At 35.7% G+C, this 72,089-nt stretch overlaps 5 protein-coding genes across 10 annotated transcripts in view; 3 read left to right on the forward strand and 2 right to left on the reverse strand.

Moving 5' to 3' along the window:
* Positions 1-9,078, forward strand: part of POK1 (phragmoplast orienting kinesin 1) — a 9,775-nt gene extending 697 nt beyond the window's left edge. Inside the window, exons 2-29 of one of the 3 annotated variants that reach the window (XM_079005674.1) lie at positions 31-186; positions 270-353; positions 452-571; positions 673-786; positions 866-958; positions 1,045-1,205; positions 1,341-1,412; positions 1,704-1,791; positions 1,889-1,947; positions 2,038-2,101; positions 2,185-2,250; positions 2,318-2,518; positions 2,670-2,860; positions 2,930-2,999; positions 3,088-3,156; positions 3,229-3,296; positions 3,730-3,796; positions 3,994-6,534; positions 6,595-6,702; positions 6,783-6,946; positions 7,036-7,093; positions 7,177-7,251; positions 7,362-7,592; positions 7,674-7,772; positions 7,850-7,924; positions 8,000-8,058; positions 8,412-8,523; positions 8,643-9,078. In XM_079005674.1, coding sequence (XP_078861800.1) covers positions 31-186; positions 270-353; positions 452-571; positions 673-786; positions 866-958; positions 1,045-1,205; positions 1,341-1,412; positions 1,704-1,791; positions 1,889-1,947; positions 2,038-2,101; positions 2,185-2,250; positions 2,318-2,518; positions 2,670-2,860; positions 2,930-2,999; positions 3,088-3,156; positions 3,229-3,296; positions 3,730-3,796; positions 3,994-6,534; positions 6,595-6,702; positions 6,783-6,946; positions 7,036-7,093; positions 7,177-7,251; positions 7,362-7,592; positions 7,674-7,772; positions 7,850-7,924; positions 8,000-8,058; positions 8,412-8,523; positions 8,643-8,873 — 5,496 coding nt within the window. In that variant the 3' untranslated portion in view covers positions 8,874-9,078. Of the gene's footprint in view, positions 1-30; positions 187-269; positions 354-451; positions 572-672; positions 787-865; positions 959-1,044; positions 1,206-1,340; positions 1,413-1,703; positions 1,792-1,888; positions 1,948-2,037; positions 2,102-2,184; positions 2,251-2,317; positions 2,519-2,669; positions 2,861-2,929; positions 3,000-3,087; positions 3,157-3,228; positions 3,297-3,729; positions 3,797-3,993; positions 6,535-6,594; positions 6,703-6,782; positions 6,947-7,035; positions 7,094-7,176; positions 7,252-7,361; positions 7,593-7,673; positions 7,773-7,849; positions 7,925-7,999; positions 8,059-8,411; positions 8,524-8,621 lie in introns of all 3 variants that reach the window. The other 2 variants (XM_079005672.1, XM_079005673.1) reach the window with 2 other exon arrangements.
* A 3,519-nt stretch (positions 9,079-12,597) lies between these two features.
* LOC145057778 (protein serine/threonine kinase) lies at positions 12,598-19,800 on the forward strand. The gene is made up of 16 exons (XM_079005675.1): positions 12,598-12,791; positions 12,901-12,986; positions 13,439-15,469; positions 15,584-15,911; positions 15,994-16,209; positions 16,301-16,373; positions 16,465-16,670; positions 16,751-16,813; positions 16,885-17,072; positions 17,139-17,250; positions 17,325-17,807; positions 18,025-18,311; positions 18,386-18,617; positions 18,955-19,028; positions 19,164-19,290; positions 19,525-19,800. Exons 1-16 carry the CDS (start codon positions 12,666-12,668, stop codon positions 19,672-19,674), a joined length of 4,782 nt encoding a protein of 1,593 aa, XP_078861801.1. The 5' UTR covers positions 12,598-12,665; the 3' UTR covers positions 19,675-19,800.
* Positions 19,801-27,885: 8,085 nt separating this feature from the next.
* LOC145057779 (S-adenosylmethionine synthase 5) lies at positions 27,886-30,031 on the forward strand. Its single transcript, XM_079005676.1, has 2 exons — positions 27,886-28,023; positions 28,615-30,031. Exon 2 carries the CDS (start codon positions 28,625-28,627, stop codon positions 29,798-29,800), a length of 1,176 nt encoding a protein of 391 aa, XP_078861802.1. The 5' UTR covers positions 27,886-28,023; positions 28,615-28,624; the 3' UTR covers positions 29,801-30,031.
* A 3,757-nt stretch (positions 30,032-33,788) lies between these two features.
* LOC145060540 (uncharacterized) lies at positions 33,789-35,090 on the reverse strand. Its single transcript, XM_079008187.1, has 3 exons — positions 34,506-35,090; positions 34,349-34,457; positions 33,789-34,252 (listed from the first exon to the last, which is right to left on the reverse strand). The coding sequence occupies exons 1-3, from the start codon at positions 35,088-35,090 to the stop codon at positions 33,789-33,791; spliced, it is 1,158 nt and encodes a 385-aa protein (XP_078864313.1).
* Positions 35,091-41,795: 6,705 nt separating this feature from the next.
* Positions 41,796-46,730, reverse strand: LOC145057780 (squamosa promoter-binding-like protein 1). 4 transcript variants are annotated; one of them, XM_079005679.1, is made up of 11 exons: positions 46,362-46,730; positions 45,409-46,176; positions 45,144-45,325; positions 44,898-45,037; positions 44,480-44,821; positions 44,144-44,404; positions 43,916-44,033; positions 43,691-43,832; positions 43,444-43,594; positions 42,830-43,360; positions 41,796-42,562 (listed from the first exon to the last, which is right to left on the reverse strand). In XM_079005679.1, the coding sequence occupies exons 2-11, from the start codon at positions 45,948-45,950 to the stop codon at positions 42,113-42,115; spliced, it is 2,859 nt and encodes a 952-aa protein (XP_078861805.1). In that variant the 5' UTR covers positions 45,951-46,176; positions 46,362-46,730; the 3' UTR covers positions 41,796-42,112. The 4 variants fall into 4 exon arrangements, with proteins under 4 accessions (XP_078861805.1, XP_078861804.1, XP_078861806.1 ...); XM_079005678.1 differs by having other exon boundaries at positions 45,409-46,248; XM_079005680.1 differs by having other exon boundaries at positions 44,144-44,251; positions 44,330-44,404; positions 45,409-46,728.
* Between the last annotated feature and the right edge of the window lie 25,359 nt (positions 46,731-72,089).

A 72,089-nucleotide genomic window follows, 5' to 3' on the forward strand; every position in this document is an offset into this window, starting at 1 on the left:
TGATGGGGTGAGATTTTTTTTAATGTGCAGGTATTAATCAGGATGAGACCATTGAGCAATATGGAGAAGATGGGACAAGGGTATGTTCGGTGCTTGAAGCAAGAGAGTTTGCAGACCTTAGCGTGGCTTGGCCAACCTGAAGTCAGATTCACATTCGATCACATAGTGAGTGAGACGATATCACAGGTACTATAATCTCATAATCTGCTTCCACTTTTGGCTTATTACATTAGTAACGAAAACTAACCGCATGTTTGAGTTATTTTCAGGAAAAGCTTTTCAGGGTTGCTGGATTGCCCATGGTTGATAATTGCATGTCTGGTTATAATAGTTGTATGTTTGCTTATGGTCAGGTATGGCTTGGAAAAACTTATGCTGTTATATTGTTTTGATGTATTATGTGGTTGGTTTTGATTTCTGAATCTCCCATTTTCATAAATCATGAACTCAGACTGGTAGTGGCAAAACATATACAATGATGGGTGAGATAAGTCAAGAGGATGGCAAGCTTGTTGACGACTGTGGGATAACTCCACGTCTTTTTGAATATTTATTCACAAGGATTAAGCTGGTAAGAAATGTATTATAAAACATTGTACCATGTATGACTAGATTCTATAACACACCCTCATTCCCTTTGATGCCTAAACTGTATCGGGCAATTATTTGTAGGAGGAGGAGAACCGGAGGGATGAAAGACTAAAATATAGCTGCAAATGTTCCTTTTTGGAGATATACAACGAGCAAATCACTGATCTCCTGGAGCCTTCATCCACTAATCTCCAAGTGAGTATCATTCATTTCTTCATTCCGTGCATAAATGTCAGTTTTTCTTGCCCAACATGATGATCTCTTTATTTTATAGGTGAGAGAGGATTTAAAGGAAGGAGTATATGTTGAGAATCTTACAGAATATAATGTCAAAAACGTTGATGAAGTCCTCAAGCTTTTACTGCAGGTGTGTCAATATAGTGAAACTTTAGACTTTGTTACTGCTTATTTATGATTATATCGGATTTAAAATTAGTTTGCATGGTGTATCAGGGTGCTGCAAACAGGAAAGTGGCAGGAACAGATATGAACAGCGAGAGCAGCCGGTCACATAGTGTTTTCACCTGCATTGTGGAAAGTCGTTGGGAAAAGGATTCCGTGACTCACCTTCGGTTTGGAAGGTTAAATTTGGTAGACCTGGCTGGTTCTGAAAGGTAATTTCGTAGCTTAAACCATCTTCTATGTATATATATATATATATATATATATATATATATATATATATATATATATATATATATATATTTCATAACTATGACATTCCTTAACTGAAACTAACTGTCATTTAGGCAGAGAAGTTCTGCAGCAGGAGAACGTGTGAAGGAGGCATCTTATATAAACAAATCACTATCAACTCTCGGGTACGTGGTCAACACTTTAATTGTATGTATATATTAATTAATTATGAAAAACACTACTGAACTATGAGCTACTGACAGTTAGATAAAGTTTATGTATCTTCTTACATAATTATCGGCTGTTGGTTTTGGTAATATAGGTTGTAAATAGGTTGCCATTCAGAGGGATAATGATTGATTTACTTTCTTTGTTTAGAACTAATATTGTATATATGTATATATGGAGGCATACAATTACAATGCATGCTCTTGAGTTTGGGACAAGATTTTAAACACAGGTTTTTGTGATTGTAGTCTGGTAATAATGTCCCTGGTTGATGTTGCACATGGGAAACATAGACATGTACCTTACAGGGATTCAAGACTTACATTCCTCCTCCAGGTCAGCAGCTTAAAGCATGAATACACATTGTCTTTCCATAATATGGTTTCCTCACATGCTCATTTACACCACCACTTTTTTTTCTATCTAAATGCAGGATTCTCTTGGTGGGAACTCAAAAACGACAATCATAGCAAATGTCAGCCCCTCAATGTGGTCAGTATTTTGTTTCCTATAAATATGGCTATATCTATGTGAATGTTTTGGCATTATTTGTATGTGTGATTATAACATATTTGTATGCAGTGCTGCGAATGAGACATTAAGCACTCTAAAATTTGCTCAGCGTGCCAAGCTTATTCAGAACAATGTACGAACATTCAAGTCTTATTTCTCTTCCAATACAAATCTGAAAGAAATCCCAAATGCATGAACTTGTTGTATTTTGTTTAGGCAAAAGTAAATGAAGATGCATCAGGCGATGTCACAGCACTGCAACGACAAATTCAAATGTTAAAGGTATGCTGAAAAGCTGAGCCAAATGTGTTGGGATTTTTTGAGTCAAGTTATATTGGTGAAATTGCAGGAGCAGATGTCCTTATTAGTGAAACATCAAAAAATCTCAAAACCTGTATTTCATGTTGGAGTTGGACCGACTTTCCAGCCTAGCTTAGGTGATGAGTCTTTTGAAAGACAAGAAGAGGCTTGTGGTTGTGGCGAAGATGTCTGTGACAACTTTCCAGCTTTTAGGACCTTACACTCTCAAACCAAACCCATAAACGGACTTGTACGTGTTATTATTCTTTCATTCTAGTTTACCATCTAATTCTATCTATTGTAATTGATATTTGTGTCATTATTTTGCTTGATGTCATGTTATTATTGATGCCAACACAGGAGATATATTTATTTATGGTCTCATCATATTCATACTGCAGGCTCTTCCAAAAGCAGATGTTCAGTCTACCAAAATGTTGCTAAGATTTCGGGAGGAAAAAATTAAACGCTTGGAATTGCTTGCAAATGGCATCATTTCTACTGACCATTATCTCATGGATGAAAATATGGCTTTAATGGAAGAAATTCATCAGCTACAAGCTAGGATTGATAAAAATTCTCAAGTAACAAGGTTTGCATCACTTCTAATGCCTCCATTTTTTTTAATTACATTCTCAACATCTTTTCCTATTGTCACCAGGTTCCAGGATTGCTATGAGCACGGTGAGCGTGGAGCTTTGTTAGCTGAAGTTTTAGCATTGCATGATCAGGTACACTGATTTTTTAAAAAATAAAAATACAAAATCATATACAGTTGAGAAAGAACCCTGAAACATTTTTTTTTCTTGTTATGCAAAGCTACTGAAAACACTGGAGGTTGAAGAAAGTTATGTAGAGCAAAATTTTCCAACTGAAAGAGAAAACGAGGTTTGTGGTGCATCCTCTCATGGTTAACTTTAGTTTTGGGATATTCACTGAAAACTAAATGCTAAGGTTCAGTTAATGCAGGATGACAAATCATCAATGGGGTTAGAGGAGTACAAGTGTGCCAATTCCAAATTGATTAGGTGCGTTTCAACTTATAGTCTTCTTTAGCATCTCTGCTATGTAGTTTATGTTGCTTACCTTATACATTTCTTGAGTTGCCAATCAATGAACACACCTGAATAGTTTTCACTTGCTTTGCTTCTTATCTATTGAACTTTTTAATAAAGTTGTGCATCTTACTTTGTCTTTTGCTCGGTGCATTAAGTTATTGACTAAACTCACTGAAGCATATATAATAAATATATGGACCTTGGTCTTTGTTAGATATAGTGTATGTACTTGGTTACATAATTTTAGGCTGTTAATTATGGTAATATAGCTTGAAATTCAGGGTGATACTGATTGATATAGTTTCCTAGTTTATGTTGATTATCTTTCTTTTTTCTGGGCCTAAGATTGCATATGATCTTGAGGCTTGTGGCTAATCTTCAGATTTAATTCCCTAATTTGCAGGAAGGTTGATGAACTGAAAACAGAACTGAGCAAATACATAAGCTATAACCAAACCGCAGCATATCCTGTAAGCATGATATATTCATCTTTAATTTAAAGTGGGGTTTTTTTTGATGAATATTGTGGATTTTATTAAGAAGCTAACAGATCTAAACTCCAAAGAATTCTTGATATGCCAAATTTAGCTCAAAATCCTTGTTATATCAATTCAAAGCATCTATAGCTTCAATAATTCGAGTCTTACATAATTTATTGATTTTGCAGGTTGGAAGCTTGTTGAGTAGCATTGGTTTAGGAGATGAGATGGAAGCTTGTGATGAGTTTGTGAAAGGAGTAGTACCTGGTAGTAATTGTCTCAAAAGGGACAACATGTTGCAATCGACTGACAATATACAAGAGCTAATGGAAGCAAAAGCCTTGTTGGGTGCCATGAAATCTGAGCAGGCCACATTGGTTGCAGAGCTACAATATATTCGCCAAGAGAATGATAGGCTTGTAGAAACCTTAAACAACACCAACAATGCACAAACACATGAGTGCCATACTTCAGAAAACCAAAACCTGCCACCTGTCACTAACAACAGCATGATGGATTTACAAGCCAGATTGGACAAGATGGCTAAAGACCTTGATGATGTAGACTTACCTGATGATCTTGAGGATCGATTGTCACATTCATCTCTCAAGAACGAAGTTTGTTTGGTTGATGAGGAAGTTGAGAACGAAGCAACTAACGCGATTCTTAATCTACAAGAAGAATTAGCATCTCTTCAGGTGAAATATCATGGAAGATTGTGTAGCATGTCTGAAGAAAACAAGAAGCTAAGAAGAATTATAGAAGCAAAAGAGGATGAGGTGTATACGTTGCATACTGAGTGGGAGAGGGCAAGTTTAGAGCTCACAAGCTTTCTGTTAGATGGTTCTAAATCTCTCAAAGATGCATCTGGTCAAATAGAAGCTATTGCTTGTTCATTTCCACACTATAATGTTTCGGTTACTGAACATGTTAAGAAGGCTGCAATTGTTTGTATTGAGAAACAAGAAACAATTCTAAGACTGGAAAAGAACCTGGTGGATGCTCAAACTACAATACTGGAAATGCAGGAGAAACTGAATTCGTTAAGGACTGCAACAATTGCTTTGACCGAAATTCAGTCAACACAACATGACGAAAGGACCAAAATTGAAAATCAGGTTGAAGACTTCATGGAAGGGATTTGTGAGATGAGGAAAAACTTATTAGAGCTCAAAGAAACTAATAAAATGGTGGAGGGAATGGGATGTACGCATCAAATGCAAGAAAACCAGTTGTTAATGGTGCAGCGTATAATAACTGAACTTGTTTCAATAAATAACAAACTTGATAACATGAAGGCTTATTTTGAAGACTTGGATGATTTTTCGACTGATATTTCTACTTCTAGCTCTAATCTTTCTGATGATGAAGATCTGCAAGAGAACATAGAACATTCAAGTAATCAAGAATCAGAGAAGCAAGATAGAAAGACACATTTGTTTTTGAAGAAGCAATTCATGATGGCTTATGAAGCGTTCATCAAATTAGATGTTCAATTGGCTTCAGTCTTCAAGGACAAAGAATATGTACACAACTCTATGAAGATTGATGAGAAAAAGACTTCTAAAGCGGATTGCTTTTTCAGCAAGTTTGAGGAGGCGCGTGCAACCATGACTGAAGCTGATAATATGTTGAATGTGTTGATGAAAGCAAATGAAGAAGCAAAAGTGTTAGCTGGTAGATGGAAACAAGCTGCAGAAGATGTAATGGTGGATAAGGCAAGCTTAGTTGAAGAACTTGCAAATTCGGTGTCTGTTCTAGAAGGTTCTTTCCATCACCTGAAAAAGGAGGCTGAGAATTCATGCCACTTAATGTATTCAGATGCATTGGCAATGTTCCATGGTGTCCACCATGACATCAATGAATCAAGATCATCATTGCAAGATATCTATGCCGAAAGAATGGAAAATTCTTTTGCCTCTTTTGTGGTACAACAATGCCAGATTGGAGAATATAACAAGAAATTCAAACTGGGATCCAGACTTCATGAAGAACTTATAAAACATGTTGAAACCCTTCGATTCAGACAAAACCCTTCAATGATTAATGATAGTGAAGAAGAGGTTATTTATAGTGCACTGGCTGCTAGCAAGGAATCAGAAGATGTGGGTGAACGTGATCTTATTGGTGAAAACTTAAAGCTAAATAAAGAATTGGAACGGAAAAACACTTTGTTAAATGGTTTACTTTTCGATTTTAGCTTATTACAAGAATCAGCTTCTACAAGAAAAGACATAAAAGATGAAGCTGAAAAGTTATTCACGGATTTAAGACAAGTACAACATGAGCTAAAGATGAAAACGACCCAGCTTGATGATATGCTGATTCGATATGAAAAACTCGAATCTTGTTTATCTGATACTGAATCTGCTCTTTCGGCCTCAAAATCTTGTCTGCAACATGCTGAAGAAACTGTAAATGCACTGTCATACCAAAATGGTGAGTTGAGAAGTCTTTTAGAGGATTTATATCATAAAAAGTCAGAAACCGAAGAGAAACTCGAAGAACAAAAGGAGATTGTTAAATCTTTAGAAAAGGAAATTGATTGTGGAGCTTCTTCGGTACAAGAACACTTCTTATTTTCTTTAGAAGGGATTACAGATGATTTGAAGAGGGTCTCCAATGAGAGAGACCAGCTATGTGAACAAGTTAATTCTTTACAAGAAAAGCTTGAAATGGCGTACACCATAGCTGATGAAAACGAAGCTATTGCTGTAGAAGCACGCCAGGTAACCAATTTTTGTGACACATATTATATTAGTGTTTGTTTATAATTTACCATTTTCCAGGTGTCAGAGGCAAACAAAATATATGCTGAACAAAAGGACGAGGAGATTAAGATTCTAGAAAATTCTGTTGAAGAACTTGACAGTACCATAAATGTATTGGAGAAACGGGTTAGTTTCTGTGATTTTGACATGAAGAAAATTCAAGAAGCTGTTGGGTTTTCTTTCTTATACTTTTAACATTCCTTTAGGTGAATGACATGGAAGAGGAGCTACAAAGACAACACAAGATAAGAGATTCACTGGAAGTGGAACTCCAATCATTAAGTCAAAGACTGTTAACTGTTGAAAGCTTTAAAGACTGCATGGATTCTGATAACAGTAACCTTGACCAATATGAGTATCAAATTTCAAGGTCTGGATTTGTAGCCTCTTGTAAAATCTCAAGGATCCTTTTCTTTTTCTGTTGGATTTAATTGTATATTTGATGGCATGGCATCTCAGGAAACTTCAAGCACGGATAAAAGATCTTGAAGATGAAAGAACAGAACAAGCTAATGAGGTGGAACATTTGGACCCTAAAAAATGGAAAACCATCACTTATATGATTCATTTCTTATGACATTTTTGGGAATTGTTTTGCAGATTAAGCAATGTAAAGAGTATATATCTGAACTTGTAATCCATGCAGAAGCTCAAGCTTTACAGTATCAGCAGAAGGTAGAAAAGCATCTGACTTTCTTATGTTGTTCCTGAATGTTATGCATTAATACCAAGCATAACAATACGATACAAAGTAAATGTTTTCATTATGCAATTTGTTTGAACAGTACAAGTCGTTGGAAGCAATGGTTAGTTTAATGAAGACAGGTCCATCAAAGTCTAGCTTAGAAGCACAGTTATTGGAAAAAAGCATGGTGAGAGGAGGAAGGGGTAGTTCACCATTCAGATGCATTGGGAATTTAGTCCAACAGATGAACACAGAGAAGGATCAGGAGTTGTCATTGGCCAAGGCTCGTCTACATGAGCTAGAATCAGTAGCATCAAGTCGACAAAAAGAGGTCATCATTTTAATAATTCATATAAATTCTCTTACACTGTTGCATCTATGAATGATGATGTAAGGTATGTTATGTTAACAGATATGTATGCTAAACACTAAATTGGCGACAGCAGAGAGTATGACACATGATGTGATCAGGGATCTGCTTGGTGTGAAATTAGACATGACTAAATATGCAGTAAGTTTTGAGTTTTGAGTAGTATTGAGTAATTTTGAGTTTTGAGTTTTAAGTAATGTGTGTGTGTGTTGGTGTAGAACTTGATAAACCAAAAGCAGCTTCAAAAACTGATTGAGGATGCTGCTCAGCAAACACAGGAGTTCATAGCCATGGTGAGTGTCAATTAGTTTGTGAGTGTGAGTGATGGAAATTGAATTTAATAATATAATGTTTAATAATTGAATCAGGAGCAAGAGATTCGGAAACTGAAGCGACAAATCAATGAGTTGCTTGAAGAAAGAGACAGGTGCGTGTTTTTGTTATTCATTAGGCAGGGCAGGGTTAAATAAATGCAAGAAATGACAACATGCTTTCATTTATTTGTGTATCCTAGTTTGATTTGATTTTATAACTTCAAACTTTTTTGGTATCAAGGAATTCTACTCTGAAAAGTTTATCCAATGATAGTAGAAATAAAAAGTTGGTTTACAATTACATTATAGCTGGATAGATTTTTTAAAAATACAAATACAATGTTGTAACAAGAAGTAGGATGGTGCAATGTAAATTGTAATAAAGAAATGAAGGAAAGTTTGTTCCATTTTTTTCATTCTATAAAAGCAAAAAGAAAAAAAAGGATAAAGTTATTTATTTTTACAGATGCATTTCGGAGATAGATAGGAAAGAAGCAGAGATACTTGCTGGTAAGATGAGTGTGGTACAGTTGCAAGGACGGGACCAGTTGCTGACAGCACAAAATGAAATGCTCAAGGTACATTCTTTCTTTCTCTTTTTCTCTTTTTCTCTAAGCAGAAGCATTTAAATTTTTGATGATGCATATGCATAAGCATAATTCATAATGCATTGCAGGCTGATAAAACCAACTTACAGAAACGGGCTGCAGAGTTAGATGACATGATCAAGAAGCTTTTAGGAGGAGGGCAGCATCAGAAATCCATTCCCATGCCAAAACCAAAAGCAAGCAGCAGTGAGTTTGGTTTTGGTAAGAGGGTGGCTGACTCAGAGAGGTTGCTTCTACATGTCAACAATGAGCTTGCTCAATATCAATATCAATATCGTAACCCGGATCGAAATGGCACTGAAAAAAAGCACGGGTTGTGACCTGTGACTGAGGTTGTTGTTAAGATTGGTTTTTATTATTGGTTATCAGAGGGAGGCTGTGTCAATATCTATTTATGTAGTAACTGAGCTCCAAATTCTGGGTTACAGACTTTATTCTTGCTACACTTAACAAGGATTAATGAATCAATGTATATGATTGGTATGTAATTGTATAGTGGTTTCGAATCAATGTTTGTTTTATCAAGCAGCATGTACATGTATGTAACAAGGTTTGCGCGCTCGTTTCAATCAATGTATTTTACCAAATCACTCATGAAACACCATGAGATATGGTCATTTTCTTTTGGTCTTTCAAAAGTCATAAATCATGATTTGTCATGACCGGATCTTCTCTCATTTTAATTTAAGCTGTTTGGGTAGAGATGGAGAAAACAGTTCAAAACTGAAACTTGTGCTCAACTACCCCAAAGACGGTCCTAAAAAGGACAAGCTTCAGTCCTAGACCGCTACTCTAGTCCAGGATAGAAGTGTGAGAATGGCTTAAATGAGCCAAGCCGAGCCTCAACATACACAAGCTCAACTCCAACTCATTTGAATTCATCTAGGCTCGAGCTCGGCTCGTTTTGAGCCTAGTTTCAAAGTTCGAACTCGGCTCGTTTAATCCTTTATCACACATTTTAGTGAATACTACGTATTTAGAAGTTAACACGATAGATTCCATTGACTTAATGTCTACAAAATTTAATGTCGAAGAAGTAATGAAATCAATCATTGAATACTCAAAGCCCTAGATGCTAGATGGTGTGCATGTGAAGTATGCGGAAAGTCGGAAACTGAAATGGAAACAAGAGAATGATAATGAAGGCACGTTGCTTTGATTTCAAATAAATTAATAAAACTAATTATTAATAATATAATATATAAAGTGAAAAATATATGTATATTATAATATATATAGACTCATTTAAGCTCGCGAACCTAGTCAAGCTCGGTAATAAAAACTCGGGCTTGAGCTCGTTTAATAAATGAGTCCAAATAAAGCTCAAGCTCGGTTCGGGATCGTTTAACTCGAGCTTGAGTCGAGTTTTTAACAAGTTGATTCCGAATAGCTCACGAGTAGCTCGGTTCATTCACACCTTATGTGAGATCAAACGATGAGAACGACATAAAAAAAATTACATGGTCTAATCATATCTAGTTTCACAACTAACCTAATCTATAAAATATTAAAAATAATTATATAACAAAATTCTAATCATAACTTTTCAAACGGTACTTTAATATATATATATATAAGTAGACCTTTCAAGTTTTATAAGTAAAATATATACCAATTTTGGAAGTGATTCGTACACAACAGTTTTTATCCGTACACAACATTTTATGTTTAATAGAGTTGTACAATACAACATTTTAAAACACAAATTGTTGTGTATGAAGAATTTTTGTTATGTACAACTCAGCTCACTTTTATAATATAGACAAAAAAGCAACAAACTATATCTAACAATGAATATTGATTTTGAATATTCAAGTTATTCTAAGAAAACATTTAAGTTACTTGTTTTATGAGAAACAAATTAAATGATTTGAATTTTAGACTCCTATCAATGAATTATATATATATATATATATATATATATATATATATATATATATATATATATATATATATATATATATATTCAAGACAAATAATAATTTACATATTTTTAAGATTGGAGAGTTGAATATGAAAAATATATGATCACATTTTTATTTTTTGTTTGTAGCTAGTAATTGTTAATTATATAAAAAGTTACTTTTCAGTGGATTCTTTTTTAAATCTATTATATTACAAACTATTAAGTATATTATATTTTATACAATTTATTAAAACTTAGCGGTTATAATCTTTTTGCATAAAAATTTGTTACAATAAAAAATATTGAACTAAAACTAGTCAACTGGTCCAAAAAGCCTATAAAAATTGAAAAACATCGGACATAAACTATTGTCTGCTCTTAAAAAGATTTGTTTTGTTTTTGTCCAAAAAACCGAACAGTTTATGATAAGACTAACACTAGTTTTTTTTGCATATTTACTTTTTGGTATATGATTGTTTGTTTGATGGTGTTAATTCAACTAAATTATTAGGATGTTTGTATACCATTTTAAATAAAACATCGAGGAACTTTGTATTTGTAATTACAACTCATTTTTTTCTGTTTTCTTTTATGTAATTTTTGTTGAAAAATAACTATGATTTTAATAACTAACAGTTTTATTTTCTAATATAAAATCAAAGAAATTATATATTAAAAAAGTTTAATTAAAATGTTTCAGAATGACGACCCATAAACACAAAGAATATTAAATAAATTATATTTTAATTATTTTCTAGAACGATAATCCACACACATTCTAATATACTTATAAATTACTTATATAGACATGATTTGAAACTTTAACCTAATAGAATGGAGAATCTAACAATATCATTAGAACAAAGACCAACCGATAAATTTTAATTAAATATTTGATGTAAACATAAGACACTCATATCATATTATAAATACTAACAAAAAATCAAAGTAACAATTTATTATTATTATTTTAATATAAACTACTTATATATCTAAAAATGACATCCTCCACTAATTTTTTCATTCTGTAAGTTTATTTTATCTTGCTTTACCTTATGTTCTAAATATCTTAAGTTTCAATTTCTTAATTTAATCTATAATGTTTTTTTTTTCTTCGAAAGAATAGTCTATAATGTTTCACCATATAAAATTTTAACTATTTCAAAATTTTAGTTTAATTTAGACATTTCTACCCCATGCTCTAAATATTTTCAAACATGTGATATTTATTTTAATTTATTCTGTTTTATTCAAATATATGTTCCAGTTTAATTAACCCCTATAAGATTATAAAAGCTTCAAAAATCCATTTTTTGTTTAATTCATTCTATTTTACCCCTAGAGTTAAATATTCTTAGTTTTGTTTTTTTAGTTTTATTTATCTTATGTTACCCGTTCCATATATGTCAAATTTAACAACCATATTTTCTTTATTAGTTGTTTTTTAGTTTTGTTTATCCGGTTTTTACCTCTAACGTTATGCCTATTTCAGGTTTTACCCTGACCCATAATTGTATTTAGTCCATTTCAGATTAGTCACAAAATTTGCTCACGGATGCATCTAGTATTTACCATCTATATGAAGATGCTAAAAAGAGGTTCAATATATTTATTTTTTTTAATATCTTGTTATTATTATTTTTGTCAATATATTGTTACTGTATAAGGGAAAAGAAAAAGTAATCGGTAATTGTGTGTACTTTTGGTTGTACAAGTTTCCCGATTTCTGAAGTCGCAAAATCGATTAATTTGGTGTTACAGCCAAAGAGGATGTTTGGATAGGGAAAAAAATGACAGCTTATTGCTTATTGCTTATTTTCACCACAATAAGCTAATTTAAGTGTTTGGATAAAATGCTTAAAAGATTAGCTTATTGCGGTGGGAATAAGCTAAATAAGCTGATTTTAATAAGCAAGGGGGGTAATGCTTATTGCTTATTGCTTACTGCTTATTAGTCATTTTACTCATATAAGCTGTCTTGTTTGCCAAACACTTCAAATGCTTATTGCTTATTGTTTATTCCCACCGCAATAAACTAATCCAAACACATTTTTAAAAAATGCTTATTCCCACCACAATAATCAATAAGCAATAAGCTAATTAAGCTAAAAATGCATTTATCCAAACACCCTCAAAATGAAGTAAACAAACGATCCATTGAAATCAGCAGTGTTAACATGCCCCTCCCATGAAATTAATCGAGTAAATGGAACTTCAAATGTGCTTCGACTGTCTTCAACGTCAACTTCGAACCGATTTCTCTGAAAAACTCCTTCTCAATTATGCCATTGCCGCTTCCGCCCTTCCATTCGGCTCCGACGCCGTTGTGCAGGTGATAGTATTTCCTTCGCTGTGTCTGTCTATATTAATATATATTATACAGTCAGCCAACTATGTTATGTGTCATGTATGATTGCTAAAATTTGAGGGTCTTGATGCAGGTTCTAAATTCTGATGGGGAGGTTTCACCTCACTTCATATTGATGTATTTGCCGATTAATCAAGATGATTGCTTCACCAATTACATGTATGATCATCTGCGCCATTTCTATAATTTGGGGATTTTAATAATAGGAATTACCTTTTTTTTTTTTTTTTTTTTTTTGTTTCTTTTACTAGAATTGACCTGTTCATTTTGCTATTACATGATCCATTTTTGTGGCGAATTCTCCCACTAAGTTAAACTGTTGATTTGTACATTGCATGATCCAGTTGTACATTACATTTTACTAATTCGATCTCCCAAATGAAAGGAAACTTCCTAAATCTCTACCAATAGATCACAATAACACATCATATAAAGTTGCCCTATTGATTTGCATCTAGTTTTTATTGTTACATGAGTGAGTATTCATCTTTGGAAGTTTCAAATTTCTATAGCTCTCAAGAATATTGTACCACTAGATAACTAATAACTAATTTCCATCTTATAGAGTTTATTTAATTATAATACACCTGGATCTCCATTTGTTTCTCCAGTAACGAGCATTGTCCAGAAAAGCCAACTGGAAATGACTATAAAGCAAAGGATAACACGCCTTTATCAATTCTACCTCAAGATCAAAACGAGGTTACCACTGGGAATCTTCATGATAAACCAAATGAAGCTCTGTTTTTGGCAGACAGTGGGGGAAAAACATCCTTACCTGGATTAGAATGCAACAGTTCAACCTGCTACTTCTCAACAAGGTTTTCTTGCTTGAGGACACTTACAGCCTTGGTTCCAGTCTCTCAAATTGGGCCTATATCATTTCCTTCTTTAGAGAATCTAGCTTCAAATTTCTCATCTGGGATTACAGAAGATCATTTACTTCACTCACTTACTCTTCTGATACAAGGAAAACCAACAGGAAGAGATAGCATTAACTTTCTTGATTTAATCGGGATACCCTCATTTACAGAAACCACCTTTCCTGGATGCATAAGACACCCAAACATAGTACCAATATTGAGCATAATGAAATCATCCACCCATATCAGCTTAATACTACCAAAAACTCCTTACACCTTGGAAAACATTCTTCACTACAGCCCTGATGCCTTAAAGTCAAACTGGCATATCAAGTTCTTGATGTATCAACTACTCTCTCCCTTGAGATACATGCACGGATTAGGGATTGCCCATGGTAGCATATCTCCATCAAACGTATTGCTAACCGATTCGTTATGGTGTTGGCTTCATATTGGTGATACCCTACAATCAAACTCCAACTTATCCAGAAGTAAGATTGGTTGTTGCACTGACACCTGTCAGTCAAGTAAAGTCTATGCTGATTTGAAGCTAACAGATTGGCATACTGGTTTTATTCGTTGGTGGAGTGGAGAAATGAGTAACTTTGACTATCTCCTGTTGTTAAACAGAATAGCTGGTAGGAGATGGGGTGATCATACTTTCCATACTGTTATGCCATGGGTTATTGACTTTAGTGTAAAACCTGATGAAAATAACGACATGGGTTGGCGAAATTTAAGTAAAAGTAAATGGCGTTTGGCAAAAGGTGATGAACAGTTGGACTTTACATACTTAACGTCAGAAATCCCACATCATGTTTCAGATGAATGCCTCTCAGAACTTGCTGTTTGTAGTTACAAAGCAAGAAGGTTGCCTTTAAGTGTTTTGCGTACAGCTGTCCGTTCAGTCTATGAACCAAATGAATACCCCTCTACAATGCACAGGCTTTATCAATGGACCCCAGATGAATGCATTCCTGAATTTTATCAAGATCCACAGATTTTCCGTTCTATACATTCTGGAATGTCTGATCTGGCAGTACCTTCATGGGCTGGTGGGCCCGAGGAGTTTATTAAATTGCATCGAGAGGCTTTGGAAAGTGATCGTGTATCAACTCAGATTCATCATTGGATAGATATTATCTTTGGCCACAAAATGTCAGGGGAAGCAGCCATTTCTGCAAAAAATGTCATGTTGCCCCCTTCAGAACCTACAAATGCCAGGTCAGCAGGGCGGCGCCAGCTCTTCAGTATACCCCATCCACCTCGTTGGTGTGTTATAAAGAAGACTAGTCAACATAACAGTGAGAAGAATCTGCTTCTTGATACATTTAACTTGCAAGCATTAGAGGAAGCAGCTACATTCATTGAACATGCTTCCCATTTAAGTCCTATCTACAGAAATGATCTTGTAAAGGACAATTTAGAAGAAGTTGGATCTGACACATTTATAAATGGGAGAGACTCGAAATTGGCATCAGTTATTGATATAAATTTCCTTCTTCAGACGATTGAGACAGATGATAGTACTTCAGGGTACCAAGATTTCCTTCTGTGGAGACAAAAACTATCTTCTTCAACAAATCTTTCTGTAGATATTGCAAATGATGTATTCTCAACTGGTTGTATTTTAGCAGAACTACATTTGAAAAAGCCACTTTTTAATCCAACTTCATTAGCACAGTACTTACTTAGTGGTGTTCTGCCTAAATTGATGCAAGAACTGCCCCCTCAAGTGAACATTATTGTTGAAGCATGCATTCAGAAGGACTGGAAGAGGTACGCTTTTTGAATTACTATCCTTTTTTCTATAACTTTTTCAGGTAATTGGGAACATGACTTTCTTTTTATAATAATAATAATAATAATAATAATAATAATAATAATAATCAGGAGACCTTCTATCAAGTCTCTTCTGGAATCTCCCTATTTCCCATCAACAGTGAGGTCATCATACCTGTTTCTAGCCCCACTTCAACTTTTAGCAAAAGCTGGATCACGACTCCATTATCTTGCAAGTTATGCAAAATCTGGAGCTTTGAAATCAATGGGAAGTTTTGCAGCTGAAATGTGTGCGCCCCACTGCCTACCTCTTTTACTCACACCTTTAACTGACACAGAAGCAGAATGCGCGCATATAATGCTGAAAGAATTCTTGAGGTGTCTGAATTTGGTATCCGTGAAGACACTTATCTTGCCTGTGATCCAGAAAATTCTGCAGGCTGGTTTCAAATCTTATTCTTTGATTCTTGATTTGGAGAAATTTAAGTTTTTGTTGACATAAAGATTCTTGTGTAGTGTAGATGACAGGCTATTCACATATGAAGGTCTCTCTTCTTCAAGACTCATTTGTACGTGAGTTATGGAGCAAGATTGGTAAACAGATGTATTTAGAGTTTATACATTCTGTGGTTTTATCAAATTTATATGTTTCTCCTCATAAGAGTTCATCTGGGGCTGCCTCTGTGCTTTTGATTGGCTCGAGTGAAGAGCTTGGTGTTCCAGTTACTGTTCATCAGGTTTAATAACCACTAAACTTGTCAAATTTTCTTGATTACAACTTATACAATCTGTCTATATCAATTGACTAACTCATCACTCCTTATCCAGACAATATTGCCCCTGATTCACTGCTTCGGAAAGGGTCTTTGCAGTGATGGAATTGATGTCATTGTTAGAATTGGTAAGTGTTAACCATGCTTCTTTTTTGTAAACAAATGATTGTGTGTTTTTTTGTTTTAAATGTTATAAGCTAACTGTTTTTTAACATTCAGGTGGTCTTTTTGGGGAGACTTTCATTGTTAAACAGATTCTTCCATTATTGAAAAACGTTATACGCTCATGTATGGATGTCTGTAATGTGAGTAGGCCTGAACCTATGCAAAGTTGGAGTGCATTGGCCCTTATGGATTGTCTGATGACATTAGATGGAATAATGGAATTATTGCCAAATGAGGTGGTTGTCAAAGAGCTAATCGAGGTGTGTAAACACCATTAAATTGTATATATTCCTGATTGAAGAAGTGATATGAATTGATGGCTGCATTTATGACTTACCAGGATGGAGGTTGCCTCTATATTCAGCTTCTCATGATACCCAATTTGGGAATCCCTGCACTTCAGGTGTTGTAGTCTCTCTTACTTTTATTTATTATTTAATTAGAAGTATAAAAATAAGGTTTTGTTTTTGGCAGGTGGCTGCTACAAGTCTTGTTACAGTTTCCCAACAGATTGGACCAGAATTAACAGCAACGTATGTGATGCCAAAACTTAAAGAACTCTTCGAAAGACTCGCCTTCTCCGAGGAAACTCGCAGTGGAAGCCAGAAAGTTTGTAAAATTAGAATCGAGGAAGAGCAGACACAAAACAGAATGGATCTTGTGTAGGTTTTCCATTTTTGCCCTCTTTAACTTATAAATATGAATATCTTGCATTTTCATGTTGACAGGTTGCTTCTGTATCCACCTTTTGCTTCACTTCTTGGGATAGAGACACTTCGTAAGTGTTGTACGACATGGTTGATTCTTGAACAGTTTCTTCTGTGGAATCATAATTGGAAGGTGGGTTGTATTTAAAAAAAAAAAAAAAAAAAAAACAGTATGTTGCTTGCTTACACATTAGTTTCATGCCTTAGTGGGAAAACACAGAGGAAAGTTGTCGAGGTGGGAGAAGGGGGAATCACAAGAAGAATCCAATGTCTGAATACAATCCTGCTAAAATGTTGCTTCATGGATTCGGATGGTCAGTCCCCCAGTCACAAGGAGAAAAAGGTCCGAAAAACTCATCGCCACATCATCATAAGCGGCAGGTGACATCAGCATCAGCATCGGCAATGTCTAGAGAGCAGGAAGCGTGGGTTTGGTTCCCTAGTCCTGCACCTAGTTGGGATGGACCTGATTTTGTGGGTCGAATTGGGGCTTCCGAAGGTCCATGGAAAATCAGTGCGTCTGTGATACACTCGATCCGTGCCCACCATGGGGCACTTCGTTCATTTGCTGTTTGCCAAGACGAGTCTACTTTTTTTACGGCTGGAGTTGGTCCGGGGTTCAAGGGATCTGTCCTCAAGTGGGATCTATCGAGAACTGCCTCTTCATCTGGGTATCATGCCCATGAAGAGGTTTCTTACTACTTAATACTTAATTCTTATCTTATTTATTAAATTTGTCATAAATCTTTTCATTCTTATTAGAGTAATTTACATTTCTGTCCCTGTGCTATAAATATAATGATTTCTTTTGTCAACCCTTTTTTGGTCACTATGGTAATCTACCCTTGTTTTATTATATTGGGTTTGGGTAAAGGTTAATATTAGTGTATATGTTGATATCGGTCAGGTTGTGAATGACATTTGTGCCCTGGCTTCCTCAGAAAGAATGGCTTCTTGTGATGGCACAATTCACATTTGGAATAGCCAATCAGGAAAGGTTATATCCGTCATTGGTGAAACCTCCTCCCTGACATCTACATCGAAGATACATTCTGAGCAAGCTAATATGCTTGATTTCAGCTCCCTTAGTAATGGGATTCTAAGCACTAGTTATGATGGGAGTTTATATACTTGTATGCATCACCTACAAACTCTAAATAGGCTTGTGGTAGGCACTGGAAATGCTTCTCTCAGGTAAATAATTAAATCACTTTCTGACAACATTTCATTTCAAGCAAATTAAACATTTTTTTTATTGTGGTATTCAGATTCATTGATGTTGAACAAGCTCAAAAGCTTCATTTATGGAGGAGCGATTCCGTTGAATCAAGTTTTCCTTCTTTAATCTCTTCAGTATGCTGTTGTGGTTCTTCAAAGATGCAATCTAATGGAGCATCTTGGATTGCAGCTGGATTAAGTTCTGGTCACTGCAGGTTGCTTGATATTAGGAGTGGAAATCTGATCAACTCATGGCAAGCTCATGATGGATATGTCACAAAGGTATGGTATTGGTTGCTTAGGTTATCTACTTTCATTTATTTGTTTATCATAGCATTCTACTTTAAATTCTTTTTTTTTTTTTTTAATTACGGTATTGTACTTTCCAATCTTTTTTTCTCATTAAGGTATTGTATCTTGAAAACTCTACGTAATTGTTTATAGCATTTTATTTTTCTTATTAGGACATCATACTTTGAAAGTTTATTCAAATTATAGCAGCTCTGAATATGGATAACTTGGTAGATTTCTCAAAGTACAACGCTGTAATAGGAAAAATGAAAGTAGGATGCTATAGTAAACAAATGCTTATTTTCCCTTCCATATCCAATTCATGCAGATAGCTTCTCCGGAGGACCACTTGCTTGTTTCTAGCTCACTTGACAAGACTTTGCGAGTTTGGGACCTCAGAAAGTAATCTAATCTTCACAATTCTCTTAAGTCTTAACCATACCATACATATATAATAATAACAATAATTTTAATATGCAAATTATCATTTTACCTTAAAAAAAGAAAGCAAACCAACATTTCGCATTTTTTTTTCAGGAATTTGGCATCACCTCTGATTCTATTCCGAGGCCACAGTGATGGTGTATCTGGTTTTTCTGTCTGGGGACAAGATGTTATTTCAATATCCAGAACTAAGATCGGACTTTCTTCCTTATCTCAACAGGTAAACTCACTCATGCATCATGCATCATGCATGTGCTCTTAATTTACAGTTTTCGTCCCTGTACTTTGTAGAATTGTATGAATATGGTATGGTCCTTGCAAAAAGAAAATTTTAACCTTTTCGTCCTTCAATACTATATTTGTCACGCTTAGCTTAGCTTAGCTTAACTACTATGGTGCTAAGTCCATGTAAAATGACTAATATGCCCTCAAATATACATGACACGTGGCACAGGACGGGCAACATCGGATTACGCCACAATACCTGTATATGGCGGACCGTGAATCGAGGAACATGTCAGTGCTGTCCAATATAACCATTTTTCCGTTTTCACGCCTTTTCTTAGTGGGGACTGAAGATGGTTATTTAAAAGTTTGTTGTTAAATACTTACATTTTTTTTTGTTTCTTTATTTTTGTATATCCTGTGTTTCACCTTCGTTTAAATTACTTTACTCATTAGAATTGCATTTAAAGACGCATTTTTTTACTAGCAAAATGTTTGTTGATTAGATTTTGCTGTATATAATACTTGTGGATATGGGTATTGTGAGTAAAGCATCTTGGATGGTCAAAGTCAAAGGCTTAACGGGCATGTAATTTTGGTCAAACTTGGTAAGCAGTGAAAAAGTCAAAATGGTTAATCTTATTACCTTCTACGCCTGAATGGCTAAGTGAAAAGGACAGAAAACAAATGGTCTAACCAAACAAGAAGATTAGTTTAGGTCCTCTTATTTGACTAATTCACCAACCAAAAGATTATATCAGTAATCATTACAGCATATTTTAAACAGCTTATTTGGTTGATAATTGCATATTCCCTATAATTAAAGGCACCCACGGAGGATATTTGTTGCATTAATAGTATTATATTCTCGACGTCGTGCTGCATGCGAAATCTGTAAGCATTAAATATGCATATCATACCGAGTGGTTTAAGTAATTGACTCATGTTGCACTTGCAAGGAATACAATATTTATCAAAGTTTAACTTTATTTAGAAACGTCGAAAAAAGTAGTTATATTATAAACTAAAATATAAAATCGATTTCCTCTTTGTTTTATTATTGATAATATTAAATGTGCGTGTCGGATGTAATATTACCTCATCATCAAATAAAATAATTACAATTTGCGGTTTATCATATTATTTTGACAATAAAAATATAATTCTTAAAATGGGACAGTTTATTAGGATAAAATTTCATATCAATCACCAACATCTTTCCCTTTTCAAAACAAAACTTTGAAACAATCTTCATTTTTTTATAAAAAAATGATAAACAACACAATATATATATATATATATATATATATATATATATATATATATATATATATATATATATATATATATATATATATATATATATATATATAGGGGAGAGTTCAATTGAGAAAAAAAAAAGGTTGAGAATGGGGGAATCATTCTCAGTCACTCATTTATTTTTGCCGCAAAAGCCTTCGTCGTACCACCGGAAATGAGAAAAGAATAGACATGTGTTTTCCAACAAAACATATTTCCTTAAACTATGCTAATCGTTACCTTAATATATACAAAAACATAGTCTTTTTCGTTTTTTTTTAATATTTAAGAAATTATTTTTATCGAAAAATTATTTTAAATATACCAAAATTCATGATTTTTTATTCTCTACAAATAGACATCCATATTGATATAGTTTTAAAATAAAATAATAAATTTATTTTTTTTATATTTTCAGCTATCGTTATTCATAAGTGAATAAAAATGAATCAAGTTTTTTCTACAGTACATTCGTTATTCACTTATGAATAAAAACTATGATTAATTTTTTTCACATTTTAAGTATCATTCATATATGAATATAGCATATACTAAACATAGTATATTCATATTTAAATATTAGACGATTCATTCACTTGTGAATATTACATAGTATATTCACTTGTGAATATTAGATGGTATATTCACTTATGAATATTAGATAATATTTTCATATTTGAATATTACATAGTATTAAATGGTATATCACATGTGAATAATACATATTATATTCACTTGTGAATATTAGATGATATATTCACCTATGAATATTACACAGTATATTCACATATGAATATTACAATGTGTTTTCACAAATATATATAATTTTTAAATGTTATTTACATATGAATAACATACAGACTTGCATATTCGTTTTTTTGTTTTAATAATCATATACTGATTCATGTGAGAAAACATATTCATATATGAATATAATGTGGTAATTTAGTTTGTGCATTTCATCAAACAATTGGAGTGCATACAAGTTAACTATTTTTAAAATGTTAAAAACATCAAGTTATTAATTCCAAATCATCATATACTTCCGTTTCGACATTAGATGCGACACCTATGTCTGATCGATTTCTCATTTTGGATTTGATTTCCGAAAATCCGATTGGGAACCTGTGAGTACCGATTCTGAGTCCTTCAATGTCGACCGTGACTGCGAGTCAAGAACTCCGATTCCAATTTCATGAACAGCGAAGAAATTCCGATTCCAACTGATTTTGTTTGCGAATCTGAGAAATTCCAGTTCCAAACTTTATCAAATCGATGAAATTGATGAATTTGGGTTGCGAATTTGTCTTGAACGACGAACCTCCCATCTACGAATATTGATGATTGATTAACACTGGATGACAATGGTGATAGTTTAGTTGAAGAAATTTGGATGATTGTTGAAGATTAGAGGAGAAATTTTGAGGATGAACGAACTGTTATCGAATTCTCTATAGTTACGTATTTGACATTGAAGGTTATTAACATATTTACAAGTTTGCCACCGCGTCTTTTTATGCTTAGATAAATGAGTGGCTGAGAATGATTCCCCCATTCTCAACATTTTTTATTTTCTCAATTGAACCCACCTCTCTCTCTCTCTCTCTCTCTATATATATATATATATATATATATATACTTATAAAGCTAACATTTTTTCTTGAATCTCATGCATTTGAAACCCCCATTCTTTTTTTTTTCTTTCACCACATTCATTTGAAACTCCCATGACTTTTCAATTTCTTTATAATAATAATAATAATTATAATTTGGTAATTAGGTTAAATAAATATCAAATCTAAAGTGTATTCATATATAAACTAAATTTCAATATTAAAATAATATCTTTAATTCTACTTATAAAATTATGTTTTTTAACTTTTAACATCTTATACGTAATTTATTAGTTTTAATATATCAAATCTAATAATGATTGTAAGTTGGTTAATAAGGTTAGTTTTAACATATTATACGTAATTTATTAGTTTTAAAATTAAAATAATATCTTTAATTCTACTTATAAAATGTTGTTGCATGTAAACCATTATCAGTTTAAAGCTACAATTTTTGAACAGTTTGGACAAAATACTTAAATTGTTAATTTAAATATAACATTACAGTGTCAACTTAAATATAAAGTTCAATTCCACTAAAAAACCAAATAATATTTTGTAAATAGTTAAAAGTGATAAATTATAGTAATAAATGCAAAAACTAAATTGTAATATCAGTTTAACTAAAATATTTCCTAAATATATTTATATAATCGTTAAAAAATTTCAAATAAGTAGCTTAAAATAACTTATAATAACAATAGTTAAAAATAACTCTATATAAATGATTATATTGTTACCTTTAAAATCAAAAAATAATGTTTGATGTTTTAAATAATTATAATGATAGAAATTAAAACATTAAGCAAATAAATTTTAAAAAATTAGTTAAAAACAACAACTATAAATAGTATTAAACCATATATAATATTTAATTTTATTGATGTGTAACTCGCGAGTAGAAGTCATTCAAACGATTGAGATTATGACGTTATAATAGATTTATATATTATCATATAATTCAAAATAATCAATATATTATATCAAACTAATATACAAATTATTATATCAAATTTAACAACAACGTTAGTGTTATATTTTAAAAAATATATGTTTGTAAAGACTTCAACTATATAGGTGTTTCTGCGCATTACAATGTCAACTCAAATATAAATTTCAGTTCCATTTAAAAAAAAACTAAAGAATATTTTGTAAATAGTTAAAATTGATAAATTGTAGTGATAAAAACAAAAACTAAATAGTAATCTCAATTTAACTAAAATATTTCTAAAATATATTTTTATAATCGTTAAAAGTTTCCAAATAAGTAGCTTAAAATAACTTATAATAACAATAGTTAAAAACAACTTTATATAAATGATTATATTGTTAGCTTTAAAATAAAAAACAATGTTTGATGTTTTAAATAATTATAATGATAGAAATTAAAACATTAAGCAAATAAATTAAAAAAAATTAATTAACAATAAAAACAACTATAAATAACATCAAATCATATATTATATTTAATTTTATTCATGTGTAACTCGTGGGAAGAAGTCATTCAAATGATTGAAATTATGAAGTTATAATAAATATATATATAATCATATACTTCAAAATAATCAATATATTATATCAATTTAGTATATACAAATTATTATATCAAATTTAACAACAACGTTATTGTTATATTTAAAAAATCATATATTTGTAAAGACTTCAACTATATAGGTGTTTCTGCGCAACGCGCGGGCATTCGCCTAGTATATATATATATATATATATATAAAGAGAGAGAGAGAGAGAGAGAGAGAGAATGTTTAAAATGGGAACAAATACTTCTACTTTTTGATCAATAATAAAAAAAATTGGTGACACGATGGTAAAATAGTAAATAATGAGAATCACATGTCATTTCGATGATCCTAACATGATATCTAAAAATCAAATTTGATGCTTCATACACTATCACCTAGCTCCATGAGTTCAAACTCAAACTCTAGCACTACTATTGCATCTACCACAATCACTACATCCATATGACCACCCTCCCAGCCATGAGCCATCCAGTGGCGGAGCTAGGATCAAAGTAAAGGGATATCCCAATTTTTTTTAGGGTAACCTAATTTTTTTCCGGGGGTACTTGGGTTTCCTCGGTTCGGTTTCGGTTTTAAACCCAAATCTTAATCGAATTCTTCGCTAACCTCAAGTCTTGTTATATAAACATGAAGTTGAAGTATATTTTGATACTTGAATCGATGTGGGACTCAAAGTAGATATCAAATAAAGCATGAACATAACATGTTTATATAATAGAAAAAAATGGTTGAGTTTACATGTGTTTAGCGAATAAAACAAAAGTAAACAAAGAATATGTAAGAAGCGAGAATTGATCTCGAGACCTTTGCTTGAATAAGCCAACGCCTTAACCAATAGACCAACTGTTTGTTTGTGTTTATAAGTGGAGGGATACGTATATATACACTATACCGATTTTTTTTTGAGGGATACATAAACAAAAATTACACTACCGAAAAAAATTTGAGGGGTATCCCAGGCTACCCCGGGATCCCCTTGGATCCGCCCCTGGAGCCATCGCCATTAATGAAAGAAACCATTGCTTTCCTTCCATCTCCTTTGCTTCCCCTTACTGTTGACGCCACACCACACCGTCGCTTCCCTACCACCAACGAAAACCACCGGTGCTCGTGGATCTAGAGCTAAGGAAAATGACACTCTCAAATTTGATTAGATCTGTTGTGTTTGGTGCATTTCAAATTTGATCAGATCTGTTGTGTTTAGCAGCGACAGCGGTGCCGGTAGCCACTGGTGGTTCTAGGGATGAGCATTTGGACCAGGAAACCGGCCGGAACCGATACTGAATAGAACCAATCATGTCGGGACCGTGATGATATTCTTGTGGATTTTTGAAATCGGGAATCGGTAGAACCGACAAAAACGAAACCGTAACCGAAATATTTCTCAAAATATATTGCTATTCCTCAAGGATCGGTTCCAACACTGAAGACCCGACAAGAACCGGTAGGAACAGAACCAATAGAATCGGCGGTCCGGTTCAGTTCCTATTTCCACCAAGTTCGGTTCCCGTGCCGGTTCCGATGCTCATCCCTATGTGGTTTCACTGTCGTATCAAATATTTTACACTACCTCTACCTATCACCTTCATTATCCTCGTTTGCTCTTACATGTTCTTCGATGGTAGAGTTTTGAGAAAGAAGTTATGAAAACAAGATGTACACATGGTGTTTAATGAAATGCCTTAGCGAAGTGTGTAAAAATTTAAACACGAAATATGGAATATATTGTAAACTTTTATATTATCAATTAAATTGTGAATATAGTGTAAATTTAATTGCGAATGAATGTGTTAAATTAATAGTGTACATTAATGTGTGATTTTATTTGTATTTAAGAATTTATGTATATTTATGTGTTTCATATAAATTATACAAATGATTTTTTAATTTTAAGTATTTTTTATATAAAATTGTGAATGATGTACGAATGAAATATTAAACTTTGAATGAGTATATTTGATAAAAAAAAGAAAATTAAAAAATGAAATGGAATGATAAGTAATGCTTAATTGAAAAGAAAAAATATAAAAGGTAAATTGAAACAATGGTCTTCAGCTAAAGGTCATCGAGTATGACTTTGTTTTTTATGCGTAAAAGGTGAGGTGTCAGGGATGTTCATGCATGAACACCGCCCCTTAGCCCATAAATGTGGTGTGGATTGGAACCGGTTACACGTCCTTACAACCAATAAGATTCGATTTTGGCAAACGGTCAAAAATTGACCCGTTATCAATTAAAAAAAATCATCTTTTTTACTTTAAACTAAACTATATAAATACCAACACTTTAGTTTTATACCATTTCACACCACAAAACCATTCAAATATCTTTCTATTCTCTTATTTTTTTTTTCTCAAAGTATGGATCAAAATCAAAATACTCCAACCAATCTAAACACCCCACCAACCCCAAACACTCTAAATGATCAATATCAAGGTTACATGCAAATGTTAACATCCCCAATCCAACAACACCCTATATTTACCAACATTCCATATCAACCAAACTACTTCCAACAACAAAGACCACAACAATTCAATCAACATAAATTCCAAGCTTTTCCACAATTCAACCTCAACAATTCCAAACCCAAACACAACCATCTCAAATCCCATTATCTCAATCTCAACCTATAAACCTGGACAATGACGACGACGAACGGGTTGAAGAAACACAACTATCTAGAAGAACAACTTGGAGCGAAGATGAGGAGGAAGTTTTATGTAAATCTTGGATTTTTATATCATGTGACTCGAGGTTGGGCAACGTACAAACGAGAAACAACTTTTGACTTCGTGTTTTAGATCACTTTCACTCGCTTTTAGGAAGACAAATGGGTCGAACGTACGACACAATCAATGAAAAATGATGTGAACTACGAAATGGCTTGCACCAAGTTTAACAACATATTTGAAAATCTGAAAAATATGCATAAAAGTGGATGCAACAATTTCAATATTCTATCAACCGCTTGCCAACAATACAAGGTTACCAACGGCGGTAAAGCATTCGACCACCAAAAAGCGTGAGAAATTTGTCGTAAGGGTCCAAAATGGGTCCTTAAACCGGAGACTTCGCATTCAGAATCGACCACTGACTCCTCGCATTCAGAATCGACCACTGACTCCAACAAAAGGCCAAAAACTTCCGAGCCGGATGTGGGTTTTGGTGTCGACCTCATTAAAGACTTCGACGACACCGAAGGGGAGGGTCCACCGTAAGTCCAACTTCGTCGAACACCGGGAAGGGACAAAGGAAAAAAAAAGGCGTCTTCAAGCGGAAAATCGAGTAATGAAGACGTACTTGCGGAAAAAATTGACAAAACTCTAAGTTTTTTACAAAAAAAAATGAAGCAACGAAGGAAGCTCGTTGCCGGAAACTAACACTTACTGATCTTAAAATTTTAAACATAAAGCCGCAACCAGATATCAACCCGGAAAATCTAGCTGCGTTTCTGAAAATCCAACAATAAGTTCATGACAAGTATGAAAACTAGGTTTTTAACGTTTTAATTTTTATGTTTAATTTTCTATGGTTTTAAGTCATTTCGGTTTAAATTTCTATGGTTTTTTGTTTTTTTAGTAATTTAGGTTTGAAATTTTATGTTTTTATGTTTTTTTTGGTTGTTTAAGTTATGGAATGTGTTTTTATGTAATGTGAAATATTTATTTATGTTTATTAATTATGTTTTTTTATTTAATCTAAATATAAAAAAAATATAAACGATGTAGATTAATAACCATTTCCTAGGACCAGTAGACATGTAGTGGAGGTGATATGGTGCGTAGATACCATCACATTTTTCAGCACCCCAACATCCTTATAGTTAAATAACAATAATACAATTAATTAACAATAATACAGTTAATATCATTATTACCAATACAACATGGGATTGTTAGTTTTTTATTTGGTTTAAGTATATAGACTAAAAACACAGAAGTATTCATATGTCACTTGCATTCTCAACAAGAAACTAAAAGAAAATAATATCATTTTCATTCACCAACTCCTAAGTCGTAAATATGAAAAGAAAAAAGCAAACCAAGGGCCAAGATGTAATCTAAGCGATATTTGATCTAAGATTCCACCAACACACAGAATGAATCTGGCACGTACGTTCCATCTTACACCACCCCCACCTCCATCCCCGCCTATATAAGCAACATCTCCACGACCTTTACTCCTCGCCCTTAGCTCCTTTGCTTTCAGAAGAGCAAGAAGAGGAAGATCAAACCATACAGATTCATCCTCTCCTTTCTACTCTTCCCAAAGGTATTTGGACTAATCTAATCTAATCTACTCCCTTTCTCTGGATTCACGGCCGCCGCAACGCCGGAGAGTTTCTACGTTTGTCGGTGATTGAAAAATCCAAGGCCAAATGTTAAAACTGTGTCGGTTTGCGATGTATTTGTGGTTTTGTTTAACTCGTTAGCCGTGGATTATATGCTTACGTTGATTCTCCCGGGTTCTTAATCATCTCTATGACATGCTAAGTTGCTGTTGAAGTGTGTGCTTCTCGTTAGAGTTTCCATTAGGTTTGAAATTGATATGAAACCTGTTTATCTTAGGTTGAATTTGATTTATTCTAGCAATTTAGTCAGATCTGGAGCTGAATCATAGTTTACTCTGCTAGTTCTAACACCAAATTAGCACAGATCTATCACTTCATCATGCTTTGGACTTGGGAATTGTTCTGTGTCGTATGCTTCATGGATCTAGTATACACGTTACCTATTATTTACTCAGTCTGTTTAGGGTTCCAAGTTTTAAGTTAAATCATGTCACAATTTCGTAATTAAAGGTTTTGTAGCTTCGTTTTTAAGTGTTTTTTTTACTTACTGACCAATTTGATCGAATATTCAGCTTTGCAATAATGGAGACCTTCTTGTTCACATCCGAATCTGTCAACGAGGGACATCCAGACAAACTCTGTGATCAGATTTCTGATGCAGTTCTTGACGCCTGCTTAGCTCAAGACCCCGACAGCAAGGTCGCCTGTGAAACCTGCACGAAAACCAACATGGTGATGGTTTTCGGGGAAATCACCACTAAAGCTAACATCGACTACGAAAAGATCGTCCGTGACACCTGCCGGGAGATTGGATTTGTTTCTGATGACGTGGGTTTGGACGCCGACAACTGCAAGGTCCTTGTGAACATCGAGCAACAAAGCCCAGATATCGCCCAAGGTGTCCATGGCCATTTAACCAAGAAGCCTGAAGACATCGGCGCCGGTGACCAGGGCCATATGTTTGGTTACGCCACTGATGAAACCCCTGAACTGATGCCGCTCAGTCACGTCCTCGCCACCAAACTTGGCGCCAAATTGACTGAAGTCCGGAAAAACGGCACCTGTGCATGGCTGAGACCCGACGGAAAGACACAAGTGACGGTGGAATACCATAATGACAACGGAGCCATGGTTCCTCTTCGTGTCCACACCATTCTCATCTCCACCCAGCACGATGAAACTGTAACAAACGATGAAATCGCAGCTGATCTCAAGGAACACGTCATCAAACCAGTCGTCCCTGAAAACTACCTTGATGAAAAAACCATCTTCCATCTCAACCCTTCTGGTCGTTTTGTGATCGGTGGTCCTCATGGTGACGCCGGACTGACTGGCCGGAAAATCATCATCGACACATACGGTGGTTGGGGTGCTCACGGAGGTGGTGCTTTCTCCGGGAAAGACCCAACGAAGGTGGACAGGAGTGGGGCGTATATTGTGAGACAGGCGGCAAAGAGCATTGTGGCTTGTGGGTTGGCGAGGAGAGCGATTGTTCAGGTGTCATACGCCATTGGTGTCCCTGAGCCATTGTCGGTGTTTGTTGACACTTATGGAACTGGAAAGATTCCTGATAAGGAGATTTTGAAGATTGTGAAGGAGAACTTCGATTTCAGGCCTGGAATGATATCGATTAATCTTGATCTTAAAAGAGGTGGAAATGGGAGGTTTTTGAAAACGGCGGCGTATGGACATTTTGGTAGGACAGATCCTGATTTCACATGGGAGGTCGTCAAGGAACTTAAGTGGGACAAGCCATAAAAACAAGAAAGAAATTCAATTATGTGGTGTTTTCGCTTTTCTTGGTTGCTTGGTTAAATGTGATTGTGTGTGTGTGTGTGTGTTTTTTCTTTTTCTTTTTAATATATGATTTGTTTTAGTGTTTGTTTAAAGAGGAAGAAGGTGGAAGGGCCTATATAATATATGATGTATAAGAAGTGTATTTGGAGGCATTGCCATTAATAACAAAAATCTAATCTGGTTTTGCTTTCATCTTCATTTGTATAAGTTAGTTGTTTTGTGTTTTGATTTGAGTGTGTCATTTTTTATCCAAAGATTGCAGCGTGTAGTGTAAGATTTAAATGTTAATAATTCTGCAGTCTTTCATACTAAATGAGTATAGGCCAGCTTGAGACGGTTATAATTTGATGATTGATGGTTGTTAGATGTGATGGAGATGGCTTAATGGCTACTAGGATTCAAGACTCACCTGTCCTTGTCTTCCATGGAATTCAAGTCTTTGAGAAACTTTTATTTTTGTTTAAACTTAAGCATCCATAACTGAAAAGATTTTTGGTTAAATTTTTTAGTTTTATTTTTCTAATTTTTTTTTATGGGTAACAATGTTTTTTTTTATAAGTTGTCAATTTATAATTGGTTGATAATGAATTCACCGTAACATTAAAATTTTGTAAGTCGTCTATTTATAGACGGTAGAAATTGGATTCACCATCATGATTGAGAAAGACCATAACGATAGAAATTGGATTTACCATCATGATTGAAAAAGACCACAACGATAACTTGTAAATTTACAAATCCTTGAAAATATTTGGTTTTAAAAAAACTCATAACACAACAGTTTTTCATTAAATGTCCGTCTAGTGGTGATTGGAAGATGTTATTTTCTTGTTAGCTTTAGATGGTCGTAATTTTTTCATACGAACTCAGTTTCCAATGTTCTTTTATATCCGCACGTTTATCATTTCGTCGGCTATAACTTTCATTTAGATTACTTTTGCTAAAAAGTAACATATTTTTACTTTGAATTTTATAAACAAACATTTATACTTTATTATATTTAAAAGTGAAAATAGGTGTTACATTACTTGCTTGGATACTTTGAGATATTTAAGTAAGACTTAAACTCACCTTCTTTGGTTGTTGTCTATGCTTTCCAAAACCAAAAATATACATACATCCTCTAGTTTTTTCTCTCCAAGTGTTAGAAGGAAAAAGCTCATTTGATCCCTTTCTAGAAAGGTAAAATCGGATTTTGTTTTCAAGCTTAAGAGATTGAAGTTTCTACAAGAGTGGAACTAGGATGCTAACACTATGTTTGGCGCGCCACAACTAGCTTATTTTTCGAGTTTTTTTTTTAAGTTGTCATGTTTAGTAAGCCAAAAAGTAGACTAGCTTTTTAAAAAGTTACTTAAGACTAGCTTTTTAAAAAGCTACTTAGACTAGTTTTTATGGAGTTTTTTAAAATTTTCCAAATATACCCTTTAATTAATTATAAAAACATATTCTTTTAAATGTCATTTTATGTCATTTCACATTTTTCAGCTAGTTTTTCAGTTACTTTTACCAAACGTCATTTTTTATCAGCTAGCTTTTCAGGTATCAACTAACTTTTCAGCTAGTACGCCAAATATAGCCTAATAGGTGTTGGAGCTTATGGTGGATACTTATAGAGTAGCTCTTGTTTGAGTTCTTGCCATCTACAACAACCATCTTTGTCAAAATATCCAAAGGCTTCAAAGATTGTTATCCTTAAATCTTTCTACGATTGTTTATTTTATCTTTGCAAATATCATGTAAAATGATCCTTGGTGAAATAAATTTTAAGCTTTCATTGTCATTTTACTAGTTTTTGATACCTAAACTTGAACAAATTCCCAACAATTAATGTTATAGTCTTAGAGATAAATATTATTATGTTATAAACCTAAACCAACGGGACCAAAGTTGCCAAAAGTGTGTCTATTTGCATGAAAACGAGCTTCAACCCCAAGAGGGGAATCCAAGCCTTTTTACCTTATATCTCATATGTATAATAAGCCTTAGACTCCTCCTGGAATCTAAGAACCCGAGTAACACAAGGAAAAAAGGAGGAACATCGATAGAGTTTAAGAGCAGAATACATGAGTTATTAAAAAAAGAATCAGTGAGATTAAGGACTAGGTTTTCAAATTATCCCTAGCCTATTCCATAAATCATAAGTTCAACTACGTTTTTGGAGATTTGGGAGGAAGAGGTGGAGAAAATCGTCGAAGAGATGACTAGAGAACGACATATCCAAAGAGACGTTGAATAGGACAAAAAAAAGAAGAGAATCTTGGAGCTTTGCCCTAGTTTTCGACTTCATACCAGTAAGTACTCCTCTCCACCTGACCCTAGGTTAGTATTACATGTCTTGGAGTCCCTAAGAAACCCTGGTACTCCTCTCCACCTGACCCTAAAACGTGACATTTTTGATTCTAACATGTGACATGTTGGGCTTAGGAACCGCCTTGTCCAGTACGTACAAAACACAACACGTCGAGAAGCTGAGATGCAACACATTGTTTAAGCAGAATGTATACATCATGTTTAATTGAGACAACTTGACCCATTGAATTGATGAGAAATCATATGATAGATAGAGTAAAAGTATAGACGTTCAATACATGGTCATGTGTATGATTGTATGGTATAAGTTGTTCTGGAGATGCATAATCCTCCTTGAAACTTAATTGTAGTGATTCCTATATTGCTTTGATTGTTACTATTAGGTGAGTTTCACTTTTTTATATATGATGCTATGTGTTATGTGAGTTATATAATATGTATGATGATGATTGATGTAAGACTAGAATCAAGGCTATATATTCTGATGAATCGATGAATTGTATGCTCCGTGATATATGATAAATGCATAGTTTTGTGAGCTCACTAAGTGTTTCACTTACTCATTGATATCTAACATTTTCAGGACCTTCAGGGGTAGATAATGGGGAAGAACCCATATTGATCTTCAGGGATAGATATAGGAGGCTCTTCCATTATTTTAACCCAAAACGGTGCCTACAACATAGTTGCTTGCATCACACATGATCTCAAAGGGGATATTCCAATTTGGTGCTTGTATGATGGGAGCGGATGTAAGCAACTCCTTAAGCTTGTCAAAAGCCTTTTTGCACGCCTCATTGAACTCGATATCAACTTCCTTTTGCAAGAGTTGGCACATTGGTCTTGTTATCTTTGAAAAATATTTGATGAACCTTCGGTAGAAACCCGTCTGACCTAAAAAATAATGAACTTCCCAAACACAAGTCGGGTAAAGTAAGATTTGAATAACATCAATTTTAGCTTTATCCACCTCGATTCCTTTCTTTGACACAATGTGACCTAAAATAAGACCTTGACTCACCATAAAATGACATTTTTCAAAATTCAAAACCAAATTTGTTTCAATGCATCTTTTCAAAATCTGTGTGAGGTTAGTCAAACATTCTTGAAAGGAGTTTCCATATACCCTAAAATCATCCATAAAAACTCCAATTATGTTTTCGACATATTTCGAGAAAATACTAACCATACAACGTTGGAAAGTGTCCAGGGCATTACATAATCCAAACGACATTCTCCAGTATGCAAAAGTGCCAAATGGACATGTAAATGTTGTCTTTTCTTGGTCTTCCAGTGGCATTGAAATTTGGTGAAAACAGAAATACCCGTCTAGACAACAATAATGAGATTTACTGGCCAACCTTTCTAACATTTGATCAATGAAAGACAATAGGAAATAGTCTTTTCTCATGCTTGCATTAAGCTTTCGGTAGTCAATACATACCCTCCACCCATTTTGCACACGGGTGGGGATCATAATACATTTGTTATTCTCGACGACTGTGAATCCCGTCTTCTTTGGTACCACTTGCACCGGGCTCACCCACTTGCTATCCGAGATAGGATAGATCATCCCTGCATCAAGAAACTTTAATATTTCTTTCTTCACAACTTCCATCATAGGCGGATTCAATCTTCTTTATGCATCCCGGCTTGGCTTGCATTCATCATCCATCAAAATTTTATGCATACAAGTGGAGGGACCCAATCCTTTGATATCCATGATCGTCCAATCCATGGCTTCTTTGTGTTCCTCCAACACTTTGAGGAGTTGCTCTTCTTCGACTTCGGTTAAATAAGTGGAAATAATAACCGGAAGAGTCTCATTCTTTCCCAAATAAGCATATTTCAAGTATTGAGGTAGGACCTTCAATTCCAATTCTGGTGGTTGAACAAAGGAAGGTGACAACTTTGTGTAAGTTTCAGGCAACTCAATTAGCTTGACATCGAATTGTGTAGTTTTCTTGACCTTAAAGTTGTTAACCAGCTTTTCAACTTCCGGATCTAGAGAATAGAGCTTTAGTTTCTTGGCTAGTTTCCTACAATCGAACGCTTTGCTTAGAATCATCTCCAACATGTCACCATTTGTCAACTCAAGCAACTCTTGGGTTAGTGGTTCAACAACATCAACGAAATATAAAGATTATACATCACTAGGATATCTCATAGCATCATAAATATTAAAGCTTATTGTTTCACCATCAAATTCCACTGTTAAACTACCCGCATACACATCGATTTTTGTCCTAACCGTTTCCAAAAACGGTCTTCCAAGCAAGATTAGAGCCGATTTGGAGGAAACTTGTTCCTATAAATCAATCACATAGAAATACGCTGGGAAGACCAATTAGTTCACTTGCACCAAAATATCTTCTAGAACACCTGTAGGAAAAACACTTGATTTATCCACAAGTGAAATTATGACATCTGTTTCATTTAAAGGACCGACATTTAACGATTCGTATACCAGATATGGCATGATATTAATAGAAGCACCAAGATCAAGCATGATACTACTAAAAGTGACATCCCTTATTTTGCAAGGAACTGTAAACATTTCAGGGTCTTTGCATTTAGGTGGAAGTTTTCTTTGCAACACTGCAGATGCATTTTCGTTCATTGAAATATTTTCATTCCCTTTCAATTTTCTTTTGTTTGTGGAAAGTTCTTTCAAAAAAATTTCATATCTAGGGATTTGTTTGATTTCATCAAGCAAAAGAATGTTTACCTCCACCTTTCTGAAGGTGTCCAAGATCTCTTTCTCCTCTGCATTCTTCTTTGAAGTTTCAAGTCGGGAAGGAACTGGTGGTTGAGTGACTATTGGAGTCACTAGAGGGGTAGTCTTTTTTTGAACTTCAGTTTGTGCATCATTATTAACAATAGAAACTTCAATAAGAGTGATCTCTATTTCTTCCTCATCTTCCCTTAACTTTTGTGACATCCCCAATTTAACGGCTAGAAAAGACCGATTTGTTTATGCTTGCTTTTAAAATCAGAGTAATCTTTTAAAGAAAACAATTGCGGAATTTGTTCCCAAAACAAAATATGATAAGAATTTATCATAGCATTTCTTTAAAGAAATGTATTTTCATTATATAACAAAATCTCGGGATGTCATGTTCCGATACAGACACATAAGCATAAACAGAACTTACATTTATTTACACTAATGATTTACATCTCTTTTAATCTCTCAATGAAATATGTCTTCGTATTGATACCTGTGATACAAAGAAAACTGAGTGGGTCAGGCTTGGGAGCCTGGTGAGCATATAGGGTTTTCGACCCACAATAATATAATTATTATATTTAATCATCAAACAATCAACCCAATTACCCATCCCCATTATCTTCTTTATTTCTCAAGGTTTACCCTATTAATCAACTATCATTCCTTCATTCATTCCTAAGGATTGACCTAAGGAAATAGCACAAACTTCCATTGCTACAGAAGGCGCATCTGCCAACATTATCCTTTAAGCGCCTCTGCCAGGATTACGTCATACACTATGAGGCGCAACTGCCAGGTTTATGACATTCTCTTTTAGGCGCATCTGCCGACATTATCCTATAGGGCATCTGCCAGGATGTTATGACATTCTCTATTTGGTGCATCTACCAATATTATTCCTAAGCGCATCTGCTAGCATTATGATATTCTCCATTTGGTGCATCTACCAATATTATTCTTAAGCGCATCTGCTAGTATTATGACATTCTCTAATTGGTGCATCTACCAATATTATTATTTAATCATCTTACATACCTCATCATTTACCTCATCATTTTATCACATACCAACTATCTCATCTACCCATGTTCTACCCAACATATTAGTAGATATAAAATACATATACAGTTTAACTCATTTAAAAACCATATAAAACATCCATTCCACACTTATGTCAAATAAACAACACTACATAAACACATAACATGTATTTCAAGCAAATACTTCATATTTATGTGTTAGAAGAAAGTAACTATACACTCACACATATAAACAACAATATACTTAATACATTCAAACAATACTTGTATTATTATCGTGTTTATGAAACGGACTATACACCCACGCATATAAACAACTTTATATTATACACATAGCACGTATTTCATAGCAAATACTTAATATTTATGTGTTAGAAGAAAGTGACCACACACTCACAAATATAAACAACGATATACTTAATACATTCAAACAATACTTGTATTATTATCGTGTTTATGAAAGGGACTATACACTCACACATATAAACAACTTTATATTATACACATAGCACGTATTTCATAGCAAATACTTAATATTTATGTGTTAGAAGAAAGTGACCACACACTCACATATAAACAACAATATACTTAATACATTCAAACAATACTTGTATTATTATCGTGTTTATGAAAGGGACTATACATCCACACATATAAACAACTTTATATTATACACATAGCACGTATTTCATAGAAAATACTTAATATTTATGTGTTAGAAGAAAGTGACCACACACTCACTTGATCAGAAGATGATCGGACAACACTACGGCTTGTAGAAGTAGTATTCTTCGGTGAAACCGGGATCACTTCACACACCGGGTTTTTCGCGGGCAGAGCTTCAGCTTGGAAACTCTTTTTCTTCTCGGGATCTTCGGGCTTCGGGACTTGCTTTGGGTCTCGGGGTTGATACCGGGGCTTCGGGATATTTCTTGCACGTAAATCGAGGTAAAACAGGAGAGAGAAAAGAGAAAATAGCAACCCTAAACGTCTGGCCCTTCAAATCTACTTATAGGGCAAAATCTGCCCTTACCACGTCGTGACACCTTTTTCCACGTCGTGGGCTTGGTCGTCACTGCATGCGTCATCGCAAGTTGCGTCTGGGGGACTCCAGGAAGTGTCAGAAGACTTGCCACATCGTGGCACTGCTTGCCATGTCGTGGTATCTGACAATTTTGGGGTTTCGCGCCCCGAACTTCACAAATTCATAACTTTCGCATGCGAACTCCGTTTTTGACGTTCTTTATATCGACGCATAGGTGAGATTATGCTCTACAACTCTAGTTTAGACTCCATTGGCTAATTTTGACTTTATTTTTAATATATTATAAATATATTACTTATATATTATCTTTAGTAGGCCGGGACAGGAAAACTCTGTTCGAAATTCATAACTCCTTCATCTAAACTCCGTTTTCTTCTGTCTTTTTATCGTTGGAATACTATCGAAGACATCTTCGACTCTCGTTTAGATCACTAAGGATAGATATCTATCTACCTTAAATTCACTATTTACGTCACGCTGGGTCGTGTCGGTTCTGTCGCGAAACTTCGACAGGTCATAACTTCTTCGTTATAACTCGGATTTTGGTGTTCTTTATATGCACGGAAACCTTGTGACATATACTAAAACTTGGTTAATATTAATCCTTATAAATAATCTTCCATCAAAAATTCATTTTTGATGCGTATCGTCTTTAAATTGACTAGCCCGAATCTACGGGCGTTACACTTCTTCTTTGAGCTACTCTCTCCGCTTTGTTTGCCACTGCTCAAGGTCACCACATTGACATTGGGGTTCTTTTTGATTTGAGAAATTAATTTTCCACGGGACTCCAAATTGCTTAAGGATGTAAATATATCTCCCACTTGTGCTTCAAGGTTGGAAATACTAGTTCTTGTCTATTTTCAGAATTGTTGGGTGCTAGTGGCAAGAGACTTGACAATGTATTCAAGGGACATTACGAAGCTACTAGGTTGGGATTGAGGAGGTTGTTGGTGATGATGTGGAGGGTGTGGTTTGGGTTGATAATGGGGTTATAAATGTTGGTAGTGGGGTTGTTGTGTTGTGTGTGCGTCGGGGGGGGGGGGGTGTAAGAAGGTCCAACAAATGCATTTTGAGGCAATGGTCTTGGGTTGTAGCTCATGTTGGGATATGACTTTCAACTTGAATTGTATGCATTTTGGTAACCGAATGGTTTGTTGTGGTAGTTTTGGAATTCTCTGGTGGCATTTACATGTTCAACATCCTCTTAAAGAATGTGACACGTATCCGTGGGATGTCACATTGTTGCACATATTCCACAAACCATCACTTGTGGAGTTTGTCCAAAGCTTGTATTTCATCATTCTTAAATAAAGATTAAGTCCAACTTACTCCATCATCATATTGGCAATAAGCCTGATTGTCTTCTTCGTTGCAATCTAAGTCCAAGAGTTCCATAGCTTAGCCCATAAGTAAATCGCAAGCTTCCAAAGGTTCCGTATTCATTCCATCCTCCATGTTGAATAGTCTTGATAAATCCTGCAATTAAGCTCAAAAAACTAGAAAGTACCCGATAAAGATGAAAATAACAAAAAAGAGAAAATATGCATGAGAATTAATTAAAATGAGATGAAATGAGCTAAAATAAACTAGGAAAAGAAGTAAATAAAATGAAACTTTCACCCGTCGTCGTTGGTAGGATACTCTCTCCTACAACTCCATTGTTAAGAGTGGTTGCCTTTAACATCTTAATTTTAACAGTGTTTGGCGATTTGACTTATTTTTTTTCTTGGTCTGTGTCGATTTCCCCGATCTGCCTCAGGCTAGAGATTAAACGCTAAGTGAAGGACACAATTATAAATTATTTCAAAACCACTGTTATTTGCATGTGTTAGATTGGCGTCCAGGAAGAAAATAGAACATGGAACTTATGGAATTGTCGAAAATTCATCAACCCATACAAGTGAAATTGGTATCCAAGAAGAGGATAAACACTTGAAACGAAGATGATAAGTACAAGGTTTGGCTCGTTACAAATGGCAATTCAATAAAAAGGTTGGGATACACTATGATTATGTATGGTTGACAACCGATTGGCTTTGTACAACTTTACCCTCGATTACCCCAACAAATCAGCCTTCTTTAAACATCATTGAGTTTGTCCTCAAATTGTTCGGCGGAATGCTTCTATGGGAAAATGAATTATGCCAATGAAGTGTTGATTATGCATATACATTAGAATAAATTTACCTATGTGGCTAAGAAAACCTATTATCACAGGTTCAATGACTTTTTTAGCAGTTTAAACTTAAATTTATGCCCCAAGAATGCAATAATAATAATAATAATAATAATAATAATAATAATAATAATAACAAAAATAAAAAATAAATTAGGGACTCTTTAAAACAAATGAGAAAAGTTTTTAGGTTTACATTGATATTTTCTTTTAATTCTTTTATATTGATTTTAGATGTTTTGACTAGTTCTCAGATTGAAGGTTTATGAGTTGCTTAAATATCGATGATATTTTGAAGGCCTCAGGTTGTGATATTACATTTGAGTTGTGTAATGTTATTAAATTGATTACTACTTGCGTTTTTAAACAAAAATTATATATGGTTGGTACTGTTAGCTATTATTGTTAATTAATTTAAAACCCACTTTAAAATATTTTCACTGATAAAAAATAGTTTTTGGATTTTTTTGTTGCTGACATTTTAATTTAGATTTTTATATTGAACATATTAAACTTTTTTTCAATTATTATGAAAAATAGTTTTGAATATTTTATAATTATTTGATATTTTGATTTAGTTTTTGTATTTAATACCATATTTATATTAAAAAAATGCTATATTTATAAATTTTTTTTATAAAAGCGATAATTCAATATATAATAAAACTTAGTTATCATCGTACAACGAGTTGGATGACAAACGGACAACAAGTTGGGTCGGTAAACCTTTTTGTATAGTAAAACCAATTCTTTTGAAAACAATATCCCCTACCCGGAGTGTGTGTATATATATCAAGAAAACCGAGCTCTTTTGGCCCTCGTGTGATGGTAGGAAGTTACGGGAGGGGTTATTTCCGGCGGACATCGGGAGGCCGCCTTTGGGGGTGAAACTTCTTGGGGGAGCTGTTAGTAAAGATGCTAGTTTCATTCGCAACATAGCCATAAAGAGAGCCGAAAATGCTGTGAATTTGATGCGCCTTCTTCCACAATTGTCTGACCCCCAGAGTGAGCTCCTTCTTCTTCGGTCTTGTATGGGTATTGCTAAGCTTTTCTTTGGGTTGAGGACGTGCCAACCCGTTCACATGGAAGAGGCGGCAATATTCTTTGACAATGGATTGTGCGGGGCGATTGAGGATATTGTGGTTTGTGGGGGCCCTTTCTTTGGTGACATACAATGGCGAATTGCTTCCTTACCCATTAGGTTTGGGGGTTTGGGTTTATACTCAGCAGTAGAGGCTACCTCCTATGCTTTTGTTTCATCAAGGGCCCAATCTTGGGTATTGCAAGACCACATCTTACGGGATAGCGGTATACATGGTATGGATTCTGATTATGATTGTGCCTTGGCATCCATTCGCAACAAGCTTCCAGATTTTGACCTTAACAATTTTACTACTAAAGACACCCCCCCTAAATCCCAGAATACACTGGCGAGTGCCTTTTTTCATAAAATTGTCCAAGATATGGAAGTGCATTTCGACATGACGGCGCGGCAGAAAGTGGTTTTCCAGTGCTTACATGCACCACATGCTCAGGATTTTCTTCTGGCTATCCCTATAGATGGGCTTGGCCAACATATGTCTCCCATGGAGTATCGTACTATTCTCAAATATCGACTCATGATTCTCATTTTTCCAACTGACGAGATATGTCCTGTGTGTCGCAAGACATGTTTGGACTCCTTTGGGGAGCAAGCAGTTCATTATAAAGAACTCCCGGGGTTCAAATATAGGCACGATATGGTTAGGGATGTCTTGTTTGACATATTTAAGCGTGTCGGGGTTTCCGCTAAGAAAGAGGCACCTGCTAATTTCTTGACTGACCCGACAGAAGGAAGGTCAACCCTCAGATCGGCTGACATTTTGATTTTTGGATGGGTCGGAGGGAAACACGCATGTGTGGATCTTACAGGGGTATCCCCTCTCGTGGGCCTGAGGGCTGGGGGTTTCACAGTGGGACATGCTGCTTTAAAAGCAGCCACATGCAAAGTCACCAAACATGAGAGATCGTGCCTGGAAAATCAACACGTGTTCATACCATTTGCATTTGATACGTTTGGTTTCCTCGCATCGGATGCGGTAGAGCTTCTTAAAAGAGTACAACGAATCATGCATAGTAATGTTATATCCCCTAGATCTTTGGATGTAGTCTTTAAAAGAATTAGCTTTACCATTCAAAAAGGCTTAGCGGCACAGCTTGTTGCCCGTTTGTCATCTCACTCATTGTACGATGACAATTAATTTCTTAAAGATGTAATTCTCTTGAAAAAATATTCAAATGTTTAAATTTGTTATACGCAACAAAAACACGTAAAAATCAACGACAAAACATGAGCTCAGTTACTAATGTAATACAAGTATCATATATGCAACACATCTCATTCATTCCAAATGCTTCAAATTCATATTAGCATTTCATAAGCCACTCAATTTTATTGCAATAAACATGCTCTCTAATATCACATCATGATTGTTTCAACGGTTAACATATTACGAGATGAAGATGATGTCATATGGTGGGAGTCATGGAGATTTGACTTGGTTCCAATAGAAATCTAAAACACTTGTAATTATACAAAGTAATGATGATGTTTTGAGATTTATGAGAGGGATTTCCTTATGAGTGGATGCAGGGAAATTGGTAAACAAGTCTGAAGTACAAACAAAAATGCTATAAATATAAAAAGTGACGCACACACGTTACATATAAATTGACCCTACCTCAAATATAAAAAGTTATCGTATAACCCAAAATCACCTATGGAAGAAAAGCTTGTATTTGGATGGAATAACATCAATCCAGACATATACACATTACACATAAATTTTCCAGTCAGAATATATTATATATATATATATATATATATATATATATATATATATATAAAGGATCATAACCATATCTTCGTTAATAAAATTATATCCAAAAGAAGAAGAAAAAAAATTGAAATCCTAGAGTTGTATTAGCTTTAGCTTGCTCCATACTTGAGTCTCTCCCAAATGAAGGGCTGGAAGACATACATAACCTGAGGTGAACTCTTGAACAGCAAAGCCACACACACACACACTGCAGCTATTGCCACCATTGACAGCATTGCCGGCTTATATATCGCCAGTGAAGACCGCCCGCCACCATAATATGACAGTTTCCGCTCACACCGGCTGCACGATTTCTGTACCACCACCACTACAGCCTTCTCCGTTTCAAATCCGGCGACTTTATGGGGCGGCTCAGCCACCACCGGAGGAGGCATGTCCACAACCACATGCCCCCCCTTCTCTGATCTGTTCTTGTTCTTGTTCTTGTTCATCTTTCTTTGAACCAGATGAATGTAATTATAATGGCCTCTCATTGATGCATAATCATAAGGTGTCAAGCCACTACTATCCCTAGAGTTCCTCCATGCTTTCAGTCCCACCTGAACCAGAATCAAGATTTTATTAAGCTCAACAGCTTTCTTCAAGAACAAAGAGAAATCCAAGAAAATCCCTAAGCTCAAAATATTTCATAAAAAAACTAGCAACTTTGTTCCTTCAAGAACAAGGAAAATCCAAGAAAACCCTGAGGTCAAAAGATTTCATAAAAAGTTAGTTAACTACTTTCTTTAAGAAGAAGAAAATCCAAGAAAAAACACATATTATTTTTATGGCATTGTAAGTGGAGGAAAAAAAAAAGAAAAGAGTACCATTTGAGGATCATCTGTTAATGCATCTAAAACACTCTCTGAACCATCTTTACCAGATGCAATATGAAGAGGAGTCAATCCACCGGGCCCCACAGCATCTGCTTTAAACAAATTTTGTTGGTGGTGATTCAAGAGCAGCTGAACCATGCGGTTGGAGTTTCGCCTCACGGCTCGGTGGAGCAACCCAACTTCCATTAAAGCAGCTTCAACCGAGCCATCATGAGCCACCACCACTTCCCCACCCAAGATGATGGTCAACAGTTTGTTGACCACAGCACACCAATCATGGTCCACTGAAAACTCTATCAGCCACCTGAATCTTTTAAATGAGAAACCATCACCCATTCTCAGCTTCAACTGACTTCTATGAAGAAGCCACCCCATCTCATTTACAAACTCCAATGCCCCTCTTCTTGTCTTCTCTTCACCCATGTCTTCTATATCACTCTCCAGTGTACAGATTTCTGAACAAACATCTTCTTCTGCAACTATGAATGGAAAGAAACTGCTGCTGAGGCTATCATCTTCAATCTAATCAAACACACACACAATCCAAAAGGTTATTTAAGTAAAGTAAAGTAAGATTCAATTAACTAGAAACAAAAGAACCTCACCTCTATGAATCCTCTCCCAGAAATATTAGGTACAGAGCAACAGAAGCTAAGGGACTGGATGTCTTCATGCTTCATCAACGAATCTGTTGTATCTAACAAGTCTGAACAGCTTGTCTGAACAAGGTAACTCCCTTCTAGCACACATAGCATCCTACAGCACGAATTTTGACATTAAATTACTTGCTTACCAAAGTTTCCCTTTTTTTTTTTTTTGTCATCAAGACATTTATTTGACCATGAAAGATACCTTGAGGTTGACCATGATATGTTGAAGCCTTTAACAGAGAATTGAGTGTTGGCAGATGCAGAAACTGCTATGGGTGTGATGCTCAATATGCTGGAGTTTCTATGGCGTTTATTTGGCAAAGCTGTGTTTAAAACAATCTGACCTGTAACACATGAAAATTTTGGATGAGTTTTTAGTGAAAAGAAGAAGAAAGAATTAAAAACATGACAATTGACAAGAACTGACCATTGCAAGAAAAGGCAACATGATCAAGAACCCTAGTATAAACCCATCCCGTTCTCCAGAAAGAATTATTTGATGCATCCAAAAGCTTCCTCAAATGGGTGCTCAAATCATAGCAAAGCTGCAGTGCATCATAACAAAGCACTCGTAAGTTTGTTTGGATCCATCATAACAAGACTTTTTTGTAAATAGACTGAAACAAGATTTAGGCGTCTTGATGAAAATTTTTACCTCATCCCAAGAGGAATTGTCCATTCGAAGATAAACTGATAATATGATACATCCAGGCCGAATGTAACCTTCAATATCAGTAGGACTGTGTAACAACCAGTCAAGAATCTGAAATTTACACAAAATTAGTGAATCTGATCTAAAAATAACCAAAACCCAAAGTCTACAAAAGGGAAAGAAGAGTACTTGGTTCCTGAGAACAAGAGGCAACTCATTAGGATCTTTCCCAAATAGCTTGAATACGATTCGGTCTGTACGACTCTGAAAAAAAAAAAAACTCTTAATGGATGATGAGGGCATTCATGTCTTTTGCAAGCAACAGTTAAAATTTTATACCTGTGGTTCCCCACTGGAACTAGATGGTGACTGTGTTGCTGTTGAAGCAGAGTTGCCACTTGTCTGTGGAGGACTTGATTTGTGAGGGTGTCCACGTAACCACAAAGGCATATTTTTGTCTATGTTTTCAGCTGTCTCCATACCATCTTGAGATTCATCATAAACCATGTTCAAATCAATGTTGTTCAATTTCATCTTTCCAACTCTACCCTCCATCCCATTATTATTATTATTATTATTAGCTTCAACTTCAATGGGAGCTTGAGCTTGAGCTTTGTTGTTTGAAGGATATGTGATCTGGCAAGCCATTGAAGGATTCACACTTTCAATTTGTCTGACAGGCTGCAGAGACTCCTCCTATAAGTTAGATAGATACATATCTCCATCGGATAATTAAATGGCAATAAAAAGTTTTCACCTTTTCAGGGGTCGTTGCAAAAGATGTTCCAGCATCCATTCCAGATGAGTTTTTCTCATTCACATTACCAGCAAGACTGGCGATGTTTTTCAATAGATGACTCAGCAAATCTTGATCTTTGTTTTGCTCCGATGTATTAGCTGCAAAATTTTCAACTATAAATATATAAACAGCTCAAATTCTAATACATCATTCATGATAAAAAAAAAAAATAAAAAAAAAAATAAAAAAAAAAAAACTTCTTACATTGTAGATTAGAGAGTATCCTCAAGAGACTAACAAGCAGATAACTACAACTTCTTTCATCATTTAGTGACACTCCACTAACGGTGTTTTCTGGATGTGTCTTTCTTCTTCGCCTGTTATGTCCTGCTAATCGCCTGCGACAACTTCTCTTTCCTTCATCAAACTCCTCAAGTGCATGAAACCTGTCCACATTATCCCAGAATTAATTATATATATATATAAATAAATAAAAAAATAAAGTGTTTTTAACAAACAAGAAACTGACCTGCTGCACTGCTGACAAAATCTTTGCAACACATTTGCAACCAATGCTTTGGTGGCCTTGGAGTGCAAATTACAAACTTTATGTCTTCTATGATAATCTTTTGCACCCGTCAAATCGGTTTGACAATCATCCACCTGACAAACTGCACGATTCGATGAAGCCGGGGCTACTTTAGTCTTTTTGCCACTCTTCCCTTCCCATCTTTCCAGATCGTCCTCTGTTATAGGGTACACTTGGCCTCCAAGATTTAAGTTAAGACCTCCAACTTCATCATCATCATCAAGAATCACAACTCTTCTCCTTTTTTCCAACTCCCTTTTTCCTTCATCTGAGCAAGATGAAGAGCCACCTGATGTAACAGGAAATAGTTGTCTGCTTCTGCAATCGGATGGAATTGTGTTTAATGGGGTGGCAGTGAACAGATCGCCATCCCATTTCCAGTCGTTTAAATCCCATTCCATACTTCTCTTTCCGACACCCTCCAATTCCGGAACCACAGGACCATAGTAATGATGAGGATTTCCCCCAAATCTAGCCTCCATTGATCAAAACTCACAGCTCACAACTAACCAAATAGATGGCTTCTTTTTTTTGGGGGGGGATTTCACGATCTTAAGATCAACTTCATGGAAGCGGATTTTGGATCTGCTTAATTGATCGTAAAATAAAGAAGGAATCTTTTTTTTGGGGGAAATTCCAACCAAACACAAGAAAAGATTCTCAATTTCCTTCAAACAAATCCTGAACTGCACTTATCAACTAAGAATCCTAACAGAGCAACTTTTGTTAGATTATTACGAAGAAACGAAATCCTCTTGGTTAGGATCATTTCGTACCTACCTAAATATCACGTAAACAGTACATCAACACATCCAAGAAGCCAAACGACAACCCACATGCCACAATTAAAAAAAAAACCCAGCTAGGAAACCCCTTCAAAAGTACGAATTTACCTGAAATCAGAAAAGGACAGAGCTTTCATCTCATCAAGGCATCAACAACTACTACTTGGAGTTGATATCTTTTTAGTTCGTATGGAGAAAAACAAGGAAAAGGGTTTAGTCTTAAGGAGTTGTTGATCTTGAAGATGGAATTGAGAAAGAAGGGAGATCGCCGGCGATATGGTGACGGAGTTGTGGGGGACGGTGGAGGAAAGCTGCAAGAAAAGGGTAATTTGGAGGGGGGAAATGAAAAAAGTGGGGAAGAGGATCAAGTTGAAGGACGTATGTGTCCAAAGAAAACTGGTTGTAGGACATGTCGATGGAGACCATTCTATTGTGGTTCGAGGGCATATCACATAGTGCAATGTCCTTGTGAATAAACAGGACATATGACATATGTCGTAGTTTTTATATTTACTTTTGTATTTATTGGACAATGTTGATACATCATGTGTAAACAAACTTTAGAATCTTTAGTTTTTTTTTTCTTTTTTTCTTTTATTTAATCTCTTTACTTTCAGAGTCTTTATTATGATAAAGGAATTAAGAATGTATAAGTATAACCACTACTTAATGTGAAAACAAACAAAATTGCATCTCAAAAGAGAAAGAAAAGGGTGATAAAATGGATGAACCTAACCTTAATTTTAATCTTATTATATGATTATTATTTTTTGGCCTAACTTTATCTTGCATATGAATTTATTTTAAATAATAATTAAAAAAAAAAAAAAAACCTAAAACGCTTCGTATTAATTAGGCATAATTTTGTTGAGACTATAAAATACCAATGTATTTGGATAAGAAAAGCTCAAGAGATATAATAAATTTATAATTTAAAAAGTTACATGAAGAAAACGTCCATGCATAGAAATATATAATGATTGAAACTTTTTCTTGGTATTAAGATTAAGGCATGTAACATATATAATGATTGAAACTTTCTTTGTATTAAGATCAAGGTATGTAACATATATAATGATTGACACATGGAATTATATATATATATATATATATATATATATATATATATATATATATATATATATATATATATATATATATATATATATATATATAGACTTTATTTTGATTATAAAAACTCAATTTTTTTCATTGTTAGTTTCTTCCTATTGCTTTTGAACTCATATTATTTTTGTTTTCATAATTTATCCTCAATATCTATGCATTCTGAATGTGTTGTTTATATTAGACCTTTAGTAGGCTTCATAACTTTTTTTAACACCTACCATATGTATATTTGCATGGTTCTTTTTGATGTGTTATGATAATTAGGATAATGAGTTTTTAATGAACAATTTCAATCTTCCACTATAGTTTTTTATATTAAATTTTGATATGAAGACTTATAGATAGTTGATAATGTAATCTTATACATGGTTTTGGTGCAAAATTAAATATTTAAAACTCCATAAAAATATGTATTAAGCTTATCATCTAGTCTTATATAGGATACAAAAAAGATGGTAGAGAAATTTGATTGCATTTTGTTAAAACTATATAGTTTTTGATGGTTCTATACTTAATATTAGATACATAACAGTCACATATTCACTAAGCTCATATATCTTTACTATCTTATAAAAGAAATCCTACTATTTCTAAAAATAGATTGAATATAATAATATTATTTTTTTTAAGACGTTCAAATGATTAAGCTAATAGTACAAGTAGTCATCAATAAAATAATATTAAATTTTAACTTGTGTTTTGAATCCTTATATTTCTCAACAAATTTTATCTCCTTCCCTAAATTTCGGATAATTCAAAATTTGAAACCATAAGAAAATACATGTTGATTCAAATATCCCTCCTGCAGATAGCTCTTTCTTAACAGGTTTTTATTTTAATCCTTATTTGTAATTGATTTCATCATTTTTTACTTTTTGTATTTTTATCTTATAAATATATTGGGTGAAGGCTTTATTATATCAGGTTTGTTCCTAAAAAGGTTTTTACTATGTTTCTTTAATGTGTTGGCTTTGCAGGTTCAAAGAACTCAACCAAGAGGGCCAGTTAGAGCATTGTATTATCATTAGTTTGTATGTTTTGGCATCTTACTTTTGCAATAAAGAACGGTTAAACACAAGATTTGACATGATTAAGGTAGTTTGTATATTTTTCATCTTGTTTAGTCTAAAAATGAAACCTTTTTCATCATTGGTCCTTATACTATGAAGTTTCATCACATGGACTTCCTGATTACGGTGATTATTGTCCTTATTATAAGGTTCTATATAGATTTTGTTCAATATTTTAAGGTTTCGAGAGCCTAAATCAATATGAATCCTTGAATTAGATATCATCATTGAAAATGTTTTAATTTGTAACCAAACTTGGTTTAAAATCACAATGAACAAGTTGACACCTGAGTATTTTGGCCTTCTCAAAGGCCTATTTATTGACTTTTGAATCAAAACACCTGATATTCTAAAGGTTTATTTTTATAAACTATTATTTATATATTTTAGCATTTTACTTAGTAGGACATTAAATTAATAAATGAATTAAGGAAAACGAAAAAAAAAAAAGAGGACGATAAACAGTACAAGTGGTTTGGGTATGTATAAATGGAAGTAATAACCATTTAGGGGGTGTTTGGCAAAAAAACTTATTGCTTATTAGTTTATTAGTTTATAAGTTAATAAGTAAGTGTAGGGTAACTTATGAAAAATGACGTATTAGAGGTTCCCCACCGGAATAAGTTATTTTAATCCAAACACTTTTTTAACTTATAGTGATGTGGAACCTAATAAGTTGTTTTAAAAAAGATTAGCCAAACACCCCCTTAATATGGTATGATAATGCTCTTGAAAAATAGATGTCATTTAATATTCATTTCTCAAAGTGAACGCAAAATGGTTTTAACTCTAAAGAGATCAAATTATTCGCCGCCCGCCGCTTTGCGCGGGTAGACGGCTAGTATATATATATATATATATATATATATATATATATATATATATATATATATATATATATATATATATATATATATATAGGTTTAGGTTATTTTGTTTATAGTATCTTATTGTATGCATAAATGTGAGCCAATCAAATTTACTTATTTATAGAAAGTGATTAATATATATTATTGAATTAAATATAATTGAAAAATATCATCTTAAGTAATTACAAGGGTAATTTAGTAAATTAATATAGATTTAATAAAAGAAAATTGCATTTTTTAAGGGATCATAGATTCTATTAATTTTAAAAAACCGATTTTAAGAATTATAATTCTTTTTAATTTGGACATTTTGACAGAATATGTTTATGAGTATGTTCAAAAATAAAAATATTCTTAGAACCATAAATAATAAAAAAAATTGAACCTATTTCTTGATCATGAATTTAAAAACTTATTGTAGAATAACAAATTCTTGAACAATCAATTGAAGAATAAAAACAAAAAATACATTATTTCTTATAGAATACGGGTAACAATTGTTAAGAATTACATTTATTGTTAAAGAATAAAACTAAAAAAACTTTCAAAACCGGAAAGAAAACATCAAAATCTAACAACTACTAAACATTCTAAAAGAATAATGTGGTCCGTTTCAATTTTGTGGTCCGTTCTTCAAACATCAACTTCTGTGATTCCAACAAAATTGGAATTCGTGATTCCATTCCAACATAATTGGTATTCGTGATTCCATTCCAATAGAATTGGAATCTCACTAATATCATCCATTGAATCATCTACATAAACATACTTGATACCTTTTCAGAATTCAACCTTGTCAAGATCCTGCACTGTCCACATAAATGAAGTGTTAAATTAGAAAAAAACATAAATTGAAATACGAATCAACTCATAAAATGCAGCCAAAAAACTGGTCAAGAACAAACTATACCTTTTAGAGCAATTGACATGTTCAGAACCCATAACTTTAGGATAGAGTTCAAGCTTTTAGACCAAATTTGCCTCTTTTATCATCATACATCAGACTCCATTAAAAAATATTATTTTTTTGATTTTGACATAAATGCCCTCATCAAGTCATCATCTTTATTAGGGATGAGAATTTGGCCCGAAAACCCGAACCGAACCGAACCGAATTTGACCTGAATAAGCAATTCGATTCGGTTTTCGGGTATCTATATAAGGCTTATTCGGTTTTCAGGTTATTCGGTCCGGGTTACCCGAATAAGGGCTTATTCGGTCCAAAGAACCGAACCGAATATGAAGAGTCATTTTTTTTCCTTGCACAATTTACGTATTTGGTTCTGTGATCATCACAATCGATCCATGAAAACCAAATCGAAGATCGTTACCCACTTAATACACCAAATCGAATATCCTATTACACCAAATTGAGTCGACTATTTCCATATTGATGATTGCGAAAATTTTGTTTGATCGACAGTTGCTGATTGCGTATTGCTCCTTCCGACAATTTTTTTGATCGACAATTGCTCCTTGTGACATTAGTCTTTGATCGGCAGTAGTTTTTGATCGACTTCCGTACTTCAAACTTCTGTGAATCATCTCCTCATCTTGTTTTCTAGTTTCTACTCCATTCAATTCATGGAAAATTGGGTTCCAAATCAAGAAACACAAGTAAGAATTTGTATCTTAATCTAATACTCAATCTTTCAATGTGTTATTATGTATGTTACTCATTGAAAATTGGATGTGTTAATCTACTACTCAATCTTTAAATGTGTTATTATGTATGTTATCAATTGAAATTTGAATGTGCTATGTTAACAGTTAACTTTTTTTCTATAAGTCCAAGCAATGGGGACTTTAACCTTGAATAAGAGAATTTAATGAAAACAACCATATATGTTCTTTTACTTGTTTCATTCCATATTGATGAAGTTATTCGGGTTGTATACTTATAGATAGATTTTTGGGTGTTTTGGATGTTTAATTTTTAGTGTTTAATTTGTTTCTTTAAAAGATTTGTTATGAAATCATAAGCTACAAAAGTAATACAAAATATTCGGGTTACTCGGGTTATTCGGGTTATTCGACTCCTTAATCATCTTGTACATGTTATTTGGGTTATTCGGGCCGGAACCGAACCGAAGCGAATAATACCAGAACCGAACTGAAACCGTATTGCTTATTTGGTTTGGTTTTTGGTTCATACAATTACCCTTATTCGGTTTTCGGTTTATTCGGGTCGGGTCGGTTCGGTTCGGTTCTGACCCGAATAACATCCCTAATCTTTATCATTGATTTTACACAAGAAAACCAAACAATGGCCAAACAGCCACACAAGATCCTGAGAAGTAACCAAGCATCTCATTAAGATGAAGAACACGTGACATCTTATATGAATTCAAACGTAGGACCAACACAGAAATAAGAATAAATATTAATTTGGTGTGCAAACAACCTTGAAATAGGATGTTAGAGCTCACAGGAATCTAGAAGACAGTTTTACTCACAGATGCGATTAAATAGGATGTTAGTCGAACAAAAAAGAAAAAAACCAATCAAACACAAAAACTCATCTAAACCTATCGATTAAACTTCATTGATTTATAGTAAATCAATCAAAATAAGAAAGAAGATTAGAGAAACATGTGATTATACAGCCAACAACAACCCTTTGTTTCTTCTTCCGCTTGCCCATTGATTTCATAGCCTTAATCCAAAAACCCATCTGATTTCGGTTCTTCTTCCCTCCCTCCACCGAACCACCTTCCAACCATCCCTTCCTACCTCCGTTTCTTTCAAATCAACCCAAACAAGAACAACTAGAGACTGCTGGAACAAAAAAAAAGAGAAAAGAGAGAAGATGAAATCTCTTACCGTCTTCTGTCGGTCGATTCTTATCCCCCTTGATTTGTGATCATTGGTGACGAAGCAGATGAACCAAGGAGGAGTCCTCCGAAGATCGATTGACCATCCCTTACTACATGCGATTTTTTGTCTGTCGACCGCCACTGTCGTTGTTGCTTTTGGGGTTGCCGACGATGGGAGAACGAACACAAAGAGTCACCGAGCCAAAACACCCCTTTAATTCGTCATTGTGGTTTTAAAAAGGGATGGAAAAAACCTATGTAGCTAAGTCAATGTTTACCATAATTATAGGCTATTATTTGTGGAAACTAATTATCAAATTACCTATTTACCCTTATTTATTTATTTAATTATTTATTTTTATTTTAAATTTTGATTGGCCCACATTTATGAATACAATAACACAATACTTACTTTAAACACTTGAACCTAACGCTCTCTCTCTCTCTCTCTCTCTATATATATATATATATATATATATATATATATATATATATATATATATAGAGAGAGAGAGAGAGAGAGAGAGAAAGAGTTAGGTTCATATGTTTCCAATAAATATTGTGTGCCTCTTACAACCAATCAGAATTAAGCAAAAATAAATTCAATAATAAATAATAAAAAGGGTATAATAGTAATCTTGGCTACATTTAATTATTGTAAATATTTAAACCATTAAATATCCTAAAAATTAGGAAAATTAGTTTTTGATCTCTACAAAATCACCCATCGACCCCTTTATCTATCATCATCTACGACTTCCTTCCCCACCTCTAACGCCCTTTTCTTTCATTCCTCACCATTGGCGCCACCCCTCTCCAATTGAAGATTCCATCAGAGCATACTTGATCCATTTTGCAACACCAAAATTAGTTCCTTTAAATCAAATCATAATCGATCAAAATCTCATCCAAAAAGCAACGAAATTATGCATCCTATTTAGATTCCAATTTCAGGTTTGTTTTGATTTTTAATTGAATATCCCCTTATATATCATCACATCACGTCTTCTATTTTCTTTGTAACCCTAGGCCATCGTTTATCTTCATCAAGATACCAGACACAGAACCATGGATAATTCTCATTCTTTAATCAATAAGTAAAATTTCCCTTTATTGAACTTGTTATATTTTTTTATTTAATCAATTTACGTACTTGATTTTAGGTAATTGTTATTTGCAATTGAACTGATTTACTTAAAGCTATATAAACTTTATTTACAATCTAGACATAATATATTTGCAATTCTTATGCACTCGATGTGTTAAAAAATAGATTTGCAATAGTTTTAGTTTTCATTTATTTACATATAAACCGATTTGCAATATTTTTTTCGTTTTCTGGATGTCTACAAGATTTGTTTTTCATTATTTACTCCATCGTTGATTATATATTCATTGGCTTGCGTGATGTATTTCATGCCTACAATATTAGATTGAACAAAACCTCATAATTAGATTGACTTTCCTTTTCCATTTTTGATATGTTTCATACCTACAATATTCTGTCAGAATTTATTTTGCATAATTTTTCTGCTTTCTAAATGTTCGATGAAAGGCGTATAAGACCCCATCTTTTTTCATTGAAATTTGAGGTTATAGTCTACCGGAATATATTACTATTCATTAATATTTACTACATTCTATTAGAATTTATAGTTTTTGTTTTCTATTACATTTTGTCGGACTTTATAGTCTCTACTACATTCTGTCAGAATTTATAGTTTTTTATTTTGTACTATATTCTGTCAAACTTTATAGTATTAACTACGTTCTGTTAGAATTTATAGTTTTTATTCTCTTAGAATGCACTGGATTTTTTAATTTTTGAAACTTGATTATGTTTTATTTGTGAATTTAGGTTTTGAAGAGGCTAACATTGATGTGGAGAAAGAAGAAAACACAGAGAACGAGAGTGTATTATACCAGAATGTATTATGCTACAATGTATAAAGTGTTTCTTAAAAATAATATTCTTTCATTATAGATTAGTGCTTTTGTTAGATTTTAATGTTTTTTTTCTTTTTTAATCATTTTTAGTTTTAATCTTGAATGTAACCATATTCTGCAAGAATAAAATTGAAAATATCTTTACTAGTTTATGGTTGACTTTTTTTCATTATGAAAGAATAAAATCGATTATTACTATAAGTTATATTAAAATTAAATTCGAATTATTTTAAAAAACTCATATTTAAAAAAATGGGAATTAATTATCCTTAAAATACGAAAATTTCCTTTTTTAATATAGGTTAATTGACTAAAATATCTTTATGCTGAAATTTGTGTGATTATATGGTACACGTTACCCTATTGTAATATCATAGACCCTCAGATCATGACCATTGATTCTATTTCATCCATTGGTCCAGATTTGTGCATACGAGCATACAATAGTTGTTAGAAACATTTGAACCTAGCTATATATATATATATATATATATATATATATATATATATATATATATATATAGGTACCTTTGTGAACAGTACTTCGCTTCGTTGGGATTGGTTGTTTTATTATTTTAATTATTTTTTTCTTTTCTGCTTTGCTTTTTGTTATTTATCTGTTTTTATCTTCTATAGTGGATTACATGTGTTGACATAGGGATAATTAGCTGCTACGTGTTATCATATTAATTTTCTTCTGTTACTTCTTCCCGATTATTCCACCGCCATATGACCTCCTTACTTTACCAATTCCTTCATTGCCTCCATTGATGAGTTTGCAGAACACTCCTCAAGACGACGACTACAATCGATAGAGCAACAACCTCAGGACGATGAATACAATCGATAGACCTCCTTACTTTCTTCTTAGGTAAGATTTGATGATTTCTATAGTGGCACCACTGCACTACCACTAACGTCAATCTCTATGTCGTCCATCGCACACAAAATCTAAGGTTTCGGTGTGTTCAACCAACCGGTTCATTATTGAATTTTCAATGTATTGTTGGTTCTATTCAAAGATTTTCTTATTAATTGGAATTTTATTTTGTTTTGCATGCCATGTGTTCGATGAAATCTTTGATTCCAGAGCTACAAGAAGCGATGCTTAAACTTGAAGTAGCAAGAAGGGTAGTTGAGGTATGACTTCAATTCCCCCTTCCTTAATCATCAGAAGCAATATTTAAGGTTAATGTAACACTTTTCCCCAATGTTAATACATTGTTTTGGTAATTTCTATATTATATTTTGCTATTTTAAAGCTTCCCATATGTTTTTATTCATTTCAACAGGGTTTGATTGTTTGATTTCGATTTTAGGGGTCACAAGAAGTAATGAATAAGTGGGGACCTCAATTGTAAATAAAAGGACTAAATTACATGATGTAGAATATTTCATCATAAAGAGTTTAAACGATCCCAGTATCCAAATATCAACTGAGAGAGGAGTTTGGGCTACTCAAATAATGAATGAACCCATTTCATAATGCAATGTCGTTGTCTTATATGTTACTTATTGTATGCCATTTTATTGTATATTCTTTTTTCCCTTATTTGCTGTTTTGAAATACAATGTAGTTATTTTAAACATGGGGTATGTGGATTATAATGAACTTTCTATTCTGTTATTGCAATGTTTTAGGGGACAATCACACCTGAGGTTATTTCAAAGACTAGAAGCCGTGAGATCTTGAAGCTTGTCAGTGAGTTATACAAGCAATCTTATATGGAAAACATGTTATTGGCTTACAATGGAAAGAAGAGTGTATTTGTTGCTGTCCCTCTTCCATTTGAATCCAAAGAATTTGTAGTGAAACTCACCGAGAGTAATGGGTATAATTTATATTTCCCGATATTTGTTTATTAATTCTTGCTTTCTCAAAAACCATAAGCATATCTTAATGTTGGAATGTGTATTGTAGGTGTGAAAAGGAGTTCAAAGTCAACATCAAGTTTGTTTCCAGAAAAAACTTGCACCATTTAATACAATTTCTAAGTGATAGACAACATGATAACCCACAAGAGACCATTCAAGCTCTTAACGTTGCTCTAAGGGAGGCAGCTTCAATAAACGTGTAACATATCTATTTTACCTTTCTATATATTTTTTTTTCTTTCTATTTTCTACTTCTTAAAATTTCTCCGAGGCTGTTAATATTACATTCTATTAGCAATGGGTAACCGTGTCTTTTATGATGATTATAGGTGAAGATAGCTTTGTGTCATTAAATAAATGTTGTTGTAATTACAAGAAGGTCTTTTTGTGTTTATCATGAAATGACATTGGGTTACACAATAGTTTTAGGTAAAAATTATAATTTTTTTACACTCATGTACATTTTTTGTAACGCCGTAAATTTTCATTTTTAAATCACATAAAAACTCAATATCACATTTTCTCAAAACCACAATGTATCAATTGTCAAAAACACAAATCAACAAAATAACTGATAATATCCTAGAATCCTCAAACATAATCTCGAACATGTGTGTACAATCAAGCCGGATCCTTCATGCGATCCTGAGAAGTATCTGAAACACATATCACACAACACGGTAAGCACGAAGTTAGTGAGTTCCCCAAAATACCACATACACAAATAATAAGTCTTTCATGGTTATAGCTCGGCATGGACCCTCCGGTCATGCGTCTCGGTGAGGACCCTCTGGTGTCACGGCTCAGTGTGGACCCTCCAGTCATGTGTCTCAGTGAAGACCCTCTGCTCTCATAGCTCGGGTTAGACCCTCCAATCCTGTATCTCAGTGAAGACCCTCCGGTCTCACGACTTGGTTTGGACCCTCCGGTCCTAACTCACTAAAGCACAAAATAAGATAGCATATATCACAAAGACAAAATGCATAATATCACATAACTCAGTATAAGCACAAAGGATCCTTCGGTCGATGACTCAAATAAGACCCTCTGGTCACTCAGTATTACCACTCATGTAAGTATGGTGAAAAGACTCACCTCATAAGTAAAACAACTATGTCTCGTACTCGAACCACCGGTCTAGCCTCCGTCTAACATATATCGTAAATGACTCTAATTAATAAACGACCCTCAAAGATGTTAGGCTAAACCCACTACTAATTTTCAGAAGGATAAAAGACTATTTTACACTTCCATGGCCTCTAAAGTCCACAGTTTGACCAAGCCCTAAAAGTCAATAGCAAGCGCATACGTTGGGCATACATCCTTTTACGCTGGGCGTACTACTTCTCCATGCATGCATTGGGAAACTTTGACGCTACGTTGCGCGTATCTGGGAGTACGCTCAGCGTACGTCCCATACTCACTTTTCCCACTCTCTTGGTCTTAATCTGTTAAGACCATAACTATACTCTCACATCTGGACTCACTAAAGGCTAATACTCCATAAAGCTTGTGAGTTTAAGCCTTTGCATGGCTAGGAAAGTGTAAAACCCATAAACTCTCAGTCCTTACTCATAAAAGTTCTCATATATCATGTATGGGGAGATCTTGACGTCCAAGATCCGATTTTTATGAGTCCACTCCAATAGAGACACTTAAAGGGACATGTATTAGGCTCTGGAGTTCAACAAACTCATAAAGCTTAAAGCTTTGGTACATAAACCCTAAAATGAACCATAATATGCACAAATCAAAACAGTGAGAAAGCTTTGAGCTTGATACCTCCAAATGATGCACCAACTACAAGAAAACTCAGATCCAAATCCTGGACTCCAACTTTATTCTCTTCAAAGCTCCTTCTTCACTCTAAGAATCCCACAAAGAACACTCAAAAGCTTCAAATGACCACTCAAGCTAAGAAAACAGAAATTAGGGTTTTGAGGGGGTTGAAGACTAGAAATGGTGGCCAGAAATGAGGCCATCATGTTCCTTAAATAGGGAAACACCCCACAATTAAGGTTTTTCCTCTGATCCTAGTACGTCCAGCATACCCTCTGGTACGCATAATGTACTAGGTGGCTTCCGCGTCCAAATCACGCACAAGAGTACGCTAAGCGTACACATGTGTACGCCCTACGTACTCAACTACCACCTTTTCTCAACTAAGGGCCAAACTTGACAACTACAACAAAGCAAGGGATATTGAGATATACATGGTTTCGGGATGTTACAATTCTCCCCCACAAGAATCATACTCCGCCCTCGAAGTCATCTTCTGGAAATACCTCTGGGTATTGCTCGTGCATCTCGGACTCCGACTCCCAAGTACATCCCAACCCTCTACGATGCTACCACTAAACCTGAACCAAGGGCACCTCTTTATTTCTCAAGACATTCACCTTCATATCCAAGATCACTATCGTCTCCTCAATGTAGTTCAGGAGATCATCAATCTGAATGTCCTCTAAAGGGGCCACTCCTGTGTCATCGGCTACACTTCCTCATCTGGAACACATGGAAGGTGTTATGAATCTTGCTCAACTATGTAGGCAGCTCTAACTGATAAGCTACCTTACCCACTCAGACGATCACTCGGAAAAGACCGATGTATCTAGGGCCCAACTTGCACCGCTTCCTGAATCCGATCACCCCTTTCCATGGGGATACCTTCAGGAGGATATAATCTCTGACTTGAAACTCTAGCTCTGAATGTCGCCGATCTGCGTAACTCTTCTGGCGACTCTGGGCCGTCGGTAACCTCTGTCCGAACTGTTGGATATGCTCTGTCATCTTGAGCACTATCTCAGGGCCCCCATCACTCTCTGCCCTACCTCTCCCTGGGAGTTCGGCACCTCCTCCCGTATAAAATCTCAAAGGGAGGCATACAGATACTGGAGTGATGGTTGTTGTTGTATGAAAACTCAGCCAAGGGTAAGTACGTGTCCCTACTTCCACCGAAGTCCATAACACATGCACGTAGCATTTCCTCGAGCGTCTAAATCGTCCGCTCGCTCTGCCCGTCTGTATGTGGGTGATATGCGGTACTGAAGTGCAACCGGGTACCCAACTCCTCATGAAATTTCTTCTGGAACCTGAAAGTAAAACGCACATCTCGATCTGACACTATCGATGTTGGCACCCCATGCCGCGCCACCACCTCTTGAACGTAGATCTTGGTGAATTTCTCTACATAAAAGTTCTCACTGATAGCCAGAAAGTGAGCACTCTTCGTCAATCGATCTACAATCACACATAGTATCAGCACCAATCCATGGAAATCTGTTCCCACTTCCACAGGGGAATCTCTAGAGGCTGCAACAGGACATGAGGACGCTGGTGCTCCACCTTGACCCGACAGCAGGTCAAGCATCTCTCAACTACCCATGCCACATATCTCTTCATACAGGGCTACCAATAATCTCTCTTCAAGTCCAAATACATCTTGGTGGCCCCCGGATGGATCGAGAACCTCGACCTTTGGGCCTCCTCCATCAAAATACGTCGCGTTCCACCCATATATGGCACCCATATCCTCCCATGGAAGGTCATAAGCCCCGACTATCTGTATCAAACTCAGAAATTTGCCCGACCACCCTCTCTCACTTAGGGTTCTCTGGTTTCATGGCCACCACCTGGGCCTCTTGGATGGTATCTAAGACTGGAGTTATCACCTTCATCCTCATGCATATGTCTCAGATCAGAGCACTCACTGCTCTACGACTAAGGGCATCGGCCACCACATTAGCCTTGCCAAGGTGATACAATATATCACAGTCATAGTCTTTCACTACATCCAACCACCTCCTCTGTCGCATATTCAGGTTGGGCTGATCCATAAGGTATTTTAGGCTCTTATGGTCCGTGTATATGGTACATCGGACACCATAAAGGTAGTGATGCCAAATCGTGAGGGCGAACACCACCGTACCCAACTCCAAATCGTGGGTGGGATACCTCGTATCATGGGGATTCAACTGCCCTGATGCATATGCTATCACGTGTCCCCTCTGCATCAACACAGGACCCATCCCTGATATAGATGCATCATAGTAAACTACGAAGTCCTTCACTCCCTCGGGAAGGGATAACACTGGAGCTTCGCACAATCTCCGGCGAAGAGTCTCGAATGAGGCTTGCTGCTCGGGCCTCCAAGCAAAATTAACACCCTTCTTGGTCAATCTGGTAAGAGGAACAGTAATCTTGGAGAAATCCCTGATAAATCTCCAGTAGTAGCCTGCTAGGCCAAGAAGACTCCTGATCTCGGATGGGGACCTCGACACCTCCCATCGCATAACTGCCTCAATCTTGGCCGGGTCGACCAAAATGCCATTCTGGTTAACGAGGTGTCCTAAGAACTGGACCTCTCGTAACCAGTAATCACACTTGGAGAATTTGGCATAAAGCCTCTCCGTCCTCAATACTCCAAGAATCTCCCACAAGTGCTCCTCATGTTGCTCCCTAGACATCAAGTACACCAAAATGTCGTCGATGAACAAGATCAACGAGCTATCCAACATGGGCCGACACACCGGGTACATAAGATCCATGAATGTTTCCGGTGCGTTGATGATCCCGAAAGGCATCACCACAAACTTGTAGTGCCCATAACGAGTGCAGAAAGCTGTCTTATGAATATCCTGATGGGATTTTGAGCATTCTAACACTTCCTAAGTGTACATGCAACCCTAATAACCTTGGATCTATGTTTGTCTAATTATCATGCAAAGTTGAATTCCAAGGCTATATTCCTATCTAGCATACATAGGGAACAATTTTAACTTGAATCATAGATAGAATAACTTACCTTGTTGTTGCTTGTGTTCCTTGAAACCTTGTGAGCCTAGCACCCCAAGTGTGATGCCTCAAATGCTTCACACAACACCAAATGCTCTTGGAAAGACTCTTGAGATAACACACACTTCTCAAAATCGGCCAAGCCCTCTAGTTTCTTAGTGTTTAACTTGTGTTGCCAATTTTGTGGAGAATGGGACTCTTATATAGTGTTGGCACATCTAGGGTTACACCATGTAAACCCTAATGTGTCATGACTCTTCATTTCCATGACCCATGGGATTGTAACTCCCATGGAGCATCCATGGAGCATCCTATGGGTAGAACCCAACTTGATAATCCATGGAGCCTTTTAGCCCACTATACAAGATATGGATGATTTACATAACCAACCCATATATTTAATTAGTTATCCTTTGATCACTTAATTAATTCCAAATTAATTCTTTGATCAACTAATTAAATAATATTATTAATATATTAGAACTTATAATATATTAATAATCTCCAAGTGTTATTTCTCTCATTTAGTCTATCCAATTGCATGGTGCCATGCAACCCAAATGGACCATGCCGGGTCGGGTCAAGTACAAGCCCGAAATAGTTATGGACTTAGACACCTTATCCAACAGTCTCCCACTTGGATAAGTCTAATAACTATATCTCTAGTACTTCAGGAACCGACCGGCAATCGTAGCTCTTTCAAGGTCTCTCGGAACTGAGAAGATGATGATACGCCATTTAAGATAAGTGATCATATAATCCTCTGTTCTAGATATCAGCCAGACAAATACATGGAACATGTCTTGCTTATTGTCCAGCATTTGTTTCCCGATTTCCGATTTGTTTGACATAGAACTTAATTGAACACATCAACTTAGTTCTGACCGGGCCCGGTACATGGGTCAAAACAAAATCATCGAGGGGCCCAGATATCAGCTTCTAATCCAAGAAGGAACAGATAAACTTCGACTCAAATGTTTGTTCTACCACTCATTGAATTACACACAAAAGTACGTTTTATAACATCGAGTTACCAATGCGGTTTCGTACAGTCAATGCATAACCAACTTGTAAGTAACAAATCATATCTCTAGGTTTGAAGACTTATATGATATTACCGTCTCACGATCACTCGAGATAAAATTCCATGAAGTGATTCCAGTGAGCGTGGGTTGTGTCCAATGCTCAGAACTTATGAGCACTCATGATTGTTGTAGCCTTGTCCAAGACCTCTACAACCAAACATGACAGTCTTGATTCATATCTACTTCCAACATATGACCGACTGTGGAGATTTGAATAATATGTTATACCAAACAAAATTATTCTGGAAGTCAAAACATGCAAAAGAAATATAGTAAACGATTGACAAGAGATAGCAACACTTTACTCATAAATAAAACACCTTTTATTCATCATCAAATGTCAATTACACTTTACAAATTTCCGGGTTATCTAACTACTAAAACTTATATCATCCTTCAGCCCTATGCTCCGAGCATGCTGAAGATGCTTAACCCTACTCAGTCCCTTCGTGAGGGGATCTGCTGGGTTCTCATCCGATGATACCCTCTTTGCCACGAGGAGTCCTTCTTCGATCCGATGTCTGATGAAATGGTATTTTCTGTCGATGTGTCTGGATCTCCCGTGATCCCTTGGTTCCTTGGCTAAGGCAACAGCACTTTCACTATCACAGAAAATTTCCATTGGCTCTTTAATAGCTGGTACAACTCCAAGGTCTCCAATGAAGTTCTTCAGCCATATCGCCTCCTTTGCTGCTTCACTAGCTGCAATATACTCTGATTCACAAGTAGAATCTGCCACTGTCTCTTGCTTGGAACTCTTCCAAGAAATTGCTCCTCCGTTTAGGGTAAAGACCCAGCCCGACTGAGAGCGGAAATTATCCCTATCAGTCTGGAAGCTAGCATCACTATACCCTACAACTCTCAAGTCACCACTCCCACCGAGGGTAAGAACCCAGTCCTTAGTCCTCCGTAGGTACTTGAGGATATTCTTTACCGCAGTCCAGTGTGCCTTGCCAGGGTTCGCCTGATACCTGCTAACCATGCTCAAGGCAAAAGCTACATCGGGTCGAGTACACTTCATAGCATACATGATCGATCCTACAGCCGAAGCGTAAGGTGTTCGACTCATTTCTGCTATCTCAGCCTCAGTGCTAGGGCTTTGTGTCTTACTCAATCTGGTGTTACTCTGGATGGGTAACTCTCCTTTCTTGGAATCCTGCATGCTGAATCTCTTCAGCACCTTATCCAAGTAGGTACTCTGACTAAGTCCAATTAGTCTTTTACTCCGATCTCTCAAGATTCTTATCCCTAGAATATAGGCAGCTTCACCAAGGTCCTTCATAGCGAAACACTTCCCAAGACAGGACTTTACTTCCTGCAGGGTTGGAATGTCGTTTCCTATGAGTAGTATGTCATCCACATACAATACCAAAAAGCTAACTATACTCCCACTAGCCTTGACATACACACAAGATTCATCTTCACTCCTAGAAAAGCCAAATTCCTTGACCTTTTCATCAAAGCAAAGATTCCATCTGCGAGGTGCTTGCTTCAATCCATAAATGGATTTCTCAAGCTTACACACTCTATTAGGGTACTCGTTGCTGACAAAACCCTCTGGCTGACTCATGTAAACATCTTCAGCCAACTTTCCATTAAGGAAAGCGGTTTTGACATCCATCTGCCATATTTCATAGTCATGAAATGCAGCTATGGCTAACAGAACCCGAATAGACTTAATCTTGGCTACCGGAGAAAAGGTCTCATCATAATCCACTCCAGGAATTTGAGAGAAGCCCTTTGCAACCAGTCTAGCCTTATAAGTGTGTACTTTACCATCCATGTCGGTCTTCTTCTTGAAGACCCATTTGCACCCTACTGTCTTACGACCTGGTACATTTTCAACCAAGTTCCAAACTTGATTGTCATACATGGATTGTATCTCGCTATCCATAGCCTCTTTCCATTTAGCAGACTCGGGGCCTGCCATGGCTTCCTCGTAGCTGTTAGGGTCATCTTGACTTACTAGTGTTTCATCACTAATAAGTGTCTCACCTTCTGCAGTAATATGGAATCCATAGTAATGCTCAGGTGCACCCCTAACTCTCGTGGAACGTCTCAGAGGTACAGATTTGTCAATTGGCTCAACAGGAGTTTCCTCCTCAAGTTGAGGGCTAGAGTTTGAAGTTCCTTCACCGCTTGATTCTTGAATTTCTTCAAGATCAATTTGCCTCCCACTGTCTCCTTGGCTTATAAACTCTCTTTCTCGAAATACACCTCTTCTTGATACAAAGACCACATTGTCACTAGGTCTGTAGAAGAGGTAACCAAAGGATCGCTGTGGGTAACCGATGAAAATACACCTCTCGCTTCGAGGTTCGAGCTTATCATGAGTCTCGCATCTCACGAAAGCCTCGCAACCCCAAATCTTGATGTGGTCTAGTTTAGGTACTTTACCAGTCCACATCTCGTGAGGAGTTTTGGCAACTTTCTTTGTAGGGACTAGATTAAGAATATGGGTGGCAGTCTCTAAGGCATACCCCCAGAATGAGATTGGTAGCGTAGCTCGACTCATCATGGAACGAACCATATCTAGCAAGGTTCGATTACGCCTCTCAGCCACACCATTCAACTGTGGTGTCCTGGGAGGTGTCAATTGTGAGACTATCCCACATTCCCTTAGATAGTCGAGGAACTCTGAACTAAGATACTCACCACCACGATCGGATCGAAGCATCTTAATGTTCCTGCCCAATTGATTCTCGACTTCCTGTTTAAATTCCTTAAACCTCTCGAAAGTCTCTGACTTATGCTTGATCAAGTAGACATATCCATATCTACTATAATCATCAGTAAAAGTCAAATAATAACGATTAGCATCCCTTGTGGCATGTTTGAATGGTCCACACACATCCGTGTGTATAAGGTCCAACAAACCTTCACCCCTCTCACACGAACCTGTGAAGGGTGACTTTGTCATTTTTCCAAGTAAGCATGATTCGCAACTATCATCTGACTTTAGGTCAAACGACTCCAAGACTCCATCTTTTTGGAGTTGGCCTATGCGTTTATTGCTTATATGTCCAAGACGACAATGCCATAAAGATGCTTTATCCAAGTTATTATTAGTAGAATCAATACACAAAACATTATTTCCTAAGTTATCTACAACAGACACAGCTTCATACACACCATCACAAGGTAATGCTTTAAAATAAAGAACATTATTAAAGAAAGCATCAATAGAACCAACTTCATTATTAAATGAAAAGGTAAACCCTTGTTTGTACAAAGCATGAAAGGAAATAATATTTCTTGCCATTCCTGGCGAATAACAACACTTATTCAAATCTAAACTAAACCCACTACTTAGCGATAAAGTATAAACTCCAATCTTGGTGACAGGTAAAGCTTTCCTATTCCCCATGATCAAGTTTATCCTTCCTTGCTCCACATCCTCACTTCTTCTTAGTCCCTGCAAGTCACAACAAATGTGAATACCACACCCGGTATCAAGGACCCAAGAATTAGAATGGGGTGAGTTATTAGAAATGATAGTGTAAATACCTGCATGGTTGGGTTTAACTTTCCCATCCTTCACATCTTGCTGGTATTTTGGGCAGTTCCGCTTCCAATGAGCCTTTTTCATGGCAATAGAAGCATTCAGCCTCTTTTGGGTCAGAAGAAGGAGTAATGAAACCTTTCTTGGTTCCACTTGAAGAGGAGCCATCAAGGGTCCGAACCTTGGTACCCTTAGAAGAGCTCTTTCTCTTCCTCCATCGATTCTTCCCAATTTCCAAAACCGGAGTAGAGTTTTGAGTAGGAGTGATAGCAACCGACTTCCCCTTAAGACCTGATTCTGCGGTCTTGAGAAGTCCCTGAAGTTTGCTGAGGGTGACTTCTTCCTTGTTCATGTGATATGTCATGCGGAATTGATCATAGCACGATGGTAAGGAATGCAAAATAATATCTATTGCAAGATCCTCTGGGAAGTTCACATTAAGCTTCAGCAAACGATCTACATACCTTTGCATTTTCTGCATGTGGCTCGTGACGGATTCCCCGTCCTTCATCATGGTTGTTATCATGGAGCAGATGATTTCATACCTCTCTTGTCTTGCACTTTGATGGTATTTTTCCATCAAATCTTGGTGCATGTCATAAGGGTAGAAATCCTCATAAGACTTTTGGAGTTCCGCTGTCATCGTGGCCATCATGATGCAAGCCACTTTCGTAGCATCCCTTTCATGTGCCCGAAAGTCAGCGATCTCCTGAGGAGTTGCAGTGGACTCATCAATCTCCTTAAGCTCCTAGTCAAGGACATATTCTTTGTCCTCGTAGCGGGTAATCATCCTGATGTTTCTGATCCACTCATTGAAGTTGGATCCATCAAAGGTGACTTTCCCACACAAGTTCATAAGGGTAAAGGAGCCATTAGGATTAGAGCCAGAAGCATTGTTGAAAGACATCTGAAGGAAAGAGGACAAGATTAGTTTAGATATAAGAGAGTCCTTAATAAAACACCCAAATGTAATATTAAGGCTAGGATCCAATCACAATATAATATAACTTAGAAGAGGTATGCCGTAATCTAAGCTATATCATATTTGAAAGGTAGGTGAATGACGATTCACCAATTTCCACCACGAAAACCGCAATATTTTAGTATTAGGTTTTTGAATGGTTCTTAGAAATTCCTAGATTCTTTGAGATTCAATGAACTTTTCAAAGGCATGTTTCAATCTCGAGTGTGCCCTCCAAGTTTTGTGACTGGGATACCGAGGATCACAAAACGAGGTGTGAAGTAACCATGCAAATCACTTGGTACCCTTAAAGTTTATCACTCAATCGATGTGCCGGTTAACCACACACGCTCCATCGATACTATAATAAACCCTAAGTCACCCTTTACCTACCTTGTTAAGTCCAAGTTAGTGTGCCGGTTAACCACACACGCTCCACCAACGACTTAATCAAAGTGTAAAGTGTAATTTCATGGAATAGCACCTTATTCACATTTTTCCTAAAGTAACTAAGATTGGGAATTTAATAAAACATTTAGTTACTTTATAATATTCATCATACTTTGAATGAGAATTAATAAGTCCTTGTCTTACCCGTTCGGCTAACGACCCTCCACCGATCAAGCAAGCGGTGGGTGAGAGTGGACACCCATTAAGTCACCATTTTATAGGCAACAACCTTATACCCACCTTATAGACCGGCTTCGTGAATGAGGCGTACTAGCGGTAAGACGACTTTGTTCTTATACATATATATATAATTATTAAATCATAATAATATAAGTATAAGGGTTGAATTTTAACTTTTAAAATTCTAGGGGTTGGAACTAAAGTTTTAACTTAACTTTACTTGTTCCAAAACTTGAGGGCAAGTTTTGTAAACTTTCAAAACTTTTCATTTCTTGTAACTTATGAGTTTAATAGAGTAATAAAATGAGGACTTTTCATTTTTCCTAACTCTTGTGTTCTTTTAATGGTTTTTAATCCAAGAGACTTTTGGTTTTCCATAACTTGAGGACAAGTTATGGACTCCATTAAAACACATTATGATCATGAATTAATCTACCACATAGGTTACAAATAATTCCTATGATCATCTAAACATCATAAGAATATGAATATGAATATGAACACTTTCAAGAATCAAAATCACATTTAATCTTTGTAATTTTGATGACTAGTTGTTGTAAATGAGTTAGAAAAGACATTACACCTTCTAAAACAAGTTTTCAAGTACCAAAACATTTTAGGGTAATGATTCTAATCCATTTCCAGCAACTTAAGTCGAAATTCTGCACTCTGTCGACCCTACTCGCCAAGTGCATAAACCTACTCGCCGAGTAGGTTGAAGATACACATGAACTCGACGAGTCCTCCCCATGGACTCGCCGAGTCCATCAGTCAGACAGCAGAATTTTCGACTTTCTTCAACTTTTAAGCACAAATAACAAACAAACAAGCCTAGGCTCTGATACCACTGATGGGATTTTGAGCATTCTAACACTTCCTAATTGTACATGCAACCCTAATAACCTTGGATCTATGTTTGTCTAATTATCATGCAAAGTTGAATTCCAAGGTTATATTCCTATCTAGCATACATGGGGAACAATTTTAACTTGAATCATAGATAGAATAACTTACCTTGTTGTTGCTTGTGTTCCTTGAAACCTTGTGAGCCTAGCACCCCAAGTGTGATGCCTCAAATGCTTCACACAACACCAAATGCTCTTGGAAAGACTCTTGAGATAACACACACTTCTCAAAATCGGCCAAGCCCTCTAGTTTCTTAGTGTTCAACTTGTGTTGCCAATTTTGTGGAGAATGGGACTCTTATATAGTGTTGGCACATCTAGGGTTACACCATGTAAACCCTAATGTGTCATGACTCTTCATTTCCATGACCCATGGGTTTGTAACTCCCATGGAGCATCCATGGAGCATCCTATGGGTAGAACCCAACTTGATAATCCATGGAGCCTTTTAGCCCACTATACAAGATATGGATGATTTACATAACCAACCCATATATTTAATTAGTTATCCTTTGATCACTTAATTAATTCCAAATTAATTCTTTGATCAACTAATTAAATAATATTATTAATATATTAGAACTTATAATATATTAATAATCTCCAAGTGTTATTTCTCTCATTTAGTCTATCCAATTGCATGGTGCCATGCAACCCAAATGGACCATGCCGGGTCGGGTCAAGTACAAGCCCGAAATAGTTATGGACTTAGACACCTTATCCAACATATCCTCCTCGCAGAGTCTCATCTGATGATACCTAGATCTCAAATCAATCTTGGAAAACCAAGACGCCCCCTGCAACTAATCGAATAAATCATCGATCCTCGGTAGTGGATAATGGTTCTTAACCGTCAGCTTGTTCAACTCCCGGTAGTCGATACACATCTGGTGTGAACCATCCTTCTTCTTGACAAAAAGGATCGGCGCTCCCCACGACGAGCTACTCGGTCTAATAAAACCCTTCCCCAGCAGCTCTTGGAGTTGTAAGGATAACTCTTGCATCTCGGGCGGCACAAGGGGATAAGGTGCCTTGACAATAAGCGCCGCACCCGGAACCAAATCGATCTCGAACTCCACCTGCCTCTCGGGAGGCACACCCGGTAACTCCTCGGGGAAAACATCCGGGAACTCACACACAACTGGAACATCGGAGATAAAATTCGACCTCTCAGTAGCAACCGTCGTATCCATCACATATGCTAAAAAGCCCATGAATCCCTACTGTAAACTCTGCCTCGCCTTGGCAGCAGAGTAGAATGTTGATCCAGATCTAGTCCCCTTTCCATACACAGTAAGTACTCCCCCACTAGGGTCTCGTATGGTCACCATCTGACTCTCATAGTCAATCATAGCTCCAAACCGGCTCAACCAATCCATGCCCACTATGACACAAACATCACCCATTGTTATCGGCACCAAATCTATCGGGAACTCAACACCGAAAATCTCTAATACACATCCTCGGAATACATCAGTGGAAAAAACCGCATGCTCATCAGCTATAGAAACCCTTAGTGGTCGACTTAACGCTTCGCGTCTGACACTAATGTGACAACTAAAGGATAAAGACACGAATGATCGACCCACACCCGAGTTAAATAACACCAAAGCAGGCACATAACTCACAAGAAAAGTACCTACATACAACGCAGTATAAGCATAAACAAATCTCAAAATAACATAAGTAAAGATATACGTACCAGCAACAACATCAAGCGCTGTGTGAACCTCCTCCGCAGTTAACTGAAATGCTCTCTCACGAGCCCTCGGAGGCACTGCCTACCCCAGCTGGCTGTCAATAACACGTAAAGCAGCAGGAGCAGAAGCCTAGGTTGATCCCTGAGTGAGGTGGGGGCACTCGGTCTTCCGGTGGCTTGTCTGGTTGCAGTGAAAGCAAACCGAAAATCCCTTGAGGGCAGTCCCTCTCCATATTCCCCTCCTTGCCACATTTGTAGAAAATCCCCGCTCGGCAAGATCCCTTATGACTCTTGCCGCACTTGCCACAAGTGCGACCCTTTTGGCCTCCAGCTCTTGAATCAGTGGGATTAGCCCGCTTCGTTGCCGGTTGCGGCTGCAGTGGTCTCCTATCCCTCACCTACTAGTCTCCCTCCTCTTTGTTATAAATCTCCAGCTCAATCTCTCTCCTCCTGGAATTGGTCTACAAATCAGCCAATGTCCGATAAGACGAGTTCGCCACGAACTCCCGAATATCCCTCCTCAAGATGCTCAAATATCGGGTCACACGTGCCTGCTCAGTAGACACGTGCTCAGGGCAGAACAAAGCCCTCTCATGAAACATCCTCGTAATCTTTGTCACCTACTCTGTCTTCTGCTTGAGAGATAGAAACTTTTGTGCCAAACTTTCTCTCTCCACGTGGGGAACATACTCATCTCCGGATAACTTGGCGAACCTCTCCCAAGTCACTGTAGCATGATCTGCAGTGGTAAAATCAGTCGTTATAAACTTCCACCAGTCCTTCTCTCCCAAGCGAAGTTGGTTCAGCGCGAACTAGACTCTCAGATGCTCTGGACATGAACACGTATAGAAATGCCCCTTAATGTCGGAGATCCATCTCATGACAATGATCATGTCCTAAGTCCCATCAAACTCTGGTGGCTTCATGTTGCTAAACTCACGGAACAACAACGAGTCACCTCCATGTGGCCTGACAGCAGCTATGGCTGCGGTGGCTGCGACAGTAGTAGCCTCCATGACAACAACGTATCGCTCATCGAATGACTCAATCAACATGGTCTTAATAGACCCGAACTGTTGGATTAATGTCTAAGTCCATAACTATAATTGGTAAGACTTGACCCGACCCGACATGGTCCATTTGGGTTGCATACCATCATGCACTTGGATAGACTATAATGAGAGAAATAAGACACTTATGGTTATTAATATATTATAAGTTCTAGTATATTAATAATAAGAATAATAAGATTATTTAATTAGTATTGATCAAGAATTAATCTAGGATTAATTAAGTGATCAAAAGAAGACTAATTAAATATATGGGTTGATTGTGTAAATCATCCATACTTGTATAGTGGGCTAATGCTCCATGGATAATCAAGTTGGGCTAAAACCCATAGGATGGTCCATGGATGCTCCATGGTGTATTTGTACCCATGGATCATGGAAATGAAAGGCCATGTCAATTAGGGTTTACATGGTGTAACCCTAACTATATAAGCATCTTATTCTTGACCAAAATCGGTTACTAGTGTGTGAAGTAAAAGGGCTAGCCGATTTCATGAGTTATAGAATTCTCTCAAGTTATTCTAAGTGTTTTGGTGATTGTGATTCCATTTGAGACTTCCACACTATTGGGGCTAGGCACTCAAGCTTCATGAAGACTTTCTACATCAAGAGGTATGTATTCTATCTTGTTACATTCATTGTTTTTGTATGCTAGATTAGGATAATACCTTGGAAGTTCTTATTTGCATGTATAATAGAGAAAACATAGATCCAAGGTATTTAGGGTTGCATGTACACTTAGGAGTGTTAGAATGCTCAAAACCCAACACGAACATCTCTGGTATGGCCTCCGTGATAGCTGCGGCCACCTCCTCATGAATGATCCTGCAGATCTCCTCGTTATTGGTACCACTACCCCCGAGGTTGTTGCGGGTAATCACCATATCGTCTCTGAAACGCAAAAACAAAATCATCAGAGACTAGTTCAATACACACACACACACACTCGGTTACCCAACCCTACATGCACCTTAGCATCATAGGATTCTTACTTGGGTCGCATATAGATCCAGTGCTTTCAGTAGTACGAGCTCAATACTACCTTCCACACCAACCTGTAGTCGTCCCAAGTCTTCCTCCTAGGATCCTAATTCATAATACTCTATCCCTAACGAATATCAACTACTCTCTCGGTAGATTCCTCAATGCTCATCTAGGTATCTCTCCTAGATTACTCAAAACTCTCTCTAAAAGATTCATACTATGTTTCTCCCTACTCAGTACACACAGAGCAAATATCAGATAAGATAAATCAATAACATACCCTAGGATAAGGCATCATGAATCAGGAAACTCTAGCTCTAATTTCTAAAGTACCTAGCCTATCCTCTTGCATGCAACTCCAATATCTCATAAATATCCTATAATACAAACAAATAATGGTATTTTGGGAAATCACCGTTCGGGCTCTGACTGATTGAACACGCTGCTTCGTCTCATTTTCTCTTTAAAACACTTACTCGTTTTAGAAAGATCATTTATTTT

This window comes from Lactuca serriola, chromosome 6 (assembly GCF_051521515.1).
Source record: "Lactuca serriola cultivar US96UC23 chromosome 6, Lser_US96UC23_V15, whole genome shotgun sequence".
Classification (NCBI taxonomy): domain Eukaryota; kingdom Viridiplantae; phylum Streptophyta; class Magnoliopsida; order Asterales; family Asteraceae; genus Lactuca; species Lactuca serriola.

What these genes read in the sequence shown, in the direction of transcription:
- LOC145057780 (XM_079005679.1), bottom strand. Translation starts at nt 45,950, where the DNA reads ATGGAGGCTAGATTTGGGGGAAATCCTCATCATTACTATGGTCCTGTG. An exon ending in ATATCATGGTCAACCTCAAG is followed by an intron (nt 43,595 to 43,690) that starts GTATCTTTCATG and finishes TTCGTGCTGTAG; the next exon opens with GATGCTATGTGTGCTAGAAG. An exon ending in TAACAGATGATCCTCAAATG is followed by an intron (nt 42,563 to 42,829) that starts GTACTCTTTTCT and finishes ATTCTGGTTCAG; the next exon opens with GTGGGACTGAAAGCATGGAG.
- LOC145057779 (XM_079005676.1), top strand. Translation starts at nt 28,625, where the DNA reads ATGGAGACCTTCTTGTTCACATCCGAATCTGTCAACGAGGGACATCCA.
- LOC145057778 (XM_079005675.1), top strand. Translation starts at nt 12,666, where the DNA reads ATGGAACTTCAAATGTGCTTCGACTGTCTTCAACGTCAACTTCGAACC. An exon ending in CAAAACAGAATGGATCTTGT is followed by an intron (nt 17,073 to 17,138) that starts GTAGGTTTTCCA and finishes TCATGTTGACAG; the next exon opens with GTTGCTTCTGTATCCACCTT. An exon ending in TGTGGAATCATAATTGGAAG is followed by an intron (nt 17,251 to 17,324) that starts GTGGGTTGTATT and finishes TTCATGCCTTAG; the next exon opens with TGGGAAAACACAGAGGAAAG.
- LOC145060540 (XM_079008187.1), bottom strand. Translation starts at nt 35,090, where the DNA reads ATGTCACAAAAGTTAAGGGAAGATGAGGAAGAAATAGAGATCACTCTT. An exon ending in TAGAAGATATTTTGGTGCAA is followed by an intron (nt 34,458 to 34,505) that starts GTGAACTAATTG and finishes ATTGATTTATAG; the next exon opens with GAACAAGTTTCCTCCAAATC. An exon ending in TTTAACAGTGGAATTTGATG is followed by an intron (nt 34,253 to 34,348) that starts GTGAAACAATAA and finishes CACTAACCCAAG; the next exon opens with AGTTGCTTGAGTTGACAAAT.